The 50,587-nt window shown below is 49.4% G+C and overlaps 1 protein-coding gene across 1 annotated transcript; it reads left to right on the top strand.

The window, feature by feature from the left end:
• Positions 1 to 12,146: 12,146 nt before the first annotated feature.
• LRRC8C (leucine rich repeat containing 8 VRAC subunit C) lies at positions 12,147 to 26,940 on the top strand. The gene is made up of 3 exons (XM_088526049.1): positions 12,147 to 12,209; positions 22,096 to 22,237; positions 24,487 to 26,940. The coding sequence occupies exons 2-3, from the start codon at positions 22,100 to 22,102 to the stop codon at positions 26,752 to 26,754; spliced, it is 2,406 nt and encodes an 801-aa protein (XP_088382175.1). The 5' UTR covers positions 12,147 to 12,209; positions 22,096 to 22,099; the 3' UTR covers positions 26,755 to 26,940.
• Positions 26,941 to 50,587: the final 23,647 nt, after the last annotated feature.

Here is a 50,587-nt window from a genome sequence, read left to right as displayed (position 1 = left end):
GTGGGTGCCCTCAACCCCCTGAGCCAGGGGAGTTCAGGGTGTTCATACCCTTCCAAGTACCCATCCTTCATCTTAAAGGTGTCATGATAAAAGAAACTTAGAAAACAATGATTCGTTTTATTTCTGTTTTGTGGATGTAAAATACAAATTATGTATGAAAAGGATAACAGTTTTGTTCTATAAAATTTGCTAGAAACAAGCAACATTGTCAAAGTCAAGGACACTGAATCTTATTTGATTTAAATCTGTTTTTTTGTGCCAAGTGATTTATTTCTCAAGCTAACAAAGCTGCATACAACTGTGTGATCTTACTGATAAAATGCCCTTTCCTGTATTGGTTCAGAGCATACTCAGTAAAATTCTTGAGGCACTAAATTCTAAATTTATTGCCTTTGTGCAAGTTGATTTTGACCCAGCCCTTCCTCATTAGCTGCCTGCCCTGAGTTTTAAGGCAGTGGTGATGGCACAGGACAGAGGAGTCGCCTGCGGCCGGCTGGCAGTGCAGGTTGCGGCCCTGGCATGGGGCGCAGCTCTCCTCCGGGTCGTGCATCGTGGCCCCGGGGATGCCCGTGGCTGCGGCCACCGCCTCCTCGGAGCCCAGCCGCTCGTAAAACTGCAGCGGCGTCTGTGGGAGGCTCCCTGCTCGTGCTGGTGCAGGGAAAGGGCACCGCAGAGTTGATTATTTTGGCGGCTGCACCAGTTTATGTGCCTTTTGATTGCTCGTAGAAATGTGACCTAAATAGTGGCCTTCTCCAAGTGCAGAATACAGAGGAAAAAAACCAAAAAGCTGAGGGGCCAGTGCAGTAGTTCTCTAGAGGCTCTCCCTCCTACGGGGGAAAGGAACTGCCTGAGCTGAGGAGTGGAGGGGAGGGCACTGCTCTGGGGGAAGCTTTGATTGTAGCATCAAGTGCCTCCCCACATGAGGTTTTAGTTCCTTAACATTCGTTTAGGTAACTGTGGCTTTTACTGTCTTCATAGGCTTAAATCTCTAGATTCAACAGCAACAAAGTCAGTGGGAAGACAGTGTTTACACTTTGTTTTTTCTCCTTTCTTTTTTCTAGATAGAATAACCTGCTGGAAACCTGCTGGAGAGGCTTTTTAGTCAGAGCTCTGCACGCTGATACTGCATGTGGGAAACACGTCCTGTGCAGTTAGTGACCTGAGAGCTAATGCCTGGGCCGCGCAGATGGGACGTGCTGTCCAAAACGTGCCCGGGAGGAGAGGGTGCACGCTGAGCAACACAGAGGAGGGAACTGCAGTCGCTTACAAACAGCTGCCCAAAGATAGAAAGTATGTTACCAGGGACTGAAAAATTGAGCTATTAGGTGAAAAGGAGTTCAGAAGTAGTTGGCCATACCAATCACTGTTTATTTTGAAATTTTAGATGTTAGTCTTTTTACTTGCTTTTAAATAACTAGAGCCCTGCACAGGACACTTTACTCTTTTTTCTTTTTCTTTTCTTTTTTTTTTTTTCCCCTCCTTCCTCCTGAGACTTCCAAAACGTTTCTCCTTGCTCCGATCCACGCTTTATGCAGACTAAAGCACGTTTACTCTTCAGCTCCCTCTGCTGCCACTAATGCAGAATTCTAAATGGGAGCTGTAAAATGGTGGCAGGCACAATCTCCTTAAGGAATAATTTCATGAATTAAATATTAATCCTAATGAAAACTTTATTTGAATCTAAAAACTTTCCAGCCTTCCAGTTGCAGCAATGTGGAGCAAAGCCACGACAAGAAGGGTTGGAGCAGTATGTATTATTCATCCTGCTGCTGCCTGCTAGCTGCTGCATGCTCTACTAAAATGACATTTGTACACCTCAGGTTACATATCTGGGGCTCCAAATGTGCATTTTCAGGGTGTCCGTGTTCAGTCTCGAAGAGAAGATATGATGAGATATAGGTGAGACTACCCCAAAGTGAGATGTAAACAGTGACAATAAGATAAGTGTTAAAATCTGTTAGAGAAGTTGTATGAAATGGGGGGAAAGTCTTCAAAGCCATTCAGGGATGGCTACCTTTGCATAGCTGAAGAGAGAGTAGAAATTACATTGCTTTTCCCCACTTCAAACCCCTTTCAAAATTGTGCCCTAGGAGAGTTTTCCAGGCACCTATCCTTGTTTCCTGGTGCCAGTGTCTCTGCATGGGGCAATGTGGTCAGTTTGTGCTGTCTCTCTAGCTTGGAATGGCCTCTCTTCCCCAAGACTTGAGTCATTTTATTTAATGTTTTCCTCAAAATCTGTTTTTTTGGTTTATTGTTTATTTATTTATTATTTCTCAAATGCCACTCCTGGAGAGTTGTGGGATTTTTTGTTGTTGTTTTTCTTCATTTCTTTTGAAGAAGTGAGAAGATAAAACACCTCCTATTCTGAACCTGGATAAGAATTTAATACCTTTCTTAAAGCATCATATATCCTCATATTTTGTATTCTGTGAGTAGTATAATACCATACTCTTCATGGTTTTCAAAGATAATTAAATAACTAGTTTCAATATGTAGAATGTATGAGTTTTAAAAGTTAAGTATGTAACTTGCTGGCACTTAAATGCTTAACAATATTTTCCATTAGTCATAGTGTGACAAAAAGTTGCTTCTAATGAGTTATGTCAGCTAATGAGTAGCAGGTGGGTTGGGGTGTTCCGTTGATGCAGTTTTGTGTATTTACAATGAATCATAGTTGTCTCTTCCTGCCTCATGTGTTTTGGAAAATGGATGTAATTCATTGCTTCCAGCTCAGACTCTCTTCTTGCCCAACTCCTCCTTCCTTCTGGGGTTACACATCAGCGCCAGCCTCTGGAGGCTGCTTTTTCCACTCTCTTTACTCCATCTGGGTGCATTTCCACTCTTGTGCCGTTGCAGCTGCTGTGCAGCTCAAGGCATTCTTACGCTATCATCCTCCTGTGTCCACAATCCAGACTTAGAGTAGCAGCTTTTCTGGGGCCTTTCTTTCAGGTGGAGGTTTCTGTTCACCAAAGAGATGTGCAGCTGCTCCTTGGCATGGACGGAGGGATCACTGTTTTCATGTGCCAGGGTCAGTGAGATTTTTTTGGCTGGCTGTTCACAGTAGCACCTCAGTGTACTCATGGCACCAGGCATCCCCAGACTAGTCACTAGAGGTCAACATCATCATCTACTAGAACCATAACTTGCAGTTGACTAAAGGAGACTTTCTTGCTTTTAACAGTTCATTCTTTAAACACTCTGAATCTTTATGATATTGATCTTGCCAAGGTTAGGACAGAAGGAGACAGAACAGGAGGCAATACTTTATCATAGTGTGGCCTTTCTAAAGGTATCAGGAGCAAGGCAAAATAATGCTGAAGTCTCTTGCCTTTTCTTGTGCCTGGAGCTGCTTTTGATGAGTGCCTTGGGGAACAGCAGCGAAGTCAGCAGGACAGAGCAGTAATGAAAAGCTTTTTCTGGGGCCACTGCCATTTGTCAGCGTTGTGGGTTGTCCAGCTGGTGTGCGTGGAGCCAGGGGCTCCCACCAGTGCAGCATGCACTTCATCAGCCTTGCAGGACCTCATGGGGCGCCTCGGCTACCCACGTGCAGAAATATTGTCTTCACATTCTCATTTTGATTTTTAAGAAAAAAACTGTTTCTACTCTGAGCCAGCATACAGTCTCTTTCTGAAAGTTCAGAAAAAGGTGGGGAACCAAAATAAGAGAGGAAGTGCCCAGCGCTGCCTCATTTAACAAGCTGCTGACGGAAGGAAGCCCAGCCTGCAGAGCAGAGCGCCTGAAGATTTCCTCATAGTCAGGGTATTTATAAGTGACCTCCCTTCTGTGCGTGTTCCTCTTGCAGTCTTTCCCTCGCCTGGACAACTTACAGGATCTTCTTCTTCTAGGTAGCTAACTGTCTGTTTTCTTGGAATTTGCAGGAACTCAATTTATCTCCAAGGCATCTATTCTTATGCTAAATTTATTTGCAATCAGACAGCATGTTAAAAATTTATTAGGGGGATGATACAGATGATGTTATTTTAATGCTTATTCCCACCAGAAATAAGGAATATGATGTAAACAGTCTTTCTTCTAAGAGAATATTCCATATTTCTGCAAAGAACATCTGTTACTATAAATGTAATATCCTCTGGGTGAAATTATCCACTCCATGTTTTATGAACTTAAAAAAAAAAAAAAAAAAAAAAAAAAAGGAGTTACGCACAAAGCCTCCTTTCAGCTCACAATTTACATGGTAGGTCTGAGAGGATCATTGAAGTGGGAAAAAGGGAAGGAAGGTGGGCCCTCCAAAAAGCATGGAAGAAGTTTGCCTGGGTGACCTTGGGTGTCATTATCATGGCTGTAAGTAGTGGGGGTTGCTGTGGTTGTGTCGGAATGTGAACTCATGATTTCCAGCCTGTTTTGTTTACAAAAGCATAGCGCTCTTGTCAAATTTACAGAGCTTGTGACAGTGATACATTTTTATTTATTATACTGGAAGAAAATGAGACGGTACCTTGCAGATTGTTTTCTGCCGGAGTTGTCCTCCCGGTGGCCGCGCAGAGCTGCCCTGCGGCTCGGCTGCCCTCCCGTGTGGCCGCCCTGCTGGGCAGCTCTGCTAATGCTCCTCCTCAGCTAATGCTGCCTGGGCCGCAGGCTGGGCTGTGGTCCTGTGCCCGGCAGTGCCAGCCCTGTCACCCAGCTCCCTGCTAGGATCGTGGCATCTGGGGATGGTCAAACATGCTTTGGGTGCACGTGATCCTGGGGGCTGGACTGGATGGTCTCCAAAGGCCCCTTCCAGCCTTACTCCTCCTGTGATGGTGGTGTCTGCTGGCCAGTGCCCCAGCCCGGGAGCAGACCACGTGGCGGCAATGCGAGCATGGGAGCAGGCTGGGGGAGGGCTCTGTCACCGTTCCTGTGCTGCACTGGTTTATCACCTCTGGCCCTTGCCCCCGTTCCCCAGGAAGGCCTGGGGAAGGCCCCTCCGTCAGGCAGTGCTGCTCTCGGGGCTGAGCCGCAATCCCGCAGCGGTTGGAGCGGCTGGCGCTGCCCTCGCCCTCTGGGCAGGCCGGCCCCGGCGCGCTCCAGAGCCCTGCGCGCAGCCGGCCCCGCTGCAGCCGCGCGCCGGGAGCAGCACCAGCGCCGCCAGCCCTGCGCGGATGCAGTCAGCACATCCCGAAAGCAGCTGGAGCATCGTGTCCCTGCTTGCTCTTCAAACCTTGATAAGCTAGTAACGTATCCCTGGACTTGCACAACTGACTTTTTCATATTTCCGTGCCCGTCTGTGCTGGATCAAAAAAGTTAATGAGTAACAGAAATATGACAGCATTTGAAAGGCTATTTCATGAAAATGCTATGGCTGTTTTTTCTGTTGCATCCAAATATCCTTGTGTACAGAAGAAAGACTATCTGAAACTGGAGGTATGAAAACACAGAACAGAAACTGCGGTGACACCTCAGTTTGATTTTTGATGTCTTTATTAGAAGCAGTAATCCTGCTCGCCAACAGCCAGTGTCAGGGCCTGGCCTGGCTTAATGAAGTGGTTGCTTCACAACTTGAAGGGTTGTAATCGTACTAGATTTTCACCTCTAAGATTCACCTCAGTTAAAAAATTTCTTCCAGCATGTTGGAGCAGAGCTTCCTCCTCTGGTGAGCAGAAGGCTCTACTAGGAATTGTGAATTATTTAAAGGCAGAGACAAAACTTTGGCACGTGCAGCTTGGTACTTTGCTTTGAAAATGCTCCACTTCACTACTGCTTCAGAGTAGGCACTAATCAGCACGAACCAAGGCAGCAAAACTGATTTGTTACTGAACCTGCAAGGACTGGTTTCCAATTGCTTTTGAAGCCTCAAAGACTCTGGTTTTCTCTCCTTGCAGCACAGCGGGTCTCACCTGCTAATATAGAATTACTGTGTCTCTGTCCTTTTATCTAGTGACCAGCAGCGTCATTCCTTTGTTATTACTAGGTGGAAATGTGTACCTCCGTTAGCACTGAGTTCGAGTTAAGAGTGGATTTGGTTTCTTAAGGCAAGCAAAATGATGGGACAGATTACATCATGTGCTGAGATGATTTTGTACTGTTTTGTTTCAGGATTTGCTCTTGACCTATAGGCTTCCTGCAAGCCTAATAAAGGTCTTTGGAGATGCCTGTTTTCTTCATTCCTCCTTTCTGAAACTAAAATAGCCTTGTGGTGCAGAGACCATCAGCATTACCTTTGTTCACTGTCTACAGTTGTATTTTACATCATAATCTCCAGGAAACAATCCTATGCCTGGAAATTCATTGCATTCCTTGCAGTTGTGTGGGCTAACTGGCGGCGTTCTTCAATTTTAAAATGATTCAGTGGAACTTCCACTTGCGCTTGGGATTCCTGGAAGGTTTGTCATGAACTGTTCTCTAAAAATTAATAACGCAGAAGAGCCCAGGCATAGAAAATACACAATTGAGTCTCTGTCAGTCTAAAGGGGAGATTGTTTACTGTATTGGCTGTATTGTAAAGGTCTCCAGATGTAAATATATATCCTTATCCTCCCATTGACTAAATAGTCAGTGTACCATATACATAGAGCCCAACAAACAGCTAGACCAAAACAGCCAGGTTGGTTATTTCCTCTCCTTAATTCTGTGTATGTAATAATCCTCTCTCTCATCTTGGCAGCATGCAGATCTGTCTTTGTATGTCAGTGCGTATGTGTGTGGATTTAGGCAAATACATACAGCTCTAAAGCTAAATTACTCCAGTGTGACAGTTCATAGATATGTAAACCTTGGTACGTCTGCCTGGGCAGCTCTGCAACTCGCATCCCACAGGAACGCCAACAGCCTGAGAGGGAAGCAGGGCAGCCGTTGGATGCCCCGTTCCACGGGAGCGATGAGAGTGGCTCGTAGCCAGAGCACCCCACAAGACTTGGGCGCTCGGAGCCGCTGCTGTAGCTGAGTAAGGAAGGCTAGTCTGGAGCTGGGACATCCTGCAAGAGGAAGTAAAAACGGGAAGGGCAGGTACATGCTGTGTGTGATGCCAGAGTGAGTTAGCCCACAGGTCGCTGTGATTTCTGCCATACACCCCAAAAGACTTCTCTAAGCTCCCCAACTCTGTTCCCTCTCCTGGGGGTTCACTCTCTTCAAGGGCTTGGAGGTGCAGGGGGTTCCTGTAGCAAGGCAGGTTTGCAGTAGCAAAGCACAATGACTTTTATGTTGTTTCCCTGCTGAAGCAGTGTGAAATAACCAGAGTGAAATCGCAAACTCAGCCCTAAACTCTTTCTGTAGTTGGATGCCCATTGATTTCTAGGGAAGTGCAGGACTCCAAAGCTCAAACACAGGATTGAAAAACAAGAGGAAGAAGCCCTTTATCTGCATGGGGCAGCAGGGGCGCAGGGCTGCGCCGCGGCAGCGAGGGAGCTGGCAGCGCGGTGCCGCCCCGCGGGACGGCCTGGAGCCCGGGCACGAGGCGCCTCCCCAGCCAAAGGCCCATGCGCTGCGTGGGACCATCCAACGATGCTGGGAAACGCTGGCACCTGCTCTCTGCCATTATGTTAGGGACTTCATCCCTGTCAAACTGGAAGGATGATATGGGGCGTTTTTACTCTGTTTTATCTCCTGGGACAGCAGCATTATGAGCTGTGAGCCATGCTTACAAGCTGGATGCGAAAGCTTAACGCCACAACATGCTCTTACTGGCTCCCCTCTCAGTGATGCTTAGCCTTACAAATCCAAAAGCACGATTGCTTTTATCTGCTTTGACAATGTATCAGAAATCCAGTGGCTCTTAGAGCTACTGAGATCATACAGAAGCCACCAAACAACACTTCAAACTTGGGCTCCTCGCCAGTGACGTCTGTACCCGATAAATCATCTTTGCGGGTGAGTCACGGAGCAGCTCGTCTGCAGCCCGACGAGGCTTCCTGCTGCAAGGCCCCGCAGCCCGGAGGCTGCCCTAGGTGTGCGCTTTGCCCGCAGCGCCCTGATCCAGCGACTGGCACAAGTGGAGTGCGAGTTTGGACAGCCAAGACTGCAGCTATATTTTAGAGCTTTCTTATTTTGAGAATCTAAACTAATGACCCTTTCCCAGTTAATGACTATACCATATGTCAGATTACTCAAGTTCTCATGCAAAAAAAGGAAATTAAAAATTCCAGATTAACTTTTTTTCTTTTTCTTCTATATAGAGACAACTGGCTTAAAATCCTGTTAAAAATTGAGATCTCTTTCCTAAAATTTAGTTTACCATAGTTGAACATGTAAGTGCATATTTCCTTAAGCACATGCTGTTTGTGTTTCTAATTTATGATTTGCTGACATAGGTTTGCTGGCAGTAAAAGGGCTAGAAGTAATTGTTTAAAGACAGTGGACGAAAAGCTGGGTGATTTAATGGTGGAATTTAATGGAGGGAGCTAGAGATAAAATTTCAGACTGAGATCCAATCGCAAAAAGATTGGGATCCACTTTGAAGCATCCAGCCCCAAAGTGTGCTGCCAAGTGCAGGCTGTTGTCTGTTATCAGGGCTGTAGCACTGGGAGCCCAGGCCGCGTGATGAGCCCATTGGTCTAAGACAGCAGCACAGCCAGGATAGCAGGCAGGCTGTGTCACTGCTCTAGAAGGCAGAGATGCCCTGAGAAGTGTTTTGTGTTGATTTATAGCTGTGTACACTCAATGTATCAATTCTGCCATGAGCGGTGTGGTCTCAGCTACCCAGGGGCAGGAGGCTGTTGAGCAAAGCAACCACTTCAGCCCCTCCATCTCGCTGCAAGTGCCTGGACGAGATTTGGAGATGGTGCCATATAGGGAAAGGTGCTTCCGGGTGGGAGATGGGGCTAAGGTGCAATCAGCCCTGCAAGAGAACATGATATTTTTTTGTCATGACCTGAGCTTGCTGACATGATTTAAATCCACTGGCAATGTGTTAGTTGTGCAGCTGAGTTGCGATGGCGACAGCCATGGGATAGGTATGTTAAATAACCTCATAAAAATCTGGGGGGGTTGTAAGTGCTGCTAAAATAGACAAGGCCAAGCCTTGCAGACTTGCCCATAGGAAGAGTTTCAGCCCTCGCTCAGCGCTTGCCTGGGACTCCTCCATTTACACTCACCACTGCCCATTTCTTCCATCACCCCAGAAAGGTGCGTCTGCAGCAATAAAAGCACCAGCTGCTTTGCAAGCAGCATTTAATAAGCTCTTGGGAAGTGCTTGTTCTGCAGCCTGGCCGTCGGTACCGTCCCTCCCTCCTCGCGTGAGCTACACGCTCGGCTAAAACTGCACCCGGAGCTCGTGGGCTCTGCGCTGGCCAAACGCCAGCGTAGCTGTAACCAGCATAGCTGCTTAGCTCCTCAGTCGAGGGGTTTTCAGAGAGATCCCTAAAGAAAGCGAACACTGTTCAGATGTGCCAACGGAGGGTGAAGTGCGATTCAAATACAGGAGCTCTACAAGGAGTTAGTCCTTTTGTTTGGCATGTCCTTAGCTCTCTGTTTTCTTATGGCACGAGGTATGTGAGGACTGCTGTCAATAGGTTCTCGTTTTTGCCAGATTCTTTCCTGATGTAATTGCACTAATTTCTTTGTAATCAGAACAATGATGAATTTGGCTCCTTTTTACTTAGGAACAATGGAAGAGCTCATGCTATTAAACATCCTTTGGTTTTTTGCTTCCAGTTAAGGCAGCACATCTAGAGTGTTGCTGGCATAAGAAATAGTAGGTATTCATGTTGGATTTGGTAGTCTAGATTCAGCCCACAGCATTTTAAAAGTCTCCGTTCCCAGCATGGTGATATTTAAGCATCTGGTTTACTTAAACTCACATGTCAAAAACATTATTCACAGAAAAGGGGTTAAAATGTAAACCTGGAGAAAAGCAAATTGGGGGAAAGCATCAGCTTTGACAGAAACTTCAAGCAACTTAAGAAGCACTAGAACTGCCAGAGCCTGTGTTCAGTATTTGAACAGAATCAAATCCCAAGTAATTTTTCAGTACTTCATCTGAAAACAATTTGGCATTTCTGTGTTAGCAGCTTGCAGTGTTCTCAGCAGTTGGAGGCGGTGGGTGGAAGGCATTTTCAGCGCGGCTGTTTCCAAGCGCACCAAGCTCTCGCCCTCAAACCGCGGGGGTTTCGCCCGATCTCCGCTGCGGTTCCACGGGGACGCGGTGGGCCGAGCGCGGCGCCCTCTCCCCGCGTCACCCATCCCTGCGCTCCAGGCCCTTCCGCACGGGACTGCCACACGTTTGATGCTTTCCTAGAATGATCGTCAGGTTGAGAGGGGGGAAAACGGAGCAGAGAAGAGTAGAGGGTTGGGACTGTATCCTGGCTGTCTGTGGTGCTGAGCAAGGACTTCAGGCCTGAGTATCCTGAACCTGAATTACCCCAGGAATTAGCCCTTTGGTAAGCGACTGGGACAAAAACTGTCACTTAAGCATTAGCGGTATCCTTTATCCTTGCACCCAGTTGGTTTTGGAGGTGGCTTGGTCCTAGTTTTAACTCCAGTGCAAGCTAGCAGGGTGCTTTTTGTGTTGTAGTGTAAGTATCGCAAGGCAGCAGCCAGTAAGAGTAATAGCACTCCTGGGATTTGTAAATTATGAATGATAGAGTCTACAGTACGCTCTACAGTAAATGCAAATGCACCAGATATAGCAGTAATGATATTTCTTCTCTTGCTTGCCTTGGATTCCACTGGAGTCGATGAAAATAAGGCACACCTGAAAGCAAAGCATGTCAAAAACTTGTACTTTCATTAAAGGTTGAATCCTTTATAGCTGTCATTTAGTAGAAGTAATACTTTTACTAAAATATACACACACAAAAAAGTATTTTCAGGCTTCAAATGCTTGGATATTCTTAAAAAGAAAATTCTCAGGTATTTTGTACTGTTTTCTGCAGAGAGCAAAATGTTTCCAATGGAGCCGAGGTAGCTGGAACCCAAAATCTCTCAATGCAAAATATTTGATGTCCGCTGTGAATAATTTTGGGGTCCTCTTCCACACAGAGCTCTGTCCTAAGCTTCAGTCCGCCACTCGCCTGACCCACAGCTGCCCATGGGCCGTCTCTGCTATCGCTGACCTTCCCTGTAGTTATTGTCCGGGGGGAAGTTGGGCTCCGTGTGGAGTCCTGAGCAAAAATAGCCCCCGCGTCCACAACAGGAAACCTTCACAATGGCAGGATTACAATGGCCACCAGGTCACCCCGCGACCCACGCGCGGCCGCCAGCTGCTTCGGGGAAAGCAGCAGCGCTGCGAGGTAACGGGAAGGACGGGCTAGCGAGGGAAGATTAAATGAGCTAAGTGATGACGAAAGCAAGAGCAAACTGCCTGCAAATGTCTGAAAGGGGGAAAGAGCCAGTGCAGGGAGGGAATCTCCAAGCTGCTGCCAGGAGGTAGAAGTAATGGAAAGAAACCAATAAAAAGAAAATGAATGCGGAAATGGTCATAACAGATATATTCAATCTCGTTTCTTAGCTCAGGAAAGAAAGCCAGCCAGAGCTCTCTTCCATATGGCTAATCTTGCTCACTTTCTCTGTTTTATATTTCAGCTTTATCCCTCAAAGCATGGGGATAGCCCTTAAAATTACATAATGGTGAAATACTGCTTAAAGATTGGGGGCTGGCAGCTCCGAGGGAACTTGGCAGCACTACAGAAACAGCCCTTTTCAGCTCCCGTCAGCCTCAGACCAGCATCTCTCTGAGGCGCCTCTGCTAGGGCAGCCTTGCTCGGGCACGGGGGAAAGCGGCTCCGCGCAGGGAGCGCCTTAGTCCAACGCGGAGCTGAACGTCCCCCATTACGGGTCAGCTGAGATTCCCGAAGCAGGGACCTGTCGCTGCCTTCAGGAGTCCCTGAGATAGGGTAGAAAAGGCACGAAGTCAGAACTGCGCTCAGCTCCCGGGGCCCAGCTTTGGCCCAGCTCTCCATGGTGCTCTTGCCGTGAAACAGCTCTAATGCAGCCCCTCCATTCACGTCCCTACCCCCAACCTGCCCCTGGTTTGTTTCCAGCTGCGGCTCCCCGCGAGGCTCCTCTGTGCGGCCGCGGGCCGGGCTCCGGGCTCCCGGCTCCCGCCAAAGCCCTCGCAGGCCCCGGGCGGCGCTTCCCGGGCCGGCGCCGCGCGCGGGGCCCCGCTCAGCCCCGGGCGCCGCGGCGGGGACGTGGCCCGCGGCGGGAGGCGGAGCCGGCGCGGAGGGGCCCGGCCCGGCCGCCCGCGCGCCCCGCCCGCCCCGCGCCGCTCCGCGCCGCTCCGCTCCGCGCCGGCCCGCGGCATGAGCGCCCTGCCCGCCGCCGCCGCCGCCGTCCAGGTAGGCGCCGCCGCCCGCAGCGCCGCGGGGCCGGGAGGGCAGCGCCGGCCCCGGCGCGGGGCTGCGGGCTGGGCCCGGGCAGCGCCGGCGGGGCGGAACTGCGGCCGCCGCGGCTTCCTCCGCGCTGCCCCGGCCCGGCCCGGCCCGGCCCGCCTGGGGCGTACGGGGGATGCCGGCGGGTACCGAGACGTAGCGGGGGCGCCGGGCGGTGCCGGGGGCGCCTTGGATGCTGGGGAGTGCCGGGATGCCGGGGTTACCGGGGAGCACCAGGGATGCTGAGGGGTGCCGGGATGCCGGGGGGGTATTGGAACATGCTGGGGGGTTACCGGGATTTTCCGGAGCTCCGAGGATGCCGGAGGGTGCTGGAGTAGTGCAGTCTGCTCCCTCCTCCAATGCTGCGGGGGCCAGTATTGGTCCTGATGGCCCTGCAGCGGCTCAGGCCGGTTCATCCCATGCCTCCCCCAAGCCCTAACCCATCCGCATCCTGACCCGCTTCTCAGCCGCTTCCCTCGGCGGCCCCAGGGGCAGCGGCCGCACCGCGAGATACAGCTCGGCCTGGTCGCCTTTGGAGAAGGCGCCTGCTGCGGAGAAATGACTTCATGTTGCGAAGAGCCCGGCGCCAGCGCGTGGGCGTCCTCGCTCCTGCCGAGCGCTGAAGCTCCCAGGGTGCCATGAAAAAACAGGGGCAGCCAGAAAGGGACCCTGCAGCAGAGGGAAAGGAGGTGGCTATGTAGGATAAAGGAGAAAAAGAAACCCTCTCTCTCAGATTCAAGAGTAGGTGTATTTCCCTTCTCCCCTGATGTTTTGGAGCTGCCTTTACTTTTCTTTTTGGTGTGGCCGAAGCAGCTGGAAGGGTGGCGCTTCCTTCCCAGGCTCCCGTTTCAGCACCCGCTCTCTCTCTGCCGGTGGTGCCTGCTCGCACGGGCGCGGATCAGCGCCCGGCATCCTCGGCTGGGGCCGGGCAGGGCCTCGCTGGGTGTCTCAACCAGAGATCCCGTCTCCTGGTGCTCGGCGCTGCCCGCGGTGCCGGTGCTTGGCCCGGCTTTCTGAGACACTTTGCTGCTGCGGTTGTGCTCTGGCTTTGCTGCAGCGCATAGCAGCTCTTCAGCCGTTTTCTTCCCATTTGAGCACCAACAGGCCCCCAACAAGGCTTTGTGGTAGTGGAACATTTCGTAGTTTTTTTTTTTTTTTTTCTTTTGCTCTTTTTATTCTTGTAAGTGGTTTTAAAAATAAACTTTTTGGCCAATACTAAAAATCCAGTTACTCTATAGGCCTGGGCTGGTTCTCAGAGCAGAACAAACTCGTGTGACTCTGGAGTTCCCTAGTGCCATCTTGCAACGGTTTCTGCCGCAGCTGGAGTCGACCTCCTGAGCAGCCTAGGACAGGGCTGGTTTCTGAGCGGGTCCCACGGACGGGGTGGCCGGGGCTGTGGGGAGGGTTGCCCAGCGCTGAGGTGGCCTCGAGACCAAAGAGCAGAGCGAGGCCGGCAGCGGTCGCTGGGAGAGCAGTTCCTCCGATTGTCCCTGGGCCCGCGGGAGCCGCTGCTTCCAGCAGGTCCTGGTCACCACCAGAAAGGCACTTCCCAGCCTGGCCCTTCCGCAGGCAGCAGGAAGCACAGAAGCGTAGGTGACACTAGTGCTGACAGGAGCTACTGTGCGGTTGCACAGGATTTTTACTCTAAAAAAAAAAAAAAAACTTTAGTTAAATTATATTGTCTCTGCTGGCATGAAATTCTGAGGAGTGAGGGACAGAACAGTGTAATAAAAGAAAGCTTGTAAAATAAACATTTTACATCAGAAAAGAATAAAAATGACCTCAAAATGCTTTCTGAGAAGCCTAATGTAGGCCCCTCATGTAGGAAGGAAAGGAGGCCCTTTCCTTCCAAAGCTGGATTTTATACATTCATCAGAATGAAAGTTTTCCTCTTTTTCATCCCTTAGTGTTTTGTCCAGAGACACAGCTTTGATGTAAACTCATACTATAGCACAGAGGCTGTATGTTTTTAAGACCTTTTAAGATCTGTGCCGTTTGCTGTATTGCTTTTGTTGGTACCACCGGGCAGGCATCATCATCTTCTCATGGCCAAACTGGCTTTAATCCTGACAGACCCTGAATCCGCCTCTCTTCCCTGCAATCATTTTACCTGTTATTGCTTGACACAAGAAGCTAATCAGCTGGAAGATGGACTTTACAACTGTGTCATCCAGGGAGACATAAGCTTGTACCAATATGCTCCTTTTCTGCAGCTTTTCCAGTGTGGAGATTCTCTCAGCAATGTTTGTGTCTCCCATGAAGGGGCTGACTTGCAATCCAGTGTTTGACCAGGTCAGGTTTTTAAAAGGTAGGATATTGCCATGTAAATGCACATTTTCTGAGAGTTTGGGAGGATTCTGCTCTAAGTTAAAGTATACATATTTTTTTCCAGTCTTGCAATATAACCATAGCATATAAAAGGTTTTTATTTTATTTGTACTGTTGTGTTTTTAAAGTAAAATTCTCTACTAACAAAATATTCATTGCTCTACTAACGAAATACGTGTAATGTGCTACTGTTGTCCTCAGAAAGGTCCTAAGTTTGCTCCCATATGGTAGCATTACAGATCTATTTCTCTCTGTCAAAGTAAGCTTTAACTTTCCTGCTGGCTCCCAGGTGAGCAGCATTCAGCATCTCATTCCTGCAGATTCTGGACTAAGCAGTATTCACCTGGGAGAGTAAGGTCACTCCTCCCTTTAGTGGCAACACCAAACAGGGATGTCGTTTTGACAGGGATCCAAAACCCAGGGCAAACCAGCCTGCAGGCTGCTGAAATGCTCTGAATGTCTCCAGTTTTCCGTGCTCATCATTGAAAACGAGGCGGTCGCTCGGACTGATGCGTGTCCTGGAGCGGAGGGTGAGCAGAGCCGTGGCCGGGTGCGATGCCCGGTGCGCGCGTGATCCAGGGCCGAGCGCAGGAGCGAGCGCTGCTGCCGGCCCGCGGGTTCCGCAGGGTGCGAGAGGCCCCTGGAGGATCCGTGTCCTTGTCCCCGGCGGAGCGGCTGCTTCGCCCCAGCTGTCCCGGCGTGCCGGAGGGACGCTCGCAGACAATGCCTTGCGGAAAGCCTTTTGTTAGCGCCCTGCGGCCACAGGGAGCGTTCGCTCCTTGCTGTGATTTATGGGCGAGGGCGCTGCGCACCTGCGGCCCAGCGAGCGCTTTCGCCTCGGCCCTTCTGCTCTGCTCCTTGCTGCAACAGGAGACTCTGCAGGAGCCTCGTCTAGAGCTCCTCCATCTTCTACAGGCAGACCCTGGGCCTGGGATCCGAAAAATGTCAATAAAGACCTAAGGCAGGAAGCTCAGTTTTGTCCCAAACCCTGAGGTTTATTTAAAAGCCCCTGGAGTTCTGTAGGTGCTGATGCCTCTGCGCACGGGTGCAGGTCGTCCCACCACGTGTCTCATGAGCTGCAGTCCATCTGCAGTGGCTTTCCCTGGTCCATCCAGAGAGAGGATGGGACTGAGCTGTGTCCTTATTGTTGGGTATTTGTATCCCAAAGGATGGTTTTAGGGGAGGAAAGTGCCTGGGATGTGTTTGGGGCTGAGCATACCTGTGTGTTTGCCCAGGTGTGCGGGGCCTTGTGTTTTATGAGGCTCTCGCAGGCTCCAGAGAGCTCCCTTGTGCAGCATGCGAGCGGGAGCAGAAAAGATCCTTTATACGAAGACGTCTCGCCAATCGTGAAAGCAGGCATTTCTTTAATGTTTTTGGCTCAGTCACTGCATAAAATGTTTTTAACTAACTTTTCAGATGGCTGGGCTATTTAGAACTCAGAATGGACCCTTTGTGTTTACTGCCCCAATTAGGAATTAATTTTTAATTATATCAGCTGAAAATATTTTATTATGAGCCCTTGTGTAAGGCTAAGGCCCCTGAATATTTCTTTGCCAATGAGTGGCATTAGTTTATTCAGTATTTTCTGTTCTATGAAGCTGAGAGCTGCTTTGGCCTTTGTTATCTGAATATATTAAATAAGTGTTTGTGGAAAACCTGGTGTAGCACCGATTAAAACCTGATGTGTGTTACTTTTCTCAGTCATTGAGATGTACTTTAGGAGTACTAAATTAACACTCTCTGCACAGTTCCCTCTGCAGTACTTTGGTTTGCTTTTAAGCCTTTTCACCCGCATTAGGAACATCTTACAGCTCTGCGAAGAGGGCCCTGTGCTTGAAAGATAGCCCTGATAAACTAAGAATGTTGTTCCCAAAGCTGCAGAATGATGAGTATTGCCTTTGAAGCAGTCTTTTTGACATGGAAATGCATGCAGCTCACTTTTCTTTAAAATCAGATGAACAGTTAAGCAAAGCCAAATCTGCATACAGCCCTATGCACTTGGTACAGGAAGAACTCCTATTGATTTCACTGAGATTTTATCTGGCAGAGTCCAGCCCTGAACATTTTTTTGTCTTCAGTCCAACCAAATAGAAGTCAAAGAGCTGCTGACGATGGGAGGTATTTTTGGTGCGTAATACATGAAAATGCACTGTGGCTCTATTAAAACAAACAGCGAGGGTTTTGTCTCGCTTCCTGGTGCCAAAGCGGCATTTACTGTCCGTGCGGCTGTGGATTGCAAGGTATATTTTGAAGCGCAGCTGAAGTAAAGCCGCTTCCTCAGTGCGTCCCCTGCGAGATGGGCACTCGGGCCTGGCGCTCGCAGGGCAGCGGCCCAGGCTGCCGCCAGCGCTTGGAGCAGAGCGGGCAGGAGGGGCCTGTCCTGGTGCTCGGGGATGCCGGGCGGGGGTCTCGCGTGCCAGCCCGGCCGTGGGGACACGGCAGCTCTGCCCACGTGCTGGCTGCACGGGACGAGCTTTGTAGGACCGCCAAAATCTGCGGAATGGTTTACAATGATTTATTCTTTAGGCCGCTGCTGTTTTCGTCTGTTCCCCAGAATGCAAACTGCCATGAATTGACCCAGATAACTTCTGTTGCATGTGGTATCACATCGGATTAATGCCAGCAGTTGCACAGGGCAAGCTTTAACTCGCGCTCAGTTTAGACTCAGTTGTTTTCAGAGAGCTTGCAAAATATGTTATACTACCAAGTGGTAGCTCTGCTCATTCATGTTTCCTGCTCCTGGAGCAAGTGGCTGTGCCCGTGCTCGGCAGCCGGGCACGGCGGGGCCGTGGGGGGCAGCGCTCGCGCACGCTCTGCTCGGCCTCGGGGCCGCCTTTCCTCGCCAGCCCCAGCCCCGAGATGCAGAATTTCAAGTAGTTTGTTTGAAAATGCAGTAAACACACGGACTTTTAAAAATAACTGTTTGGATGTGAACGGATTGTTTTTTAAATGGCTTTTAAAAGCTTTCCAGCTCTTTTAATGTTGGATTTATATTGGAGCAACAGTATCATTTGTTTGTATTTCTAACTTCCAAATTCTGATCTTTCCTTTTTGCTATGAAATCCTCTGTTATAATTAACAGAGCTAAAAGTAGCCGCTTGCATTTGGGAAGGCTGGCAATGAGTGATACTTTTTTGCCAAATTATCAAGTAGTCGGTTTTCAATGTAGCTTTCAACAGCATTTTTTCACTGGGAACACCAATGTAAAGAAAGCCTCACTATGGGGACTGTTATCCTTAAATACCTCAAATATAGAGAGAAGTTATCATAGAGGCATTCACTGTATTTTGCATGTGAACTGGCCAAGCCTGCGCTGACCCAATGCTAGACATTATGATATATATATATATATATATGCACACACAGATATATGCAAATACATTTTTACAAATATATAGCAAGATAATTACCAGAACTGAACTTTGGGGTAGTTTGGGCACTTTTTCACTGTACCCACAATCCCACATATAGGATCTCGGATAAGAGTGTATCTTTGAGCCCTTGGGAATTAGGATTGCTAATTACAGCCCTTATCACAGTACTTCCCCTTTAGTCTAATCTATTCTCCAAACTTTGTGCCTGGCCCATGCGTCTGCTTTCTGTCTGGCCTGGTAAAGCGCTTAAGCGAGGCCAGGCCTTTCCCATGGCTCGAGGTGCCGGGCACAGACCCAGGGGTCAGCCCTTCCAGGGGCTGCATTTGCAGAAGCCACAGGAGAACCACAATTTCCAGGGGTGTACAGTGGAGCCTGCTGTGGGCAGCCAGTGCCAGCACAGAAACGGGCATCCCTCATACACAGGGCAAACGTGGGGCTGTGCTCCACAGCATCGGCACCTGGAAAACAGCAAGTTTTGTACTATATATAATCTAATGTGCGTTCTGCTAAGCTTGTTCTTAGAAAAGATTTGAGTAATTTTTGGTTAAATCATAGTTTTAAAACATTTTAAGGGAAGACAGGGCTGGAGAGCACTTTAGCTCCTGGTCGGAGGTGGCTGCGGTACCGCCGGGAGCGCCTCGTGGGAGCCCTTGGAAGTGTGCACGGGGCCAGCCCTGGCACCGAGCGGGGCCCGGGGGCAAGGGCGATCCCCGCGCCGCTCCAGGCACGGCTCCTGCTTCCCGTAACTGTGGCCGCCTCATGCTAACGATGTGCCGTGCTCCGCGCCTTTAATGAAGATGAATACGCTATAAATCATGCATGGGAACTAGCCCAGGGACCTGCTTGCAGCAGAAGTCCCCAAAGGCCTTTCATAATTTATCCAAGTGTGTGCAACATGTTGCAAGCAGCAAGGGCAGCGGGTTTTGCTGAGCCCAGCGCTTTCTCAGGCCTCTGTTTGGCAGAGCAGTCCCCACGCCGCTCTCCTCAGCGCTCCCCTTCGGTGCAGCGATGGGCAGGCTGGGTTCAGTCCCCATGGGCTGGGGTCATGCGCCTCCTTGGCCCGCTGCTGGCAAGACATCCCGCCGGCCTTCCCGTTCCCAGGGAGGGGAGCGGCCTGCTCATCCTGCCCCTGCTCCGCTCCCCTTCCCTGCTCCCCGGCGCTGGGCTGTCCGCTGGCTTCCTCACGTTTTGCTCCCTGGTGTCTCCTCGTCCCGAAGGCGCTGGGACCACACTGGGCCGGGCTGGAGCATGCATGGGGCCACATGCAGGGCTTTAGTGTCCGCCAGCGCAGCCTGGAGCCGGGTGTGGATTCATTCAAAGCCCCGCTGCTGAGAGTGAATTAAGTTACTCTGCCAGAATTGCTTAAAAATAGCAACAGTTACCTAGCGATAGCGGGCGCACGGGGCTGGGCAGCTCTGCAGCGCCAGAAGCTCTAGTGTTCGAGGCTGTGCTGGAGGTGCCTGTGGATGTTAATGCGCCATTTCCTTGTAGTGGGAAAGCGTCTTTGGAAGTGCAGAACCTCCCCGGGCACAAGCAAGGCCAGCGCAGCCACGCTGCAGCGGGGGAGCGGGGTCTGCTGGCCGTACGGCCCCCGTGCAGCTGGGGTGGATGCGGAGCCGGGAAGCGCCCTCATCAGCGCTTCTCCAGCCGCCGGCCCGTGGGACACCCGTGTCCTTCACAGTGTGCGTTGCCCCATCTGCCAGTGTGTGGTGCGGGGCTCCCCTGGCGTGCGCTTCGCCGTGCTCCTTCGCCCCGCTGCAGCGGAGCCGCAGCGCGCTGCAGCGCGGCCCCATCGGAGGCGACCTTGAGTTTAATCGCTCTCATTTATTAATGGGTCATGTTTGTTCCCAGGACTTTTCTTCCCCCCATCTCAGATCTATTTATTCCCCCCAGCTCTTCGAGGTCCCATTAAGGCATCGTGCCCTGCTCCCAATTGCCTATGCATTAGCTGCCTTCTGCGGTCAGTGCTGCCGCTGGAGCGAATATCTGAGATTTAGCTGGAAACCATGCCTGTTTACATCAGCGGGGAGTTTGGACCTGAATGTTTTGTTTGGTTCTCTTCCACGTCTCTATTTCCAGCGGGGGCCATATCTGTTTGTTTATTATCTGCAAGTCCTTGCACGTTCCTTCAGGATGCTATATTTGCCTCTCCCTTTCCTCTGCGGGGGGAGCTGGGTGCTCGTTGCACATCCTCCGTGCTCCTGGGCCCAGTATTCCCTCTCATTATTGTGCATTGGTCTTCACCCATCTAGTCTTCTGCATTTCCTAGAAACTTTAAAATAATAATAAAAAATCTCTTCTAATTTCTCTCTCCCCTCTTCAATCTGGCACCCTCAGCTCTTTTCTGCAGCCAGTACAACTTCTCTTAACCTGAGCCCCTTCTGGGACTCCTTCTGGTAGCAGGGAACTAGATAATCTATCTCACATACAATTTTGTTTTCTCTAGGGATGATTAAAATGTATGAGAGAGGAAAAATAGAAGAAAACATTCTGATTTTAATTGAACAAATTAGTTCAATATTTAGAATTCAATAATTCCTTAAAGTGGGTTAGAGTAATATTTAATCGGGCAGAGTGCACATGTCCCATGTCTGTCCCATGCACAGACTATGTCATGTCAGTAAACAGCATTTTGAGTGCAGGTGAACTGAAATTCATAGGAGGGACATTTACTACTCTTTGAGTAAAAGACAGCTCATGCTTCTTGCACACTCTGTCCAGTGGTCTGTTGTTAGGCAGGTGTTGCCCCTTTCTTTACTGTCACCATATGCAATAACATCATCATCATTCAGCAGCACTGTATTTGAAGAATTAAAAAAGGTATAATTTTCAGTCAGCTGATAAGAAGCCCCTGTCCTGACGGAAAGCGGGGCTTTCGCGCGCGGCTTGGAGAGGCCTCCCGCGAGCAGGTCTCCCTCCTTGTGCATCGCGGACCACGGTGACGATACGTGCAGGCTCCAGCGGGGAGCCTCGCGCTGCCAGGGACCACACAGCCTGTGTTTGTGGTGCCAGGAACTTTCTACCTTCCTCTCAGTTCCCTACATGTCACTCAGGGGGAATCAAGCAAACGTATGATACGCGAAGGGCCCTGGAAACCAGGCGGGTGCCTGTCGGATGCGGCAGCCAGGCAGCTTTGCGCCTGTGGAAGTGGGCCCTCCTCAGCCGGGATTTTTGTAGAGCTTGTGAGCAGCTATTGCTGCTGCCAAGGCTCTGTGTGGGAATAGAGAGGAGGAGGGTGATGCCTCCTCTCTCCATGGCCATGAAACATCTCGGGGATCGCAGAGAGCTCAGTTCAGGCCGTTCTTCAGCTCCGGCCAGCAGTATTCCCAGGAGCCGCAGGGAGTGGGCAGCCCGCCAGCGCCGCGCTGCCTTGCGAGGGGTCTGCGCTGGTGCCGGGGCGTGCGGAAAGCTGCGTGGGGTTCCTCAAATGCCCGAGGTCTGTGGGTGTTTTTTTCCAGTGGGTTTTCAAAAGGAGACGTGGGACGCGAAGGCTTGGTGGCAGCAGCTCCCAGGCACGCTCTGCTGAAGCGCCGTGGCTCCACTCTTGTGTCCGCTGAGCACGGGGGAGATAAGCACGTGCAGAGCGAGGGGAGTTTGTTTGAGTACCGCATACCATCGCCCCGCGCAGCCAAGAGCCTCTGTGCCCTGGCCAAGCAGCAGGAGCCAGAGCACTTACCACGTTCTCCAGAAGGCAGTTTTTGTCCTTTGGGACAGTTTTAGTTGCCTTCCCATGTGTCTTTATCCTGCCATCGTAACCCGCTGGGGTGTTTCTACGCTGTTTGGATCTTGGGATTGAGTTGCACAATGTGCTGTGGGCTTTGAGATGGGTTTCTCTGCCTGTACACGCTCGCTGAGTTTTCGGAGGAAGCGGTGATGTAAGGCTCAGCGCGGAGGTGAAGATAAAGCCCTTGGTGCGCCCGTGCTGCCTGCAGTTTCGGTTAGCTGAGGTGCTCTGGTGGCTCGTGCTCCAAGCACTGTACATTTAAAGCCGTGGTGGGAATGCACAGGAGTACTTCAAAGCATCCCTGAAACCACAGCAGAGAAAATGTAAGCGAATGAAGGTGGAAGGGTGGCTGGAAGGGGCTGGGAGTTGGGATGGGACGGGATGGGATAGCACAGCAGGGCTCAGTGCTCCAATGCCTCTCTTGCAGGAAGATGATTCCCGTGACCGAGTTCCGGCAGTTCTCGGAGCAGCAGCCAGCCTTCCGGGTGCTGAAGCCTTGGTGGGACGTTTTCACCGACTACCTCTCTGTCGCCATGCTGATGATCGGTGTGTTCGGGTGCACCTTGCAGGTGAGCAGGACGTGGCCGGGGCCGCGTGGGCACTGGCGGGGGCACGGGAAGACCGAGGCAGGCGGGAAAGGGCCCTGGCAGGAGGGCGTCGCACGTTGCCATTCCCTTGTGTCCACCACGAACAACACGAAAATTGACTGGTCCCAGAATTACAAGTCATTTAGGCAGCAAAATGAAATAACACAGGCCAGGCTTTTAGTGGCTGTAAATCAGTGCCTCTGTGCTGGAGTCCATGGAGCGGTGCCAGGGCTGTTGGTTTGGCAATTGCCTTTGGTTATCTTGACAAAAGCCTGTGTCTGGATGCCTGTTCTCACCACAGTCTGACATAACAAAACAGTCATCAACTGAAAGTCCCATTTCTTACCTTCTTTTGTTGGTTAGGAGCTTAAAAATGTATTTTAGTATTTTCTTTGTTGTTGTTGTTGTTGGTTTGACATTTTTATTTGTTGATAGTTTTTTTTCCTTTATACTTCAAATAGATTTGAAATGAATATAGAGATTTTGTTAACGCTGCCACAACCTGTATTATGCCTCCTCCATGCCGAGGCATCTCTGCGGGTGTTCCCACATGGACGACTTACGCTATTGTCACTCCCTGTTTGTTACATTGTGCTAAAGAACCAAAACGTAAAAAAAAAAAAAAATGGAAATTTCTGTTTGTAATGGACTCTACAAAAGTAGAAGGCCATAGTGCTAGTTCAAATGTGGATGCCTGTTCTTTGGTATGACTCAGAAATGGAGCAAAAAGGACACATTGACAGAACTCTGATTTCAGCAGGATTTGTTCCCTTACATGGCTCAAGGTTTTCACATACCATGTCCCAGTTTTTATGTGAAATCAACTGTAGTTTTGCCTGTATTGTCTTTTCAAATATCTTTTGGAAAGTATGATGTCTGTGTTTAAAAATCTCTCTGTACAAGGATTTATTCTGCTTTGGTAGCCAAGTGTTTGCTTAAGCACATAAAGTAGAGTATCTGTCAGTTTTAAATTTATCTGCTTGATTGGATGAAGCACACTGGAAAATAGTGTTTGGAAGCAATGCGAATAACACAGGGAATTTTTAAATTCCAATTTACTAGCAAAGACATGATCCAGTGTATAAATATAACAGAATACTCTGTTACTTGCCCTTGACAACAATAGCATTTACAGGCAAGAAGTTTTTGAAGTGGCCACAGTTGTGGCACTGATAATGTTAAAAATATGTGAGGTCCCAGTGCAGCATCTCCCTGCACTGGGTGAAATCGGTGTTTGGTGGCTCCTATTGCCCACCTCTGTTGAGTGCACTCAGCAACCCTGATGCCAAAGGATACATCCCCACTACAGTTAAAGGCACATTCTTAGTTTGGGCTAATCCCAGTTAGTCATTCAGGCAAATAACAGAGCTCCCTGGTTTATCACATGGATTATTTTTTTAATATTTTAAATTCCGTCCTGCAGGGAGCCTGGCACTGAGCTCAACCTGTTACCCCAAGCTAAGCTGAAGATGACTGGTGCCCAAAGGTGTTGTGACCTGTGGTTGCCAGCGTGGGAGGCTGGCCCAAGTTAAGAAAGTTGCTCTGTTTTGCATTATAGATGGGCTGAGGGCAGAGCTACATTATATTTCACAGGTGTTTGGAATGAGGACTGCCTCTTCCTATTTAATATATATGAGAAAATGATTAGAAATAAAGTCCATGCACACACACAGAGAAAAGCCTTCAACTCTCCATTTTCCCTATATATCCTGACTAAGACCAAAGCCTAACAATAGCAGGGGTGCTGATAGCCCCGTCCTGACTCTCCGCGAGCCGTTCTGGGTCTGCCAGACCTCCCAGTTTGCACATAAACCCACACGAATGCAGCAGCGCTGCTTTCCAGTCCACAGTCTGTGAGCGCGGCGTTGCGTTTGGTCAGGGTAAGCACGCGCAGCCAGAACACGCTGTCCCTGGGGAGAGCAAGGCAGAGGCTTCCCCCTTGTCCTGCCGGGATGCGTTACCCGCACTTTCCCTTTTTCTGGATTGTTGCAATGCCTTCTTATTCAACTTATGGAAAGCTAACCGTAGATGGAAGGGGGTGACCTGGTTCCTGGCGTGTAGAACAAGCGTCTCTTTGGGCCTAACAACAACAATAACAGCACAAAGCGGGCCCGGCGCAGAGCTGTGAGGAGGAATGCCCGGCAGGGGAGGAGCTCCCGGGACCGCCGCTTCCTGGCAGTGCCGCCACTGCCTGTACGTCAGCTGACAGGGTGTCTTTTTGTGTGTTTCAGGTCATGCAGGACAAGATAATATGCCTTCCAAAGCGAATACAGCCTTGCCAGAACCAGTCTAACAGCTCCAATGTGTTTCACACAATCCCAGACACAACTCCGCTCCCTCCCAAGCCATCCACTGCTCCAGCTACTGTTGAAATGAAAGGACTGAAGACTGATTTGGACCTTCAGCAGTACAGCTTTATAAATCAGGTGTGCTACGAGCGTGCCCTGCACTGGTATGCCAAGTACTTCCCTTACCTTGTCCTTATACACACACTGGTCTTCATGCTGTGCAGTAACTTCTGGTTCAAGTTCCCTGGATCGAGCTCCAAAATCGAGCATTTCATTTCGATACTTGGGAAGTGCTTTGACTCTCCCTGGACAACAAGAGCCTTATCAGAAGTGTCAGGGGAGGACTCTGAAGAGAAAGATAACAGGAAGAATAATGTAAGCAAGTCTAACACTATCCAGCCAAGCACCGAAGGCACTTTGGTCAAGACGCAGTCTTTAAAATCAATCCCTGAGAAGCTGGTTGTGGATAAGGGGACACCAGGAGCGCTAGATAAGAAAGAAGGTGAACAGGCCAAAGCACTGTTTGAAAAAGTGAAGAAATTCAGACTGCATGTCGAGGAAGGTGATATACTCTATGTTATGTATGTTCGCCAGACTGTACTTAAGGTAATTAAATTCCTTATCATTATTGCTTACAACACAGCACTTGTCTCAGAAGTTAATTTTACAGTAGTCTGTAATGTTGATATTGAAGACATGACAGGATATAAGAATTTTTGCTGTAATCACACAATGGCCCATCTGTTCTCTAAGCTTTCCTACTGCTACCTGTGCTTTGTAAGCATCTACGGCCTCACATGCCTTTACACTTTATACTGGTTGTTCTATCGCTCACTGAAAGAATATTCTTTCGAATATGTTCGTCAAGAGACAGGAATTGATGATATCCCAGATGTCAAGAATGACTTTGCTTTTATGCTTCATATGATAGATCAATATGATCCTCTCTATTCCAAGAGATTTGCTGTCTTTCTGTCTGAAGTCAGTGAAAATAAGCTGAAACAACTGAACTTAAACAACGAGTGGACTGCAGATAAATTGAGACAACGGCTACAGACAAACTCCCACAGTCATTTGGAGCTACAGCTTTTCATGCTCTCTGGACTCCCAGACACAGTTTTTGAAATTACAGAGCTGCAGTCTTTAAAACTTGAAATAATTAATAACGTGATGATACCAGCAACCATTGCCCAGCTGGACAATCTCCAAGAGCTGTCTTTGCACCAGTGCTCTGTGAAGATCCACAGCGCCGCATTGGCCTTTCTGAAGGAGAATCTTAAGATCTTAAGTGTCAAGTTTGATGACATCAGAGAACTGCCACACTGGATGTATGGCCTCAGGAATTTGGAAGAGCTCTATTTAATTGGCTCTCTAAGTCATGATATCTCCAAAAACATTACACTGGAGTCTTTCCGGGAACTTAAAAGCCTTAAAATTCTTTACATTAAAAGTAATTTGTCCAAAATCCCACAGTCTGCTGTTGATGTCTCAAGTCACCTGCAAAAACTGTGCATCCATAATGATGGCACTAAGCTGGTCATGCTCAACAACCTGAAGAAGATGGTCAACCTGACCGAGCTGGAACTGGTTCACTGCGATTTAGAACGCATTCCTCATGCGGTCTTCAGCCTTCTCAGTCTTCAGGAATTGGATTTAAAGGAGAACAACCTCAAATCAATTGAAGAAATAGTAAGTTTCCAACATCTGAGAAAACTGACAATCCTTAAGCTGTGGTACAACAGTATAACATACATCCCTGAGCATATAAAGAAACTCACCAGCCTAGAACGCCTCTCCTTCAGCCATAACAAAATAGAGGTTCTTCCATCCCACCTCTTCCTATGCAACAAAATCAGATATTTGGATTTGTCTTACAATGACATTCGCTTTATCCCACCAGAAATAGGAGTTCTGCAAAGTTTACAATATTTTTCCATCACTTGTAACAAAGTGGAGAGTGTGCCAGATGAACTCTACTTTTGCAAAAAGCTTAAGACTCTGAAAATTGGGAAAAACAGCTTGTCAGTCCTTTCACCCAAAATCGGTAATTTGGTATTTCTCTCCTACTTGGATATTAAAGGCAACCACTTTGAAATTCTCCCAGCTGAACTTGGTGAATGTAGAGCTTTGAAGCGAACTGGTTTCATTGTAGAGGACGCCTTGTTTGAAACATTGCCTTCCGATGTCAGGGAACACATGAAAGCTGAATAACTAACTTCCTCTTGCTCGGTTTTACAGAAATACACTTCTACCATATAGGCTATAGGAAGTGCATACTCTGAATATGCATTTAGTGCTATGTTTATTTCTTTTTCCTTTTCAAACAAATCCTGTCTGTACAAACAAGTTTGGAGTAAGGAGTACATATATTTTTAAATAAAATTTTCTTGTATTTTTTCACTGTTTTAAGATATTTTTAAGTTTATTTTGCTCTGAGCACAAGGGTGTAACTTAATTTTTACTGACAAAAGCAAGTGTTTTTATCTGCTGATTTTTTTTCCTTTGACTAATCCCCTCAGGGGAACCGTGTTTCAGCTGTGTGCTTTGGGTTGCCTAGTTTGTACCTGGTCTACTAGGTCTTCCTGGTTCGTGTGGCTCCCTTAGGACGTGGTGTTCGGAGGGTGCTCCGGCAGATGCTGAATGCCCCCTCTCCCCGGTGGTCAGCGATGGCCCCAGGTGTTCGGCAGCCAGCGGAACCGAGTCCGGGCTGTGCCCTTTCCTGCAGCTGCCCGGGCCCCTCGGCTCCCTGCCCCCAAGGATGCTGGCTCCTCACAAGAATGGCACTCAGAAAAAGTGCAATCATGGTTAGTTTGTAAAGCTTCTGACATGGAAATGACACAAGTTTTAGCAGCTAATATGCTCCCTAATCAAGCTGTGTAATTGTATTATCAAGCTCAGCACAGGAACATTTGCGGATTTACAGAAGTGAGATTAAATGAATACATTAGCTTCTGAAAATCTCAGCCTACCAGAGGACAGTGATGAAGGCTATGTTTTCATCTCCCAGCTAATAATTAAATCAGAAATCATACATCGGGAAGCCTGCTTTTTAAATAATGTAATCATCTGTAATACTCTTTAATGATTAAGTATCAGGTTAGAATTTTATTCTCTGAAGCCACATTCAGTTTTTTGTTTATCCAGCCACTTGCTCTCTTTTGTGAAAGTTTAGCAGGTATAGTCCATGGTAATATGTGTGCTGCTCACAAGCTGATTTAAGCTAATCAAAAATAACTATATGACAGTAAATTATTTTGCTGGGAGAAGATCTCTTCGTCCTGTCCAACATATAGCACATATCTGAGTCAAACACAGGTGCTGGATCAGTGCTTTGCTAAAATGCCTAGAAATAAGTACTTTCTGAAGGAGGTAATGCTTTTTATAAATAGCAGAGGTTGAAACACTGATTGTTTAAGTGATGTAAAATAGTTGTTTGATGATTGTCGGGTTGGTTGCTTTTAAATGTTCTCTAATTGCTGTTGCGAGTCTTGAACTACAGTTCATCTGAGTTCCTGAGCTTGGTACAAAAGCATCGTGTTGCTTCAACAGTCTGACTTAGGAAGGTGGGAGGCAAACGAAGCCAGTGCTTCCTCGTTGCTCCGGGGAGTGCTCTGCATTTGGTAAACGGGCTTGCCAGGGCACCAAAGTTATATTTTGGGCTTGGTTCTGTTCTGGAGAAGATCCATATGGTTAGTCAAAAATGGGTCTGGCATGAAGGAATCAATGCAAGCTGTTCAAAAGGGGTTTTATTTAGTTCTCTAAAAGACCTTCAACTGAGGTGGCTATTGCAAGAGCTACTCTTTATTCATATGTGGAATGCACTTACTGGAGCAGCTTGGCAGTATATATATTCTAAATGTACTTCACTTTGATGTAATGTGAGGGAGAAAAATGTTTCATTGCTCATATTAACCTAATTATGTAAACCAAAGTGCTGTTGTTCCTGATGAATGTAAACTGTTTAAAATATCCAAGTAATTGGTGGAGCTGTATAGTTATCTTATTTAGATTTGAAATATGGGATTACATTTAAAGTTTTAAAAGAAAAATCTTTATATTCCTTCGATGTAGCATTTTGAATCCATAATTTATTTTGTGTCTAATGTCTCACGTGTAGTTTGTGGTCTGTCTTCTCAATGGGAAGGACGCGCCTCGTGCCTGCAGCTGGAGCCCGTCGCTTAGGGGCAGTGACCTGACACCCATGCAGCCCCTCCTGGGGCACCACTACACGGTACCAAGTGCCTTGTGCTCCTGTGTCTCGAGTCACCCTCCAGGTGAGAACAGCTTTTACCCTCTGAGCACTTTCCTACCAATTGCATCTCCCCGCAGGGTCTGGGCTGTTCAGTCGGTCTCACCATGAGCTGCCGCTGAAGAAGGGCAGTTTCCTTCCTCCTCCTCCTTGGATGCCTCGTCTTGGCCGCCCACACTGGCCACTTCTGCCTTTACTGGGCTGGCGCTTGTCCCATCCCTCCACAAGGCAAATCAATCTCTTAAGCCAGAAGAAAGCTAAGCCATAAAGAAAAGAAAGGCCTGTTTTTCTGCTGGGCCCTGCTGCAGCTCAGGGTGTGGAGGTGTTGGGGTGACCCGTCCCCGAGGCACCGAGCCCCTTCCAGGACGGCCAAGCCGCTGTGAGCACAGCCGGGCTAAGTGGCTCCTGTGCGCAGGCAGCCCTCGGGCTCACAGCGAGGGATAAAACACCAAATTACCCTTAACCGTTTAAACTTAGGGAACAAACTCAGGTAGCTGCACTGCTGACTTTTCTGAATTTCTTACTGTCTGCTCCATGGGGTGTATTTTCAAAACTGTATGACCATATTTTAGAAATGTGTCAGCTAAGAAAACAGCATTTCCTAATTCTGTGTGGTATCCAGGAAAATATGTAAAAGTGCCATATTTATCCAGTGATTCATTTACTGCTCATATGTGTATTCACATGCAACACATACTAGAGGACAAGGATGGACTTTGTGGATAACACTTCAGGCATGGTTTCTATGAGTTTATGTAATTATTACATTAATCAGGTGCCTAACAGCTGGTGTAATTCCTGAATATAAGCAAAGCTTATTACTCAAAAATAGTGCAGATCTTCCTTGGTAATGGGAGCAAAGATGACAAGGAGAGCATCAAAAATAAGAAGGTGACCTTAATAGTGCGTTAAACCCAAAAAGCAAGTCTACTTTGTGATCAAAATCTGGAGATGTTCATCTCCCCCACTGTCAAAATTAGGATGGAGATATTTGTTGACCTCTTGCATCTGGACAGCCCAACAGCTCTCAAAAGACCTAACTGGAAAGTGCCTGCTCCAAGTCTCATATCACATTTCTGGCACATCCGCTAATGCATGTGTTTAAGCAGTGACGAGTCCTGTACGAGTGCCAAGGGAAAAGCTTTGAAATTTTACCAAACGGACAAACATCTCAATTCCACAGCAAGAATCCTAATTCTGTTGCAAGACTCTTAATGTGAAGGTAGACCTGCCTAGTGTTACTTTGCAATATAGTGTGCCCGGAGGAACCTGAAATAAAATGGTCTTTTGTAATGACATTGTCAGGCTTCAATGTGGTTATTTGTTCGGGAAACGCTTTGTTTCTGTTTTACCAGAGGTCAAACACACCCCTCCTTCTGGTTTGGTCTCCTGGGAGGGAAGTCAAGACACTGGGCTTGGAAAACCACGGTGGGACCCGGCCGGCCTTGGCGTTTTGGAGCCCAGGTGCCCGTGCGCCCGCTCCTCTCCTCCCGTGCACCCACGGGCTCGGCCTGGCGCGGACGGGCAGGGCTGGGGCCTGGGCACCCGCCTGGCTCCCCCGCACGGTGCCGCTGGCAGCTGAGCCCCTTCCCGCCGGCCCCATGGCGATACCATCTCCGCACCGCGCCCAGCGGGGCGGGAGGCGAAACTTGCACGTCGCCCCCGCTGTGAACTGCTCTGGCTCAGCAGGGCTTTGTGGCCTGAGTTAGCTGGACTCTGACAAACCACTTTCTTTTGGTTTCCTTAAAATATGTTCTGGGAAGTGGGATTTAGCCAGAGCAGATACGCATGGCACGAGAAACGCCAGCGCGCTGCAACCCCCAGGGCTGGCGGGCTCGCAGCCAAGCGAGCAAGCGGTTACATCACTCCTCCGAGCGCAAGGCACCACACGCTAGAGCCGCTCTGTCCTTCACTGCAAGCTCCGTAACCACGGGAAACTCCGAATCGCTGTGATCGCTCCCCTCTTTGCTCCTCTGTGCTGCACTCGCCAGGGCAGGAGAGTGCAAGAGCATTGCATGCGTCCTCCTGGCTCTTGTACACAAAATCTTGAGGATTCACATAAGAAAAGCAAGGTCTTTTCTTTTTTTTCTTTTTTTCTTTTCTGATAATGCTAGAAATACTTATCACACCAAAAGTGCAGGTCTTCCTGGTTCCTGTTTTCTTCCCAGGAGCAGAGGGCTCTTGGAGTTCATAGAAAAAGCCAGGGGAACCAGAGGGGTATGGCAGAGCCCAGTCCAGGTGCCTGCAGGAAGGAAAAGCAGTTGAGGGCCCTGGTGGGTCCTTGCCCTGGGCTCTCAGTGGGTGTGTGGACCTGAAAGCAGAGCTGGCTTTTCAAGCACGGCTTCCTGCTTGTGTCCAAGGGCCAGCACGGTCTGAACGTGCCCAGAAGCTGTTCCTCCACATGGGAAGGGAAATGTGGGAGCTTCAAGGAGCGCAGCTACTGTGGCCAGTGAAGGGTGATGGCTCTTTGTCAGGGCCAAATTTGCAGGCACTGTCTTGGCAGTGCTTGCAAAGTGTGGGATCCCAGGGCATGGAGGTGAAACGCTGGTGTTACAGGCACTTCTCTGCTGTCAAACACGGGTTTTACGAGCCCGTCTCTGTTTTATGGAGCCCTTCTCGTCTTCTCTGTCAAGGCTCATGAAGAAGGCCCCAACTGGGGCTTTGCAGCGGGTCCAACAGCATCCTTGGCTGCAGCAAAGTGGCAAGGGAGCATGTGTTTGGAAAGGCAACGGCAGGACAGCTGGAGGTATTGTGCCACCCTCCCAGTGTCAGCAGGCTGAGTCCTGTGCGTGCGTGCGAGCCCCTTTTTGGTGTCTGCAGCACCAGCGGAGTGGTGTCCTGTAGAGACCTATGGGCAAAGGTGGGCCCTTTGCTGCAGGAAGGTCTCCTGGGAGCAGTGTCTAATGAGAAGGGGGAGGGCGTCAGGGAGGCTGCTGCCACCCAGGCAGCCACGCAGCACGTGCCGATTTCAATGAGGAGCCACCAGCCAACGAGTGTGTTGCTGCTGCGATGTGTGCGGACTTGATTTGCTGTGCTTTTGCGTTCTTGGAGAAAGCAGGCTGCTAATCCGCTGGAGGTATTTTGTCACATGAATTTTATGGGCTGTGGTAAACAAGTGTTGATGTTTTGCTGAATTAAAGCTCATTTTAAATGAAACTCTTTGCTGCTGCCAGTTGGGCTCATGTGGCACTGCTCAACTGCCTTGCGGAGACTGCCTGTGGTTCCATTTGTTTAGCAAAATATCTTGGCAAAAACATGGTATCCTGTTAACTTACTGCGAGCAGAGAGACCAAAGTGGTTAAAGAAGTATAGGAAATATCAGGCTCAGAGGGACAGAAGTTGGTGAGTACTTTCTTTAAATATAAGGAACACATTGCTACAGCCTCACTGCAAGGTCTCAGTTTGCCCCTGGGGATGTTGGGACACACTGAGCCTTCTCACTGTTGCTGTCAGCACATCAAGACGCATACGTGGAATCTGAGCTGCAAAATAACGTAGTAAATAACGTAGTCTTCGGTTGCAGGCAGAGTATCAGCAGTAGCTGCCATGGGTTTCATCATCCAAAACAGCGTCAAGTAGGTGCAAAGACCCAGACTCTGCACGTGGTGTGATTCCCATGGTTGGGTGTAGCCCGTTGTAAAGCACAGGCCGCCTGCAAAAGTGCAGCCAAGGTTTTGGTGTGGGCTCCAAAGAAAAGCAAGCAACGCCCCAGGTCAGTCACTAGCAGTGCCTGTGTGGAGGCTCTCCCCTGACCATGGCACCGCACAGTCAAGCTTTGGCTTTCTCTAAGACCCTATTTAACCATCTTTCCAAGAAAGTCCTAAAGAGTTATGGAAAATGCTATCAAAAGCCCTCCGTTTGAGCTGTAATTTCATACAGCACTTGTTTAGAAGAAGCTACGCCTGAGAGATCTGTCTAATGCATGAGGGTGTTTTTCTTGCACTTTCACTGCCTTAGTATTATTCTCTGAGAGATCCCTCAGCTGTTGGGGATCTGTGATAATGAGGGGCCAGAGGCAAGGCCAGGATGGAATTCAGACAGAATGCAAACAAATGGCCCAAAGTTGCCTCCACCAAAGTGTATTTCCATTTTTCACACTCTCTTTCTCCAGCACATATTGGGCTCAAACACTCTGTAAGTACATGTTTATAGTTGCTTCAGACCTCCACATACATCCCACATTGAGCTGTCCCCCATTATATAAAACCCCTCCATTTCAAGAGCCTTTACTCTGAACTCAGCAGTGCCATGTTTCTGCTAGTTTTGGAGCTCTCTTGCTTTGGGTCTCTCTGCGCCTTGGATGCTTTGGTAGCCTTCCAAGACAGTAAGACTGATTTGTTGCTTTTTAATAACATGGTGTCCCTGAGTGTTTTATTTTCAGGTCTTCAATTAACTATTTACCGGGGGATGCGCAGATAGTGCGGGAGATGCCAGATTTCTTACACCTCACGGAGCATTCTGTGAATTTTTTCCCTGCTGCGGTCCAAACAATGAAGTTTGTTTACTCTGCAAAGCTTCAAAGTGTTCAAATTTAAGCATTTTTCTATTCCTTGTACAGCTGCGGAGAAGAGAGGTGAGACCTCCGGGCGCAGGTCCCCTCCGCAGGGGCGCTGATGGGCAGCAGATATTAGGGAGGCCAGGGTACATGGCGCACGTGAGGCAGGTACAAGGGTACAAGCGTGCAGCGAGGTGAGGGGCACCCCAGTGTCAAGCGTTGCTGCTGCAGCGGCGGAGCTGGGCCCTCGGCGGGCTGTGAGGCGGGCACCGCAGCGCTGAGGCGTGTGCGGAAGGGAAGGAGGTTTCCTGCTGCTCTCAGTGTCTCCCCTTCGCTTCCTTTATAACAAGAGCCTGATGGGTGTTGTGAGGAACTTCTTACTGTTGGCTTATCTTATTCTTGGTCATGAAATCATTATCTTTTCCCCTCCGTTTCCTTTAAAGAGTTTCCCACTTCCCTCACTTCTTTCCCCAAGCCTCTCCCTTCCCAGTTCCTCTATCACTGAGGGGAAAATAAAGGCCCTAAAACAGAAGCAACAACAAAATAGCTAGCTCACACGTACAGGAAAAGCGTGGCTATTTTTGAACTTCCTCTCCCTAACTTTGTTCCTGGCTCTCTCTGTGCCTAGTGTCTTGTGCCACCCGCCTCTGCGCTTGGCACGTGGGCACCGGCAGCTGCCAGGGCCCGGTGCGATGAGGGGCACCCACACTGGACGAACGCCCTGGGGAGCTCTGCGAGCCGGGACCCTCCTGCAGCTGCCTTGTCTTCCTGAGCAGTGTCAGGATTTCCCTGGGGGATGGGACAGGAGGTCTGTGCTGCTGTTAAAAAGCAGAGGAAGCGGCGTGGCCAGGAAAGCTTTGTGCAAGTGGAGACAGAATCAGCATCCAAAAACTGCCAAAAAGCAGCCTTGTCTGAAGCCACTTCAGTGCATGTGCCGGCTCCCTCAGTTCACAGACTCATGCCGTGGAAGTGAAGTGCCAGTTCTCGCGAGGAAACACTGCACTGCCCTGAGCACTGCTCGGTGCTCACCCTCACGCATCTTTCTCCTGCTCTTGGCTCCGTTTCGCTGTGGAAACAGGACCACAAGGCAGAATGGCCAGGGCCACCACTGCCTCAGCTAGACCTGCTGTCTGCATCTCTGCTGCGGTTGGAGATGTTGCTTCCTCCCACCTCCCCATAGGGCGAGCAGCAGGTTTGAGAGCGAGGGGACCAACATGTTGCCTCTTCCCTGCAGGAAAGCAGCCGGACAAACCTGCAGCGTGATGTGCACGGAAACCTCGGCTGGCCCCAGGACCCCAGGGCAGAGCTGCCCTGGACAGGGCAGGAGTTGGTGTCCCCAAGGTGCCGGGCATGCCTCCCACACTCGCCCGCATGTGCAGGAAGCAGAAACAGTCTCTGTCCAGAAGTGACTCATGCTGAAGGAAAAAGGTGGATCTAAAAAGCAAAGTACGAGTTAGGGATAAAGGGCTGTACCTTCCTTGTCATTTACTATGCAGGAAGAAGGTTCAGATGAAAGCCAGCTTTTTTTTTTCTTCTCTTTTCTTTTTTTTTTTTTTCCTGAAACAAATTGCAAGTAGCTGGAGAGCTTCAAGTGCCTGATCTATTTATAATTAAGCCAGTGGGAGGTCTTCTGCAGATTTGCATTCAAATGCTGCAAAGCTTTTTTAAAAATTTGTTTATTTTCCTAACACTTAATAAAGCATCTGGCAAGCAGAAGTGAGAAAAACATTTTTGTTAAAAATTTGGTGCTCCTAGTTATTCCAGGAGCTTTTAACTGCAACCTCTGCTCATCCTGGGCCTGGGAGACCACCAAGAGAAGTTTGAAACCTGGAGAGTGAAAAAAATAAACACACAAGCAAAAACACTGGGAATAATTTTTCAGGCCTTAACCTCTGTCATCAACAAACTACTGCCCCAATCTCCCAAGGTGAGAGGTTAAACCTTTAACAAAAGTTTAATGAAAACAAACAAAACAAACAAACAAAAAAAGAGACCTTTTGCATAGCACAGCCTGAAAGTGAGAAAAAGGCAAGTGTAAAGATTTTGAAGATACTTGTTTCTACCACTTCTACACAAGCTGCAGGAGACCCATCCCAGTTACATCCTTTCCTTCCGGCATTTTGAATGACAGACAGTATTTTCAGTATCAGGCACTTCCTCGCACTGAAACTACCTATTTATGGTAGAGGTGCAACAGCTTCCGCCGAGGCCGTCCTGCGGCCGCTGCGTTCCCCAGCCCGGCGGGAGCTCCCGGTCCCAGGGAGATGTCCCCATTTCCCTGCAGGTCTTTGATCGGCGCTGGCCACCGGACTGTCCGCCAGGCTGTATGTGGAGCACGGGGGGTCAGCACGCGCGGGAAAACCTGCTATTCACAGCTCTGCCCGCGGGCGCTCCCAGGAGTCCCCAGGGATGCCCATTTATGTGGATGTATAAATATGCCACTCTCTATATACAGATATATGCGGTATATGCATACAGAAGTATGATAAGGAACAGGGTAAGCAATAATAATCATAATAAGATAAGAAATACAATAAGAAATAAGAGTGCTACAGGGACTTCACGGTTGTGGAAACTGACCATTTCTCAGTAATGTTTTATGGACTGGGACTGACATCCAATGAAGAAAGCTGTGCAGGTTTAAATGGGTAGAGATTTTTTGATTTTGTTTTTCTGTACATCTACACACCGGTATAAAACCTAATGAAAGAGACACTTCATGACGGGCACCAAAGGTGCTGAGGTTGGAGGTGGCTGCCTCCCTAGGAGCCCTTGCTCCATGCTAGAGCCAGGGTCCAGGTGCAGCAAATTCGCTGGGCTCACCCGCTGAGCCAGCAGCTGTAGCAAATTGCCTGGGCTCACTGGTGGGCTTCATGGGCACAGGCCCTCCAGCCCGTCTCTCCATCTGGCTTAGTAGGCATGGAGCAGGCAGGAGGCCTGGTAAGTGTCTTCATGTCAGTATCCCTTGTAGGAGGTAGCTGTGCCCGGGAATGAATGGCAGGTCTTTGTGCTGCTCTGGAGTTGTGTGTCCCATGTCCCTGCTCTTGGACAGCTGTACCATGTGTGAAGCCCATCTCTATGGGACATACCCATCATGCTTCCTCACTGTCTGCTTTTCCTGCAGCTGCTGAGATGCCAGCTGCCTTGAATAGGAGTGTAGTGACCTTAACTTGGCTTTTTATGGGAAGACAGAGCAGAAAATCAGGGTACAATTATAAGTTTGTGTTTTTTTTGACAAGGAGTGTTAATGCCTCTTGGGCACTGAGCTTCAGCGTGGGCAGGAGCCGATGGGTGCATGTGTGATGGAGCATGAGACATTTTGGAAATAGGCAGAGGGGATGGGGCAGTGTGTTTTGTATATGGTCTGTGCTCCCTTTGAATGGCCTTTTCTGTTGGTCTTCCTTCAACTAGTGGTTCCCAGACTATTCAGCATTTTTCTAATGCAAATGTGTTCCTAATTTCCAATACTTGGAAACCTCAGAGAAATGTTAATATCCTGAGGGCAGGGAATTTTTAAACTTCCAGCGTGAGTATTCTATGATCAAATTCTGGCAAGTTTTTGGCTATGTCCTGGTTTTTCATCCACCTGACATCTACCAACATTTTCTTTGGGTTTTGCATCAGTCAAGAGAGGCATCTGCTCTGTGTCAGCTTTTATCTGCCTCTCTTCCTCCTACTGTGCCTCATTACATGTGCTTGTGCTCACTAATTCAATTCAGATTTGAAAGGAAATATATGAGAAATTAACTGGCAAGACATCTGCATCTGCAAGAGCTCCACGGGGGAAGAAAGCCATGAACCAATGGAGTTAGCAGCAGTACAAAACCTAGACACAACTGCAGATTACTTCAGCTCATGTGAATTTCTGAAATCAGAGGGAGAGTCAAAGAAAATGGAACCAAGTCAGGAGAAAAATATCTGGTCGTCAAATGACTGTTTTCTAGCACCTCCCAAGGCTGTAAGCAGCTCTAAAGGAGGGCTGGGGCTGTTGCAATGCAGGAAGAGGTGAAGAATGAGGTGCCATCTGGTGTGGGACCACCCCATCACCCCAGTTCCCATAGCGTCTGGCGTGTCCCTGTGTCACTCGCGCGGGGAGCTGGTGCAGGAACTGCCATCAGGGCATGGTGACGCTGACGTGGCCCTCCAGGAGGGACCCACAGTTGCTGCCCCGCTCATTGGTGCTGCCTGCCCACGCCAGCAGTGCAGGGCTGTTCAGCGGCCAGAAACCTGCCACCAACTTCCTCCACTTGGCTCCTGGGGGTTAGTCAGGCTGGGATAATTACTGGGATAATTACCTGTTTGGAGCCATCTAGCTATGGATATAGAGGCAGCTCTAAAGAGCACTCTGCCTAATTGTATATTTGGGTGTTTTGTGTCAAGTTTAAAACCACAGCCATTTCCCCGGGAGGGTCTGTGAAGGGGCTGGTGGCTGCCCAGGTCAGTGCCTGGTGGTCACGAGACCACCTTGGCCAGCCCTGGGGACACAGTGGACATTACACGTGTTGCTGCCTAGCTGAGTATTTCTATTGCTTTTTTAATATATATATATATATATATACACAATATGTATAATTTATATATATGCAAGTGTGTGTGTATATGTATGAGTGTGTGTGTGTGTGTATATATATACACACATATATACAAAGCACAGGGCAGTGGAAAGGCTGCTGCCCTGTCCAGCACCACGAGGTTACATCTTCCAGGCTGGAGCGGCTCAAAGCTCTGTGGAAATGGAGAGAACCTCTCGGCCGGGAGAGGCTGAGGTTTTCCACTGAGGTTTCTGACTGGCAGAATGGAGGGGAAAAAACATGCAGGCTGATGAAATATGGTTACGCTGTCTGGGACAACAAAATACAGGCAATGTGAAGTAAAAACTCTTTAAATGATTTGGTGGAAAAGCGGCCCTAGATCAGCAGTCCTTGCAGTAGTCCTGTCCTTTAGTGCCAGTGTGAACTGGTCTTTTCATCCTGCGATTGTAAAAACAACAGCAAAGTTTTGGGGAGGACGGGGTGTGGGGTCCCTTTGCCATAGCCCCAGGGGAACTAAAGGTCTTGAACACCCATCTGGGACACAAAGATCGAGCGGGTGACCCATCTCTGTGGACGGAGCTCTCGCAGCTGGGTTAGACCAGGGCTGGTGCAGGAGCCAGAGCAACCTCCCAGTGCTACTTCTGTGAGCTGCTCCGTGCAGTGACTTGCTCTGCTCTGTGGCTGCCAAAGGCTCTTCTTTATTTTTGGTCCTCTTGCTGCAGGGTCTTGCCTCGGCAGTGCCTGTGCGCCCAGCCCTTGGCGTGCCAGCTGTGCTTTCCTGCCTGCGTATGGAAAATTAACTTGCTTTTGCTGGCAGAAATTCACCGGGCAAAACCATGCTCTCCTTAAAGAGAAAAGATGCTAATAGGAATTGCCTGTAAACCCCAGGGAATCAATTCCAGTGTAGAGTGGGTTTTGTCAGGTGCACTCTTGCAGATCTTTAGTACAGAGAGGTGGCAGTAGCACACACATCAGCAGACAAAGCCTAAGAATGGAGATTGTTTGTTTTGTAGTTATCTATATCTGTAGGAAGGCAGAATGCAAATGTGATTAAAGAACAGAGGCCAGATGTGTCTGACACCAACTTCAGACTCTCCAGGCAGAGAGGCTTGGAGTTTAGATATCAATTACAGAACAGAGATAAATACTTCAGGAGCAGAAGAGATATGTCCAGGAGTCTTCAAAGAACAGAGGAAAGAACAGACTCCTTCGAATGTAACTTTAAAAAGCAGCAAGCTGAAAAATGAAAAAGAAATGCAAATATATTTTCAGGTTTCCAGTTCTTTAAAAACGATGATGACTTGTGTGTGTGATGAGCAGTGGCTTTCTCTGAAAGCAGGAAAAATACTAAATCAAAGGAAAAGGAGAACGTATGTACATATGTATGCACTTTGAAAGCCTCATGCTGAATTATAAATATATTTGAATCATAAATATAGAGCCTGTCAGTGGTTTCTTCCAAAGTTTGAACATGCAATTTTACTTGTTCACAGCACAGCCTGTGTATACTACCACATTAAAAACAGAGAGAAGCATAAAGGACACAGAAATATCCTGTAGGTTTTAAAAAAAACCTGTCTGACAGACTTTGAGTAATTATTAATGGCGAAACTTCTGCATGGATAGGCCTGTGGAGCAGACTCCTCTAGGAATCAGCTTTTACCGTGTAGCTGTCAATGGTGAATTGCAGGAGAGAAGAGTCTTTCTCGCCTCAGAAATGCAGGAAGATTTTATTTGAAGGCCCAGCTATTCCAGCCAAGGGGCAAGGGGAGCTCGTGGGGTGGCTGCTGCGGCAGGCGCAGGCTGTGGTGTCCTCGGGGCCTCGCTGCTCCCAGCAGTGCGTGAAGCCTCTGCCTGTGGCGGCAGCCGTGCGGCTCAGGCGGCAGGTTGGGCTGCCCAGAGCATCAGCTCCGGGACTGGGAGCCTACGGGCTCCCACAGTCTGGGCAGAAGGCACAAAAGGCATCTAGAGACTACGTGAAAGAACTGTTAAAAGCGGTTAGTAGAACCAGTTTACAGGTGGAAACTGCAAAATGATGGCTTGACAAAGAGCCAGACAGCTTTTTTTTTTTTTTTTTTTCTCCAGGCAAACACGGTTTCTGGGCTGAGAAATCCGGGAAATAAAAGTGTTTTCTGCCCTCCCTCAATGAAGATGGGGATTGTCTTTAGTAACTGTCTGGACCCTGAAGTCCCACCCTTGTCCGCCCGTTCTCCCAGCCCCAGTGTGCCGTTCAGCCCAGCCTGAGGGTGCTGGTTGCCGCTCTGCGGTGCCGCAGCGGTGCTGGACTCCAGGGACACGACTGAGTCTTAGCTCATAATTGTTGATCTGCACTTCAGGGAAGGAAACTGTGGCCAGAGCTGGAGACAGCATGTGCAGAGCATGAGGGAGGTACTGTGCTGCATGTTCAGCTTGAAGAGCACTGAGGCCTGCCCAGGAAGGAAGAAGAGCCATGAGCACCTTGGTGGAGGAGGAAGCGGCTTTTCCAGATATGGTAGCCTGGACTCTCGGATCACTGAACTGCAGCAAGATTTGGAGTCTGAGTGAGCAGACAGAAGAAAGAAAAAAAGAAAAAGATCTTCATAATGTCCAGAATGACTGGAAAATTCATAGGAGACAGTCATGGCACAGCACTTTTTTGGATCACTTCAATTTGGATCACTTCAGTTTAACTGGTGCAAATCCTCATGTGGATACACTTATCACCTGGAGCCATGTCTGTTTAGCTTGTCTGCATGGATGCGAAGGGCAAGTTAAGTCAAGTTAAGCTTATCTGGGGTCAATCACATGGAGTCATCTGGTTTAACGCAGTACCTTGGGGCCAGATTTCTGTCTTATGGGGCAGGCCATCAAGAGACAGACAGATGCCTATGCAGTGGCTTACAGGCACAGAAATGTGCTTGGTGAGAACTGAGGAGAGTGCTGTTCATAAGACACTGCAGCAAAGAGCTGCAGGTGGGTAGTTAGTTCTTGATCATGCCAAGCAGGTGAGTGTTGCCTCTGAGCTCTGTCTCGCAGCGCCGGGGGTGGCAATGCTGCTCCTTTTGGTGACAGCAAACCTGCCTTTGATAGCACTGAGTTCACTGAATTGCATCCCACTTTCACCTGTCAGTTTTGAGGCATCAGTATGTAGAGATCCTAAAGAGACAAAATAGAAGATCTAGTAGCTATAGCTCACCAGGAGAAAATCGCAGCATTTAGTCATACTTTTTTCCCTCTCTTCCCTGCTGGCTCTCTGATTTAGCCATCTCCCCTTCTCTGCTCCCTTTCCAGGTGGAAATGCAGCTGCTGTTGTGGATGTCCTAGGTGTTTCCCCTGCCATCCAGCTGCTGCCCTGCATGGACTGGTCTCCTGAGCTCCCACACTGGCCAGGCTGCTCTGCGCTGTCTCAGAAACACGTGGGTGCCCCAGGAGGTGCTGAGCAGGTAGGTGGACTGGGCCAGGGCTGTGTGCAGCCTGTGCTGAACTGGCCCCCTGCTCGTGACCTGTGGGTCTGTCCTTCCCTTCCTGCTTTGGCTTCAGCCGGGGCACAGTGGCATCCCAAGCAAGGGAAGATGGCATTGGACTGGTAGAGGTCTCCTGGGAGTGAAGGACTTGCGTGACCTGAGAAGTCCTTGAAAATTCCTTCATCCCTAATTTTAAGATAAATGCACTGCTTTAAGGTAAATTCTCTGTATGAACTTCTTTTCTGTTCCTTACCTGCTCCCTCTTTTCCCTCCTAGTCTTTTAAAATATTTGAGTGTATAATGCACTCCTATTCACAAAAATCATGCAGAAGGAAAGTAAAAGTTAGAAGGCTGATGTCACCCCAGAGTTCCTTCAAAGGTGGGTATAAACCAGAGGTGGGTGTAAGCTAGAGACAGCTTTAACAACAAAGAATAACATTTTCCCCTGTGGCTGCTTCCTGTCAGTAGTGGAAGTAGAAGCTGTTGCGCTTTTCCAGCATATGGTTGTGCCCGCTTGGAGCAGCCACATCCTGGGCTGCTGGGCCAGGCCCTTCCCCAGGGCTGTAGCCAACTTGACATGATGGAGAGGGCTAGCTACGGTGCTCAGCCCAGGACCCTGGGACATAACAAGGACTAACCTAAGGGTGAAGCCTAAGCCTAAGTTTTCCATGCAGTAAAATACCAGAAGTTTAAAACGCAGCTAGTGCTGATGCACTATATACTGATGCACTGATGCACATATAATGATTTATATGAGGTAGATCGAGCCTTAGAGACAGCCAGAGCAGGCTGTGAGCTGCTCAAGCTGCAGCAGTGTGACTTTTGCTGCGTGCCAGCACAGGGCGCTTCTCATCGCAGCATTTACCTCGTGTAGCGCCCGGGCACTTCATGTCAGCAGACTGATCCCTGCGGCGCTCCAGGGAGTGTCCCAGTACATGGCTTTTCTGCGTGCCATTTTATAGTTGTCTTTCTAGATGCCATTAGGGATTTCCAGCCTGGTGGCAGCCGCAGCATCCCCAGGCACTGCTCTGCCACAGGAGTGCTGGGCTGGCTTGCTCTGCGCCAGACTACCCGAGCACCAGCAGGAAGCACGCAGAGCCCATTTTATTCCCCCAGGAATAGATCTGGTCTGCAGGATCGGGGCATTAGCTGACCCTGGTGTCCCTGCGTGCAGCAGCCGCCCGCGCCGCGCAGCCGCGGTCCACAGTGGCACCTGCTGTCGGGGACCGGCAGCATCCTCGAGCTCTGCCTGCGCCTCGACCTGTCAATGGAGCAGCCACACGCATCTGCAGCAAGACAGCACTTTTCCCCAACACCGTGTGCTGCGGGCGATATATTTCACTCAGCTCGACAGCTGTTTATAGGAAAGATGGGACTGTGAACCTAATGCCAGTGTTTCAGTGGGACTCTAGCCTATTGAATGTCTTCAGAGTCTACCCCGTTGTCTGAAGGGTCAAATCATTGCATAAATATCTTCCCCCACACCATGTGGGCTTTTATGCAGAAACTCATCAGGATAAACTTGCATGGAGCCCTAATCTAGATCATAGGATAGTTGTACCTTGAGAAGAGGTTACCTTTTAGTCATCTTAAAAGTATTTTTTCAGTAGTAGCTAAGGTAAATATCTCCCCCCTGAGACTTTACTTATTCTAGTTGCAGTGCTTTTCCTGAAGAGAAGAAGGCTTCTCTGGTGCCCAACAAAAGCAGTCATTTAATGATAATTACTAGGAAATCCCAGCTTATGGCCGCAATGATCTCTGCCTCATTTCAGAGGCTACTCCCTGGGGGAGTGAAGGAACTTGGTTAGACCCAGGCACTCCTTGAGCATGGCAGGTCCTGAGACCCTCAGCAGGCTGCTCCCTCCAACAGCCCTGGCGCTCTACTGATGTGTTGCCACAGCAGTGTCATAACTTCACTTCTGCTTCCTTCATGGGGCCTGTTAAAGCCACCAGGCAGCACCGAGTGATCCCACAAGCCTGGACCTACTGGATGCAGCTCATTCAAAGCCCTGTGAGCAAAGCAGTGAGATGCTGGGTTACTCCTGCAGCTCCCCACTAGAGCTGGGAGGAGGTAGGGGGTAAACGTGCGTCAGGAGGCATCTTCCAAGGACTCAGTTCCCTCACTTTGAGGATTTGTTCTTCCTTTTCTGTTAAGAAGTATAGCTGAGAGGGAAATAGACTGTATTATATTCTGAGTCCATGGGGATGTTATTTTTTCTGACTCAACTAAGTGTCAGAAAAATAGTGTGCAGCTCCCTGTCATGTGGTCTGATAGGACGCTGTCAGTTTGCCACTGCAGATGGGCTTCCTGGCCTTGTGACTGGTGCAATTGGAAACATATTCCAAACACAATGATGGGAAGAAAGGGAGGCCTAAATTTCCCTTCAGCGCTCCCCATGTGATTATCTGGATTACTCACTAGTGGGCTTTTATGTGAGTCTCTTGCAAACAGACAGCCACTGAGGGAGGTAAGTCTCCCTGCCTTTTTGACATGAAATAAGATATTATTTCAAAACATGAGGTTTCCCAAGTTAAAAATAAAAGCAATGCCATGTTTCTTCAAGGTAAATCCTCAGTAAGTGCAGTTTCTAAACAGCAATACCACTGGCTGTTTTCAGAGCAACTGAAGGCCAGCTCTGCTTCCACAGGAACTGTGGAGTCTTGTCTGATGACTTTTGTGGCCTTCAAAGGCCAAAGACAACTGATCTGGAGACCATTAAGTGCCGTATTAATGTTGCAACATTTTGTCTGTGAAAGGTAGAATTTAATAAACGATCAAATCATTTCAAGCTCCTGTTCCAAAATCTTTCCTTGGCTAAGCACAGGCATTGTAGCTGCCCAACAGTATCATGCTTTACCTCCAGTGACTCTAGCGGAGTCCCTGCCAGTCCTCTGCTCCTGGTCTCCGTGTTCCTTCCAAGCCCAGGAGGAGGTGAGGGTGCAGCCCACCCTCTCTGCACAGGTAAGTGCAACTGGAAGGTGAGCACATGACCCCCAGCATAAGAGGACACCTACTCCATGGCCAGCAGTGTGGAGCTCACCTTCCCCTCTCCCTAGCCCCACAAACCAGCCAATCTTTCTTCAAAGCAACTCTGGTCCAGCAGGGACATTGCTCAGGCTTAGGAATTCTACCTGCGAATAGAAAATACATAAAGCATGCAACATGGCTAAACCAAAGGGATCTTCAGCTTCCCCTCTGGTTTCTCAAGGTAGGACTCATCCCAGATCATTCCATGTTTAACCAGAAATAGAGCTCTTCCTTCCTGCTCACGCAGGGCTGGGCTGCCTGGCTGTACTTTGCTCAGCAAGGCAAACAGCAACCTGCATAAGCAACCAGCTTGTCTCTACCGTCATCACTGAACTTGATATGTCATCTGCTTGTCTACTCCTTATTTCTTGGCATGGACACTGAAGCCGAAGGTCCTTTGGGAGATGCAAAGACAATAGGAGGAAGCATTTGCCCGATGTCTGATGTTACTACAGAAGACTGGCCAGTATACATGAAAATATTGGATTTATGATGGAAAATTTCATGGGAGAATGGCAGGGTTTCTAAGGACCTATTTGCTTCCTCAAACTCTAGTCCTGGCTGGAATCAGCCTTTCTCCGCAGAGCCCCCATATCTAAATCTGAAAGGCTTTTGGATGTGGGGAGGATACCCATGGTACCATCTGTCTCCCCACTCTTAAGCTCACAAACACCTACTAGTTCAGAGCATGTTTTGCACTGCTGTAGCCCCAGGTCCCAGCTCTTCATGTACTTGTTAATAGTGCTTGGAGCAATCTGTGTGTGTGCTCTTGAACCAGCAACAGTGAGACAATTCATTATTCTGCAGTGACACCCGAGGACCCCAGCATCAGTAAATGACTAAGCCTTTTCTGAGCCTGCTTGCAGGGTTCATTATGTGCTTTTTGCATACTGTGTTGTCCTGTTGGCCATATGTTTGGGCTCCAGTTTCCAGCTCTATATCCCACTCTCCATTTAAACCATCATCCTGACTGCATCTGAAATTAGCTGTATGAATACATCTTCCCTTATTCCCAGTATTTGAGAAATTTTGGTATCTATCTTTGGTTTCTAAATGTGTTTTTGTGGTGATAATGGGCTGGGGAGACTGCCAGCTTGGTGTCTCTTGGTCTTCCCTGTATTGAATTTCTCTAGTTTCAAATCTCTGGACAAATCTGTCTCTGCGTACTGCTGCTCACACTTTTTCTTAGCATTTCCCTGTATAGAATAGCTTATCTCACTTGTGCTCATTACAGAATATCTCTTCACATATCTAGCATCAAAGACATTTTTAGATTTTCCTTGCAAACCCTCTCGGGAGTATCTGCACTTCCACCCTTGTGCTATCAACAAGTTCTGTCTTTCCTCTGCAGAAAGAACCCTGCAGACCCTCCCTGCACTCACGTCTCTACAAAGCAAATCCCATACAGCACAGCACACAGTGGCACAGGTACCCCCTTCCACCCCTTCGAGTGGAGAAAGCTGTGCCTGGTGCCTCGAAGCCTGTGAAGTGAGCGCTGCTGCTGCTCAGATACACCATCCTCCTAGCCTGCATTTGTTTCCTTTGCAAGCTCCTCTGTTTGGATGACTAACCAGTAAATCTGAATATATGTGAAATAGCAATAAAACCTTACCAAAATGACAGTAAATTCACTGAAAACAGCTTGGCCATTCCAATTTACAACAGCTGAGTATGTAGTTTTTTGTAGGTTTCGCATATTGACGGTGGTCCATAATAACAATTCCCTGAGAGGCAACTAGGTGGCCCAGACAACCTTTCCAAGCACAGCTTGCTTTAAGAGCCAGGAATGAAGTTCTCAGAGGTGAAGTCCCTTGTCCCTAACCCCGGGGAGACCACAGCATTTTCTGATTCTATGTTTCATTTTCCTACACAAACAGGATCTATTTTGATACCAAAGAACCTAACATGATAACAAGCAATCAAGAAATAATTGTCTCTGTGGTAGGAGAAAGCTGAAAACCAGATGACTGCTCAGGATCAGGGATACACAGCAGGGAACACGAGGAACTTCCAATGTAGGGAGCAGGGCAGCAGTAAGCTCGGAGACCTTCCTGCTGTAGGGAGATGAGCAAAGTGAGGCAAACTCTGTCAGCATGGCAGGGCAATTCACTGAGTGAGATGGGAGCCTGTTAAATCACTGTTTTAAGTAACATAACAAGGTTTTCTATGTTTCCAAGTAGTCATTTGAGGGCTTTCCACAGATGATCTGAAGTATGTATGAAAATACAATAGGAGTAGTAAATCCCTTATCTAACTTTACAGCATCCATATGTGTCACATGGTGTCCCTTGCAAGCACTCGTGCACACATCCTGTGCGCCCTGTGCTAACAGCCTAAACACGGCAGCTTCGTGACCGCTGCCAGGGAGGGGACTGCTTGGAGAAGTGGAAGAGGAAGAAGCCTAGTGAGCAAGAGCGATACTCTCAGCAGAAACAGAGCAGGGAAGTGTAAGTGACTTGCCAGGGAAAGGCAATCAGCAAGGCATGGTAGCAGCACTCAGCTTATTTAGGAAAGGCTGGAGGTTGGCTGGGAACAGGGTGGAGATAGACTGATGGGGGTGAGCAGGGCTGTGGGTGCTCACTGAAGCCCTCTAGGAAGGTCAGACATGTTGGAAGGTGACACTGGATATGCCTGGGTTCTTCCCTTGGGAGGATGGAGAGGGCAGAGGCATGGATGGAAGCCAGGAAGGATGACGAGGGAGTCTGGGCTCTGCGTGGAGGGAGGACACTGATCTAAAGGGAGGGGAGGACAAGGCAGAAAGGAGGGTGGTGGTGGGGAAGGTGATTTCAAAGGGCAGTTGCAGTCGGTGGAGCAAGAGAGCCAGTGGGAGTGGGTGGAGGAGTGAGTCTGGGACGTCCTTGGCATGTCCTGCATGGGGATGGGAGAAGAGGAGCAAAGGTGGTGCCTGGGGTGATGAGCAGGATGCGCAGAAGAGGAAGGAGAAGGAACAGGAATGAGGATGGAGCAAGAGGGATGTAGGTGGTGCTGGGGAAGAGCGTGGAAGAGGTGAGTAGAACCTGTGGGAAGGCCAAGAGGAGGAGGAGGAGAAAGGAAGGGGTGCAGCACTGTGCCAGGCTTTTTGTGACTGAGGAGCTCAAGAGAAAAGGGAAGTGGAGAGAGGGAGAGCTGCAGTGAGGCTGGAGGGGATGGAGAGACAGAGATGATCTGAGGTCGGAAGGAGGGAGAAGAGACAGCTGAATAGGTCAATTGTAGCTATTGTGGATGGAGCAGTTATGTGGCTGTCTCACAAAAGAGGGTGATGCTGGGGGCTGGTGAGCAGGAGGAGGCGAGATGAGGCGGGCGGCAGCGGGACAGCGGTGGGCCGAGCGCGGCAGGAAGCGCAGCAGCGCATGCAGGGGCTGCAGTTCCCAAGGCAACGCGCGCAGGCTCCTGCAACAAGTGTGTGTCTGCGAGCGCGGTGCTCGCCCGGAGCAGCCCCTGCTTCCCCAGCACCCCCGGGCAACCCTGCGGGGCCAGCGTGGCTACTAAAACCAGCCCGGGTCGCCAGGTCCCTGTGGGAAGGACGCAGGCCCCGGCTGCTCAGAGAAGGGTCTTTGGTTTCCCTCGGCTGCTGGAGGTGACCAGGACCCCCACGAGGGCCAAGTCCTTCCCCCTCCACAGTCGGGGCCTGAACCGCGCCGTGCCCGGCGGCAGGGGGAGCTCCGCGCGCGCGGGAGGCGGCGCGGGGGCGGCCGTGGGGCCGGGCCGGGGGCGCGGGGGGAGGCGGCCGCCATGGAAACCCCGCGCGGCGGCGGCGGCTTTGGGGGTGGGAAGCGAGGAGCGAGGCCGAGCGGGAGAAGCGGCGGACGCGGGTGAGATCTCACGGGAAGGTCCCCGGGCGCGGAACAGCGCGACGGGAGGGGGGTGCTCAAGTCCTGAAGGAGCATGTGCTGCGCGTGTGAACGCCCGAGAGCCGACCTCGCTTTTGTTTGTTTGTTTGCTTGCTTTCCCCGAGGACAGCCCTTTGCCTGAGCGCTCTCCTCAAGCCAAGCTCGCTGCAGAAAGTGGCAGTGGCGTTTTGGGGAAACTCAGATTCACATGCAAGGCCAAATGGTGCCTCTGTGGCCATGTAAACGCAGTGCTGTTGGAAGCTGCTGGCTGCTTCTGCCACGCGTGGAACAACGGCAACTCCCACCAGGCACCATATTCCTGCAAAGCCTCTGGGCAGGTACGAACCTATAGCTATAGATATTTTTCTATGAGCAGAAAAATAAAGCTACCCTCACCCATTTCCCGCGGCACAAGATGAGCCATGATTCACTGCTCCAGCTCTGCACAACTGAAGGGAAAACTACCTGCTAATTCCAGTTTATTATGTCAGCAAGTATTATTAACTTGACAAACCAAACAGTTATTTTGGATTAAGGCTTGATCTGCTCTTCCTTCTTCTGCTATCCCTTGTTGTATGGTGATGTAGTAAATCGGAATCATTGGGCTTGAGGGAGGTACGTATTTTGTTGCTTTTGCTGACTATACCACTTGGCCGGGAATTCATACTTGGAAGTATGGTTAGTGTTTTTTCTGAGCAACTTTCATTTGGAAAGAGGAGATGGGACATACTCTGGTGCCTAGAGGCTAAGGCAGCCGGCTCCGTGTTGCAGCACACGCGCGCACGCTGCTGCCTGGCACGCGCCTGCAGCGCGTTTCAAACGCGCAGCGCGGGGCCTGGGCAGGGGCATCGCGGCACCGCGGCACCGCGGCATCGCCACGCTGTGCGATGTCGGCAGAGGGTGGATGGTGTGACGCTGGTTTGACAGTGACCATCTAACTGGAGAAGCTTCAGGGACCCAAGGGCTTTTGTTCGGTGTTGCCGCATTTGGAAAGGCGTTGGGAAGAGGGCTCCAGTGGTGTGGTTTTGTCAGCTCGGCTGTACCTGATGTCCCTGGACAGATATTCCTGTGCCCGATATCCCTGGGGACAGACTCTGGCGTGAAGCGAGGGGTTTCCTTTGGTCTGCGAGGTGTGCAGATGACCGTGGAGGGAGATTTGCCTGGCTCTTTTGGGCAGAAGCAGCTTTTTGTAGAGCTGTGCTGGCAGGATGGGGCTCTGCTGGCTGCCAGGCACATGAAGAGCCCGAGTTCAGGTGTGGAGGTGGGAAAACAGCCTCTAGGCCCCAATTAGGGCTCCCTGTTTTTAAATAAGCTTGGAGTGGTCATTTCTTTGCCCCTTGGGCAAACAGGGAGACAGACAGGAGGTGCAATACGCAAGAAGTGTTTTCTCCGTTCTCCCTTTTTTGGGGACTATTTATGCATTGCCTTCCTCAACTCACTTTTTTCTTTACGGTCCAGCTGGGTGAGTCCTTAATCTCCAGCCACGTGAATGGCTCTCTGCAGGCTAGGAGGGTTCTGGGCCCACATATGCTCTTTCTCTGCTCCCTGCTCCTGCAGTTTGGAAAGCTCTGTCCAGCTGTGCACCTCGTTATGTCCTTTCAACCAGGCTATTTAAAGAAAACGTCTAAAGAAATAACAAAATCAAGAAGCTCTGACTATTGTAGGTTGGATTGGGGATGCAAAGGTTAAGTGCCAGCACGGCTTATAACTGAGCACTCTGGCGATTGTCCATTCTTTAAAGACGGCCACTTTCTGAGGTCCAGCCAGGGCACTTAGGTTTTGCATCACAGAAACTGCCAGAGCCATTTTATAAAGTCAAAGTCTGAAGAAGGAAGAAAGGTTAATTTGAAGAAGGAAATAACAGACTTAAATGTCCTGGGTGGAGGCAGGGAAGTGGCTCCAGCTTGCTGGGCTGGACACGCTGGGACTGCTGGAAGCTTATGTTGTTCTCACCTTGCTAATTCTGCTCATGCCAGGTTTTAATTTTTATTTCCTACTCTGTGTTTAGTGTTTGTGGAAAGAAGAGCGAGCAGGAAGGCTAGAGACCACAGAGGCTACTGAGTGCAAAACAACGAAGCTGAGGCTGCAGGGGCTGGAGGTTCTCAGTGCCTCGGTGGCAGTGCCCATGCGCTGCTGAGGAGGGGCCCGGGAGGGTACGAAGGTGGCTCATTAAAGGGGTCACACTTGGCTCTGAACAGACTCCACCTGGGGCTGACAGTGCGAGAAAGACCTTATCCCTAATGCTGTAGTCCCGCCGCATGTTACATGGCCACATTGACTGTTGGCGCATGACTTGTTGTCACCTCAGATGAAATGAAGTGGTGAGGCCACTATGGAGTTATAGTAGTAATAAGGAGGCTGAATAAATGGCGTTTTATTTTAAACAATCGTTTTCCCATTGTATGATAGAGAGACTCCTTCCCCTTCCAGCGCAGAGGCAAAGTAATGAGCCCGTGTCCTCTCCCAG

The sequence above is a fragment of the Tinamus guttatus genome, unplaced genomic scaffold, assembly GCF_059628265.1.
Source record: "Tinamus guttatus ecotype Peru unplaced genomic scaffold, ASM5962826v1 Tinamus_guttatus_pri_ptg000242l, whole genome shotgun sequence".
Classification (NCBI taxonomy): domain Eukaryota; kingdom Metazoa; phylum Chordata; class Aves; order Tinamiformes; family Tinamidae; genus Tinamus; species Tinamus guttatus.
This window is presented reverse-complemented; position numbering and strand designations above follow the sequence as displayed.

Bases quoted from the DNA above. Each gene is read 5' to 3' on its own strand.
- LRRC8C (XM_088526049.1), top strand. From the start codon at position 22,100: ATGATTCCCGTGACCGAGTTCCGGCAGTTCTCGGAGCAGCAGCCAGCC. The intron at 22,238-24,486 runs GTGAGCAGGACG...TGTGTGTTTCAG, and splicing joins TGTTCGGGTGCACCTTGCAG to GTCATGCAGGACAAGATAAT.